Source organism: Lutra lutra, chromosome 9 (assembly GCF_902655055.1).
Source record: "Lutra lutra chromosome 9, mLutLut1.2, whole genome shotgun sequence".
Lineage (NCBI taxonomy): Eukaryota > Metazoa > Chordata > Mammalia > Carnivora > Mustelidae > Lutra > Lutra lutra.
The window spans coordinates 41,923,236-41,995,324 of record NC_062286.1 but is presented as its reverse complement, the minus strand read 5'-3'; the positions used below and the strand labels follow the sequence as shown (position 1 = coordinate 41,995,324).

The window sequence follows — 72,089 nt, the reverse complement described above, 5'->3', positions numbered from 1 at the left end:
AGACTTATCAAAAGAAAAGAGAGAGGACCCAAATAAATAAAATCATGAATGAAAGAGGAGAGATCACACGAACACCAAAGAAATACAGACAATTATAAGAACATACTATGAGCAACTCTACGCCAACAAATTTGACAATCTGGAAGAAATGGATGCATTCCTAGAGACATATAAACTACCACAACTGAACCAGGAAGAAATAGAAAGCCTGAACAGACCCATAACCAGTAAGGAGATTGAAACAGTCATCAAAAATCTCCAAACAAACAAAAGCCCAGGGCCAGATGGCTTCCCGGGGGAATTCTACCAAACATTTAAAGAAGAACTAATTCCTATTCTCCTGAAACTGTTCCAAAAAATAGAAATAGAAGGAAAACTTCCAAACTCATTTTATGAGGCCAGCATCACCTTGATCCCAAAACCAGACAAGGATCCCAACAAAAAAGAGAACTACAGACCAATATCCTTGATGAACACAGATGCAAAAATTCTCGCCAAAATACTAGCCAATAGGATTCAACAGTACGTTAAAAGGATTATTCACCACGACCAAGTGGGATTTATTCCAGGGCTGCAAGGCTGGTTCAACATCCGCAAATCAATCAATGTGATACAACACATTAATAAAGAAAGAACAAGAACCATATGATACTCTCCATAGATGCTGAAAAAGCATTTGACAAAGTACAGCATCCCTTCCTGATCAAAACTCTTCAAAGTGTAGGGATAGACGGCACATACCTCAATATTATCAAAGCCATCTATGAAAAACCCACCGCAAATATCATTCTCAATGGAGAAAAACTGAAAGCTTTTCCGCTAAGGTCAGGAACACGGCAGGGATGTCCGTTATCACCACTGCTATTCAACATAGTACTAGAAGTCCTAGCCTCAGCAATCAGACAACAAAAGGAAATTAAAGGCATCCAAATCGGCAAAGAAGAAGTCAAACTATCACTCTTCGCAGATGATATGATACTCTATGTGGAAAACCCAAAAGACTCCACTCCAAAACTGCTAGAACTTGTCCAGGAATTCAGTAAAGTGTCAGGATATAAAATCAATGCACAGAAATCAGTTGCATTTCTCTACACCAACAACAAGACAGAAGAAAGAGAAATTAAGGAGTCCATCCCATTTACAATTGCACCCAAAACTATAAGATACCTAGGAATAAACCTAACCAAAGAGACTAAGAATCTATACTCAGAAAACTATAAAGTACTCATGAAAGAAATTGAGGAAGACACAAAGAAATGGAAAAATGTTCCATGCTCCTGGATTGGAAGAATAAATATTGTGAAAATGTCTATGCTACCTAAAGCAATCTACACATTTAATGCAATTCCTATCAAAGTACCATCCATTTTTTTCAAAGAAATGGAACAAAGAATCCTAAAATTTATATGGAACCAGAAAAGACCTCGAATAGCCAAAGGAATATTGAAAAGAAAGCCAAAGTTGGGGGGCATCACAATTCCGGACTTCAAGCTCTATTACAAAGCTGTCATCATCAAGACTGCATGGTACTGGCACAAAAACAGACACATAGATCAATGGAACAGAATAGAGAGCCCAGAAATGGACCCTCAACTCTATGGTCAACTCATCTTCGACAAAGCAGGAAAGAATGTCCAATGGAACAAAGACAGCCTCTTCAATAAATGGTGTTGGGAAAATTGGACAGCCACATGCAGAAAAATGAAATTGGATCATTTCCTTACACCACACACGAAAATAGACTCAAAATGGATGAAGGATCTCAATGTGAGAAAGGAATCCATCAAAATCCTCGAGGAGAACACAGGCAGCAACCTCTTCGACGTCAGCCGCAGCAACATCTTCCTAGGAACATCACCAAAGGCAAGGGAAGCAAGGGCAAAAATGAACTTTTGGGACTTCATCAAGATCAAAAGCTTTTGCACAGCAAAGGAAACAGTTAAAAAAACCAAAAGACAACTGACAGAATGGGAGAAGATATTTGCAAATGACATATCAGATAAAGGGCTAGTGTCCAAAATCTATAAAGAACTTAGCAAACTCAACACCCAAAGAACAAAGAATCCAATCAAGAAATGGGCAGAGGACATGAACAGACATTTCTGCAAAGAAGACATCCAGATGGCCAACAGACACATGAAAAAGTGCTCCATATCACTCGGCATCAGGGAAATACAAATCAAAACCACATGAGATATCACCTCACACCAGTCAGAATGGCTAAAATTAACAAGTCAGGAAATGACAGATGCTGGCGAGGATGCGGAGAAAGGGGAACCCTCCTACACTGTTGGTGGGAATGCAAGCTGGTGCAACCACTCTGGAAAACAGCATGGAGGTTCCTCAAAATGTTGAAAATAGAACTACCCTATGACCCTGCAATTGCACTGCTGGGTATTTACCCTAAAAGATACAAACGTAGTGATCCGAAGGGGCACGTGCACCCGAATGTTATAGCAGCAATGTCTACAATAGCCAAACTATGGAAAGAACCTAGATGTCCATCAACAGACGAATGGATAAAGAAGATGTGGTATATATACACAATGGAATACTATGCAGCCATCAAAAGAAATGAAATCTTGCCATTTGCGACGACATGGATGGAACTAGAGGGTATCATGCTTAGCGAAATAAGTCAATCGGAGAAAGACAACTATCATATGATCTCCCTGATATGAGGGAGAGGAGATGCAACATGGGGGGTTGAGGGGGTAGGAGAGAGAGTAATGAAACAAGATGGGATTGGGAGGGAGACAAAACCATAAGTGACTCTTAATTTCACAAAACAAACTGAGGGTTGATGGGGGGAGGGGGTTGGGAGAGGGGGTGGGGTTATGGATATCGGGGAGGGTATGTGCTATGGTGAGTGTTGTGAAGTGTGTAAACCTGGCGATTCGCAGACCTGTACCCCTGGGGATAAAATATATGTTTATAACGCTGTAAAAAAAAAAAAGAAAGAAAGAAAGGATGAATCCCCAAGTTTTGTAGCAACATGGACGGGACTGGAAGAGATTATGCTGAGTGAAATAAGTCAAGCAGAGAGAGTCAATTATCATATGGTTTCACTTATTTGTGGATCATAACAAATAGCATGGAGGACAAGGGGAGATGGAGAGGAGAAGGGAGTTGAGGGAAATTGGAAGGGAGGTGAACCATGAGAGACTATGGACTCTGAAAAACGATCTGAGAATTTTGAAGGGGTGGGGGGTGGGAGGTTGGGGGCACCAGGTGGTGGGTATTGTAGAGGGCACGGATTGCATGGAGCACTGGGTGTGGTGCAAAAATAATGAATACTGTTATGCTGAAAAAAATAAAAAAATTAAAAAAAAAAAATAAAATAAAATGTTCTAAATGATCATGTCTTTATCTGATCACTTAAAAGGCTATTTCTGACTTTCACCTCAGATTGTCATGAATTTTCCACGTTCACTACCTGAACACTACAAAGTCCCATATAACCCCCCAAGGCCTGTGAGTGTTTATATTGCTAATCCAAGGTAGATCAGGACCAAATATATGCTCATCACTTCAATACCCAAAGCTCTGAATTGCATTTTCTGTTTAGCATCTGTCATATTGAGTAGGAAATCCTCAAATTCCTTTCTTGCCCTCCCAGATTTTGTAAATCTCTGTTTCTGCTTTTGAATGACATCTCAACCTTGTCTGCATATTGGCATCATCCAAAAAGCCTTACAAACTACAGAGAGACCTTGATTTAATTGGTCTGGGTTGGAACTTAGACTTCAGGACTTATTTCTAAAACTGGCCAGTGATTCTAATGCATAGCTCAAGTTGAGAGCCTTTCCAAAGCATTGGTTCTCAATATATGGACTTACTAAATTAGAAACTCAGGGATGGGGCCCAGCAATGTGTCTCTAAAAGCCATCTAGAGGTTTTAATGCACGCTTAAGATTCAGAACCACTGTTCTAGAGCATAGCAGTAAATATTCTGACTTTAGTTTAGCAGTTGTCCTTAGTCAGGATCATCAGCATCAGGATGACCTGGGAATGTATTGGAAATGCAAATTCTTGCATGCCATCCCCAGACCTACTTGAGTCAGGAACTCTGAAAGTGGATCCAGGGGGTACCCGGGTGGCTAAATTAGTTAAGCCTTTGCCTTCGGCTCAGGTCATGATCTTGGGATTGTGTCCCATGTCAAGTTCCCTGCTCAGTGGGGTCTTGCTTCTCCCTCTGCCCTTCACCTGGCTCATGTTCTCTCTATCTCCCAAATAAATATAAAATAAATTAAAAAAAAAAGATCTAGCTGCCGATATTCTTTTTTTATTATTATTCTAACAAGCTCTCAGGTTGTTGAGAATCACTGTTCTTTAAAAATATGAACCAATAAAAATAAAGCTTTTGATATTCAGACATGGAAAGGAAGAGGAAAAGGAAAAAGAAAAGGAAGAAAGACAAGGATAGGAATGTGGGGAAAGCAGCAGGGGCAGGCGGGAGGTTTTTTGTTTTTGCAATCTTGTACTGAATGGTTTATAATATAGCCCTGTGGTGTAGGAGATGTTCTTCTTTAAAGGAAAATGCTGAGGGGCAAAGGGAAGGTTGTCCATAGCCAAATCAAAGCAACAGAAACAGAATTTGCAACTGTATCTATGACTTCAAGCTAGAAAGTCCCTTCACCAGGCTAAGATATTGACCAGCTAATGATTTTGTGATGGCAGCTGGCTGGTCATGTTTTTTATGATCAGTTATTCTTATCCTTATAAAAGTAAATCTGTAAAATATAGATTGATCCAGATAATACTAATAATATGAATAATACTTTCTATCTATTGATTGTTTACTATGCCACCAAGCGCAATTCTAAGAACTTTTCACATGTTAATTTGACTCTTACCACTGTGCTATACAGTGGGTGCACTTATCCCCTTTCATATATATGGAAATTCAGAGTTTAAGTCAAGTGCCCAGGTCACAGCCCCTAGATGGGGGTGACTGGGTTTAAGCCAATTTAACTATAGAGTCACACATTAACCCCTTACAACCAGTGGTTCTTGGCTGGGACAATGTTGTGCATAGGTGACATTAAGCAGTGTCTGGAGATATTTTTGGTTGCCACAAGAAGGGTAGGAGTACTACTGGCAAGTAGTGGGTAGAGGACAGGGTTGCTGTCATACATCCTACAATGTTCAGGAGAGTCTCCCAAAGCAAAGAATTGACTGGTCCAGTGTCAGTAGTGCTGAGGTTGAGAAACTGTCCTTCCCTACTCTCTCTCTCAAGTTCAGGAGAGATCCTAAGAAGACACAATTGATAAGCAAATGATAACTATTTAAATTGTTGCATTTTTTTCTCTTTTAAAAAGTATTTTACTTGCTATAGTTGACACAGAATGTTACATTAGTTTCAGATGTACAACATAGAGATTCAACTTCTCTCTACATTATATACTGGGCTTACCACAAGTATAGCCACCATCAGCCACCATGCAACACTATTACAGTATCATTGACTATATTCCTTGTGCTGTACCTTTTATTTCCGTGACTTATTCATTCCATAACTGGAAGCCTCTACCTCCCACTCCCCTTCACCCATTTGCCCATCCTCCCACCCCTCTTCCCTCTGGCTACCACTTTGTTCTCTGTATTTACAGGTCTGATTCTGCTTTTTGTTTGTTTTTTATATTCTTTTTTTTTTTTTTTTTTTAGAGAAAGAGAAATCATGTGGCTATTTTTCATTCTCAGTCTGACTTATTTCATTTAGCATAATACTCTCTAGGTCCGTCCATGTTGTCACAAATGGCAACAAGGATCATGTCAAAAATGTCAAAAAGATCTCATCCTTTTTATGCCTGCACAATTCCTGTGTGTGTGTGTGTGTGTGTGTGTGTGTGTGTATGCACGAGTGTATAACACATCTTCCTTATCCATTTATCTATCAGTGGACACTTAGGTTGCTTCCATATCTTGACTATTGAAACTAAGGCTGCAATAAACACAAGGGTATATATGCCTTTTTGAATTAGTGTTTTCATTTTATTTGGATAAATACCCAGTAGTGGAATTGTTGGATCATATGGTATTTCTATTTTTAATTTTTTGAGGAAACTCCATACTATTTTTCACATGGCTGCACCAATTTATATTCCCGCCAACGGGGCATGAGTGTTCCTTTTTCTCTATATCCTTGCCAACACTTGTTATTTCTTATCTTTTGGATGTTAGCCCTTCTGACAGGTTAAGCTGATAGCTCATTGTGGTTTTGACTTGTATTTCTCTGATGATCAGTGATGTGCATCTTTTCATGAAGCGGGGGAAACAAAAGCAAAAATAAACTATTGGGACCACATCAAAATAAGAAGCTTTCACAAACAGCAAAGGAAACCAACAACAAAACAAAAAGGCAGCCTACTGATAGGAGAAGATATCCTGTTGGAAAGAGTGCCTTGTGACTGCAGCACAACTCTAGAGTTTGGAACTGAACTCACCTCTCTCATGAGTTAAACTTCAACTAAGGTCTGGAATCAGCAAGTGACTTTCTATAGAGAGTAAGTGTCTAGAGGTGTTATTAATGAGTCTGGAGTTCAGTAAACAGAGAATGCCAAATATGGCAGCAACCCTGGGTACTTAAGCATGTGGGCTACTAACTTATACTGTATCAGAATTTTTCTGGCCTTATCATTGTAATTAAGAAAACTAAATTAACCTACAAACTTCTACTCCTGAGTGTAATAGGAAGGCTTAGCTGAAGTTAATTAAAATTCTATCAGGCTCTGTTGCTATAAAATTCTACTTACAGGTCTGGGTCCATGAAGAGAGAATGTTCTTAGGGCATAATGAAATAAAGGAGGTCTCTGTGTGAGAGATTAGCTGCTACTTGATAAATTGGATCAATACAGATGGCTATCCAGATAACTAAGGAGAAAGTCCTTCTGAGAATCTGTTTGAGTAAGAACCAGGAGAGACACTGCAGTTGGACTGGGATGTCTTTGGACATAGAAGCAATCTCATTGGAATTAAACACACAGTGTCCCCTTCACTCACCTCTTTAAAGCTATAATTCATTATTTAGAAATTACCATAAACAGAGAATTGTATGCATTTTAATTATTTAAGGTCCAGACCTTTCACTACCTTTACTACCTCCCCCCTCTCTGTCTGTCTCTGTCCCCTTCACTGTCTCTCTCATCTCTCACTGCTGGGCTTTCTCAGCAAGTTAGCTGTGCACATGTCATTTCTACCTCACGTTTTAGTTATTGATCCATATGTCTTGTCTCCTAGACCCAGAGACCGTGAACAGGGTTTTGCAAAATCTTTGCATCCCCAACCATACTATACAAAAGAAACTTAATAAATGTTAGCTAAATGTATGCAACACACAAAAATATGTATGAAATCTCTCTCATTTCCATATCTCCTCTTTTTTTCCTTTATAGCTATTTCTCTCTCCTTTAGCAGATCACTCTGTTAAAAAAAGGGAAAGGGCACAATGTTTATCTGTTTTTTGTGTTGATAGCCTTTATTATTTTACATTTGAAAATGAGAGTCCACTGTCAAAAGAGATAAAAGCTTACAAAATGATTTAGTTTAATCTTCTTATTTTTACCAGTGAGAAAACTGAAGTCCAGGGGAAAAATAACTCCCCATATTCACAAGGCTAAAAAAAAAAAAAAAAAGTGGCTGAACCATGACTAACACTCCTTGACCAGCTTCTAGTTACCTCTGGGCCAATCTTCAGTTCTTTGGGAGCTGTTGTTGGGATGAAGAAGGGAGGGGCCAATAGAAAGGCAGCAGCTGAGAATGCTCTTCCCTTGGAGTGCTGACTTATGAGCCAAGAGAAGATCCCCAGTAAGATCAGACCAGCCTTACACTTCAGTAGACCATGTGCTCTTCGTGCTGTCTCCATGCCCAGGGCTCTAGCTTAAGCCTGTACATCTGTGAGTTTCTATTACAAAAGAAATGCACACACCAGGATAGGAAATGCATGAAGCCATGTATCAGCAGGGGCTACCAATCAAAATACCACAGACTGGGTGGCTTAAACAACAGGAATTTACTTTTCACAGTTCAGGAGTCTGAGACCCTGAGATCAGGCAGCCACCATGGTCTGGTTCTGGTAAGAGCTCTCTTCCAGGCTGGCAGATGGCTGTGTTCTCACTGTGTCCCCACATGGGAGAGAGAGAGAGAGAGAGAGAGCAGGAAATTTCTCATGTCTCTTCTTACAAGGGCACTAATCTCATTATAAGTATCCTACTCTTATGACCTCATCTAAACCTAACTATCTCCTGAAGCCCCCATCTCCAAATACCATCACATCAGGTCTTAAGAGTTCAACATATGAATTTGAGGACACACAGTTGTCCATAACAGCCACTATCCATCACTTGTCCAGCCCCTCACTCGTGAGGAGTGCAGAGCTAAACAAGGACTCATCCCCCACCCCAGGAACTAGGACACAAGGGCAAGTGTGTTGGAGAGGGAGAGAGTCAGCATGAGGGTCTTGGATGTTGAGGAGAAGAGAAAGAAAGGGGAATGCCTAAAGTGGGCTTGGCATCACATCACCATTTGGCAGAAGCCTGTTTGTTTGCAGACACTCTTGTAGAGCAATGAGAACTTTAGTGAGCAAAACTCCAGAGTCAAAATAGGACTCTTGGTTGGTTTCCAGCTCTGTTTTTTCCTAGCTTTATGATTGTGATTAAAACACTTTTCTGAGTCATTGTGTGTGTTTATCTGAAAATACATAATCCTGCCCCATCTATCTTACAGGATGGGTATGAGGACCAGGTAGCGTATTATATGTGAAAGTGCTTAATAAATTGTAAGAGACTTTAAAATTGTGACATGTTCCACACTATAGTTATCCTCATAGAATTTAGCAAAGGAAGAAGTAAGGTACTTAGCATCTTTTGTGACTAGGGTGCTGGTTTTTAGCTTAGTGCTTGATTTCTTGAAGAGTCAGTGCCTGAGGAAAGTGCTAGTGGGCACAGCTGTTCTCCTGTTTTTGTCATTCACACTTAAATGCACAGCAAGAGCAGAAATTCCTTTACAACCAACCTAAGCAAATCAGGAAAACAGCCAATACTGCAATGCAGACTGTAACTCCGTTTCCTTACATAAAAAGAACACCAAGCCTGCTGCAGGAATTTCAGGGACATTTAATGCTTGGTTTGAGATTTGGGGTTTGTTCCTGGTGTGTGTGTGTGTGTGTGTGTGTGTGTGTGTGTGTGTGCGCGCACGCACGCTTCTTTCTTTTGATTTTAAGTGGAATCAGCTAGGTGCTGCTGATATTCGTGATGTGACAGAATAATGATTCACTGCACAGAACGAGGGTGTCCTGGCAGCAGTTTTCAGGGAAAATAAATATAGGAGCAATCACAAGTGTTATTTTCCCAGCCCAGCATGATGTGATATAAAACAAAGAATTTACTGCAGGGAGGAAGTGTCCCTCTAGAGTGGGGGAAATGCAATCTTTGTGGCTTTTCCAATAGAAACTTTGTAGACGGGCTTCCAAAGTTCAGATGCCCTGCTTTCAGAGAACCTCTAACCCTTCCAACTTTCTAAGGGCGGAACTCTAATGGAACCACAATGCCTTTTTTTTCCCTCCCTTTTGCTCTTTGAAACATAAGAGAGTAGTTCCATAGCTAGATATTTTAAATGCCTCTCCTGGTGCCCCTTCCTGGTTATAGAACCATTTTTCTAGTATCACTTTTGCAAAATGAGTAGCAGAAATCAGACTATTAACATATTGGAGCAGCATGTGGTTGAGCCCGCCGTATGGAAAGCGCACGTTGGCATTTCCCTCACTTAATGTCTCAGAGAAAGTACTTAAAACAAATAAATGTATTAATTGCTGGCTGTGTACCAAGTGCTGTGCTAAATGCTTTAAAATATTATCTTACATAATTCTCACATCAACTCCAGAAAATAAAATGCTGAATTTTTACATTTAGTACATTTAGAACAAAATATCATCTTAGAGATGAATGCTAGGACTTGGATAGGAAAGTGCTTTTTACTCGTTCAGATGCCACCTCCACCTCCCACCCCTGCACCACCCTGAACTACCATATTGAATACCACCTCAATAGATGGATGCCCAACATCCGTTTTCATGCCCTTTCGTGGCATCTCTTCCCTCATCAAACTTTATCTTAGGAAATAGTCTCTATCAACTTTTGTAGGCTAACCAGTCATGGACTCACTTGTCCAAGTACTTACATTTCCAGTTCTCATCTTTCCCTAGAGATGGAAATCTATTACGGGTGCCCAATATGTAAGCCAGATTAGAATGTGTCTTTTGTTGCTGAAATGAAGACAGGATCATGTAGTGGCTGAGAAATAAGAAAAGGATTCTTCTCCTCCCCCCTCTCTCCTACTCCTCCTCCTTTTTTTGTGGATTTTACTTATTTGAGAGAGAGTGTGTGTGTGCAAGCAGGGGGAAGAGCAGAGGGAGAGGGACAAGCAGACCTGGAAGCGAGTACAGAGCTTGATGCAGGGCTCAATCTCATACCCTGAGGTCATGACCTGAGCTGGAAATCAAGAGTTGGACACTCAACTGACTGAACCACCCAAGCCACCTTAAGAAAGGCATTCTTAAGACTCTATAGAGCACAGTTACAACTGTGTGGTGGTAGTCCAGTTTGTGGACTACCCCACCCCCATTTTACAACTATAAAAGCTGAGAACCATGGAGAATAAACAATCTCCAGGAGAAGAAATAAGTTATGAAGAAACTAGGATTGAGATTCAATCCTAGTAAAACCTGTAAAACTGGTGTTCTTCGCACTGGACTACAAAACTGAATGAAGAGCCAGTGAAGGAAGCAAGTGATGTTAGAGTAAGAAGCCTTCCAGGAGATTGTTTTTAAGAAAACCTAGAAAGATGCATTTTAAGCAGGGATATTCAAAATAGCTTGTAATGTCACAGAGAACTCAAGGAGGTTAGGGACTGAAAAATAATCACTTGATTTGGTTCTTAGTTTGATTCATTTAGAAGGTGCCTGGAAAGTGTTGCAAGGACAATTTAAGAAAAAATTATGAGGTGTACACCAAAATGGGGGGGTAGCTAAGAAAGTAAAGGAAACTAAGTTGTAGGAGACTTCCAACCATTACCGAAAAAGGAGGAGGAAGTGTATACGTGATGCTTTAGAACCAATTTAGGATGGGAATGACCTAAGTAGGTATGGATGAAGAAGGATGGACTAAAGATAGATCATCTCTTTGGAGAGCAAAGATCTGGGGGAAAACTTGGGAGGCCATAGGATCAAGCCAAAACACCTCAGTATTCTGAGATGGAAAGTAAAGAAATTAGGGAACATTTTGTTTGAATTTGACCATCTTTTGAATATCCATCTTCAGGATAATGGAAATCCTGAACTCCCCTACTGTGGAGAGTGTGAAAAGGTGAAAATTCTGAATGAAAATTCTCTTTAACCGTTTAAAGAGATTAAGATGAAAAGGCATTGGGAAATTTGGAATGTAACCTGAGTTATTAATACAGAGCTTTATTTGACTAAGGGATCTTGATAGTTGTCATATCTTCATCAAGATTTTGTAACTAGGGCACGTGGGTGGCTCAGTTGGTTAAGCATCTGCCTTCAACTCATGTCATAATCTTAGGGTCCTGGGATCAAGCCCTACATCCTCCTGCTCAGTGGGGAGTCTGCTTCTCCCTCTCCCTCTGCCTGCCACTCCCCCTGCCTGTACTCACTCTCTCTCTCTCTCTCTCTGTGTCAAATAAATAAAATCTTTAAAATTTTTTTTTTGAAAAATATTGAGATGTGGTAAAATCCATTCAGGTTAGTACATTGTATAATGCCATGAAGCAGGCTCTGAAATGCTTCCAACAACATTCTGGTGTGAAACTTCAGTCTTTTCTGGAAAGAGGCAGAGTATGATACTTACATGTACATGAACACACCACACACACAACACACACACACCACACCGTATTGACTGACTACTGCTTTAAGTAATTGGTGTAGTAATGGAAAGAGACAGTAAAGATGGAAGGCACAATATCTATTTTTGATAGCTGTAGAGTCTTCTTTGGCAAGACAGAGTCAGCCCTTATGGAAAATAACTTGAGCATTCATGGCAAACCATATAAGTCAAACATTCTTTTCTTCCAAAGAAACTGGAAGAAACCAAATGTCTAAGAGCTGAGCATTTGGACATAATGTTGCTTTCATGGGCTGGCAATAATCACAGAGGCTTCCTGGAGTTTGGATATAACAGAGAAGTATTTAAATTTTCACAATTAAGTATTAATGTTCTTTGCACCCAGAACACATAATTTAAGTATTTTTTAATTCTCTGAAGAAATATAAACGGGAAAATTGACAGTCTGACACCTGAGGAGTCATTTGAGTTAATTTATTATACATGAAGCTTATATTATTTTAAGTTAAAATGTACTTGTTTATTACATTTGCCTTTTGATAAATCAGGCATTGGTATATTTCTTAAGATTATGGGTCCTTTTTCTGTGCATTATTAACTGGCCTATACCCAGTAATTATTGCAGATTTTCTTTCTCTATTTAATTAGGTGATTTGATTTGTACTTTATATAATTACAGTATTTGTCTCCTTCTTTGTTTGAGGCAAAATTGTAATCATTAGTTCTACTACCTGAGGCTGCTAAATGAATATTTACTAAAATTAAAAAATAAGCCACTGAAAAGGGTATAATTGTATCTGAACCAGAAAAATTTCCATTTCACATCCATCATCTTAACTTCATTGTGGCTGCTGAACTCAAAATGAAAAGGTACAAAAGCCCCAGGGGAATAGAGAACAGTAACATCATTACATCTCTACAGAAACTAAGTTCCTAAGAACTCAGTGCAAAAACATCCCCCTCCTTCCACATAGTCTACACCTCCTAGCTTGGTCACAGGCAAGATCAGAATGTTCGGAAGAAGGATAGTGAATATTTTTAAAAATATTTTTTTTTAGGGGCGCCTGGGTGGCTCAGTGGGTTAAAGCCTCTGCCTTCGGCTTAGGTCATGATCCCAGGGTCCTAGGATCGAGCCCGGAGTCGGGCTCTCTGCTCAGCAGGGAGCCTGCTTCCCTTCCTCTCTCTCTGCCTGCCTCTCTGCCTACTTGTGATCTCTGCCTGTCAAATAAATAAATAAAATCTTAAAAAAAAAAAACTAAAATATATATGTATATATATTTTAAAGTGGAGTAGGAATGAGAGAGAAAGCTGTTATATTTCTCAATGAGATAAATCCCATTGCAAAAAAAAACCTCAGTTATCAAAATCTTAAAATCAGTTGCATTCTGATTAACCTTCTTACCACGTGTGATGGTTAACTTTCTGTTGGCACCTAGCTTTTTCTATACGGATATTTCCATAAGGTTTTTGAAGTTGTGATTAACGTTTAAAACCGGTGGACTTTGAGTCAAGCAGATTCCCCTCCGTAATGTGAGAGGCTCTGCTTCAATGCAAACCAGTTGAAGGCCTTAGAACAAAGACTGACCTCCCCTGAGCAAGAAGGAATTCTGCCTGCATACGGTTTTTAGACTCAAACCACACTCTTCACAGGCTGCCTAACCTACAAATTGTGGATTACCAAGCCTCCGTGATTTGTGTAAGACAATTCCTTAAAATAAATCACACACACACACACACACAAATATATATCCACACACACATTCTGTTAGTTCTGTTTCTCTTAAGAATTCTAATGTACCAGATTCAACATTTTTATTATTACTATTATTATTACTTTTAATCAGAAAATATTTCCATTTAAACTGTTTTGAGCAAGAGAGAGAGCATGGTATATTTGCAGAGACTTGAAACTGAAAACCTGGCTTTAGTTTATGTGATTTGGACCAGAGTCACTACTTGTGTCTCAGAAACCTCAGTTTCCTATTCTGTAAGATGATGGATGTAGGCAGGGACTAAAGTTCTTGCCACCATGCTACCGAATATGTGACACTTTCATTTATTTGTTAACCACTACAAGGTAGATTAGTTTGGTTTTTTTTTTTAATGTGATATACCACTTTCCTTTTAATGAACAACAGTAAATTATTGCCCGCCTGGTCTAAAGCAATATATACTCTTTATGACCACTCATTACAGTGTGTGGAGAAAAAATGGATACTGGTGTAGGAAAGACATTAGGGTTCAAAGCCAACAGCCAAGAAAGAATTCTTGAGAAATCTTTGGTGCAAAAAAGGTGGTTTTATTAAAATATGGGGACAGGACCCGTGGCAGAAAGAGCTGCGCTGGGGTCATGAAAAGTGGCCCATTATATACTTTCAAGTTGGGGGGTGGTTAGAGACATAGAGACAGCGTTGTAAGTCTCTAAGGGATTTTGGAAGCAAGGTTTGCAGGACCCTGAGGGGGTTAGCTATTGTTGGGAAAAGGTCATTTATTACCATCTAATAAAACCTTAGTCATGAGACTCTTCGGATGTATGTTGGTGGGCCAAATGCTTAGGGGATGATTACCAACATGTCTCTTGGAGGAGTTAGAGATAAAGGAAATTTCTAAAGGAATTTTTATATGTTTAAGTAAACTTGCAGGATCCTTTTTGGGCTAAGGTTGCCTTTTGCCCTTAGCAAAGTATTAACATTGAGGCAGTTGTGTCCCTAGAGGAATGTCATTATGCCTGTTTCAAGGACTTAATCAATGGGCTGTAGGTAGTAAGAAAATTTAATAATTCCTCTTCTGCCTTTGTTTCCCACATGAGATAGGACCTAAATCTTACCTTGCTGGGTCTCTCTGTAGCATTGCAAACTGCTCACTTCCTTCTTTGTTGAAGGGCTCCTTGGCTCCCTTGCTTTCAGCAATGTATCTCCTTCTGTTTCTGCTCCAGGCAGAGGCAACAACTGGAAAATATTTACAATAATCAAAGCAGAAGTTTGAATTCCTTGATAAGGAATACAAACAAAGAAGTAAAATCGCGCTTTAGCAAAAAATAAAAATTTGTCAAATAAGGATATTCGGTGCCTGGTAAATATTAGAAAATACTTCACTTTATAATTAATCAAACAGAAATTATAATAATGTGTGGAGTTTTCACCCATAAAATTAGCAAAGGTTTCTCTTATTTTAATTCTATACTTAATACGAAGGTACTAGGAGCCTGCTGGAGGTGGTATAAATTGGAACAGGACTTTTAGAAGGCAATTTTGCAATGCACATCAAGAGACTTAAAATATCTAAGCCCCCAAATTCACTTCTAGGTAACTTCCGTATGCATTATGCTTATTAAATCAGGGTGTGGGGGAAATCTCTGTGTAAAGAGATGCTTATTACAGCAGTATGTAAAATGACAGAAAAAGGAAATAATAGTAACAAGAAAATGGATAATTAAATTACATTACAATCACCTGATTTTAAAAATCAAGCAACCATTTAAAATTATGCTTATTAAGCATCTTTAATAACATTAGGAAACATTTACATTATAATGTTAAGTGAAAGATAAAACAGGATACGAAGCTATGTTTAAAATAATTCTCCCTAGAAGACATTTGCTCCACTGTCCTATAAGCCCAGAGGCCACAGTTCTAGTGATAACTCCCTGACTCTTTCCTCAACCAGAAAAGAAAGTGAGTTCAAAGGAGATTGCTGGCAGGGAGATGGTAACTTTTGCCTGTGTGGTTGACTCCTAGGGAGCTATGCAGTGATCTTGAAGTATCTTTCCATGTGGGGTAAACATTCAGTCCTGATTGCAAAGCCCAGCTCCATTATTATTTTTCTGTTCTTAAGTCTGTCCCCTCAACATTTCTAGCTTCATCTTTCTCTTCCATGCAAGAAGGATATTAATAATATATCTCCCACATAAGACAATTATTAAAAGTAAATGAAATAATTATGTAAATCACATCATAGTGCCTGGCACGGTATAAATGCTTCATAATTGCTGGTTAATTTTATGCTGTGAAGTTTGCCTGCTGAAATAAAACATATGTTCCCATGCATTCCATTAATTAAAACTAAATTAATTAATACTTAATGGATTTAATACTCAATGTGGAAACTTAACTACTTCTTAATGTATTCCAGTGTGTGCATCATTTCTGGTCTGTTAGCTATAGAAATGGTCACCACCTCAAGGAACCGTTGAACAGGGAAAAGAACTGAGCAAGATAATGCATTTCATGTACTTATCAGAGTGGTTGGCACACTATAAAAAAATCAATAAAATGTTAGCTTTTAAAAATTAAGAGCATAATCTTCATCTGTAATTCCAGTTAAAAGAAGGGTTTCTTCATCAATCAGTTGACGAATCAACTTATATTGATTGATTGATTGATTGATTACTATGATTCAGAAATGGGCCGGTGCAAAGTGGATGCACACATTCACATCGACAAGAGCCGACAAAGCAGAAGTGTGTGCCAAGTGCTAAGGGAAACAGCTCTCTTTGTGCCTCATGGAATTTTTTTTTCTCTGAATATATCATACTTCAGTTTTCGCCCCACTGTTGCTCCAAAAGAGGCATAATTTCTATCTAAGGGGCTAGAAAAAGAGAGTTTGGCAGAATAATGACAACAACCAATGCCATTTAAAAAGGATAAATATGACTCCGCTAATTTGACAGTGATTTCTTTTCAAATTTGGGAGAAACGTGTAACTAAGAACAGCAGAGTTTTCTCATTTGTATTTTATTTAAAATGCCACTGCGTGTTCCCTGAAATGTTAATGACAAAATTAGCTCCGTGCGGTGTGAAAAAGAAACCATCCAAAGGCTTGAACAGGGAGGCGCCCCCAATGAGATAGTCCCCAGTGTGCGTTCCAGATTGAAGCAGAGACACAGGGATCTGGAAGCAAGAGTAAAATGCAAAGGATTTTAACTGCAAACAGTAGTGTTTGGGAAACATTCTCAAGCACGTGGTAGAATGGGGATGCTTAATGTGGAGATCGTGGAAATGGGAGTAAACGCTAGCATGCTGCTACTACCAACCGATAATACCGCAGTGAGCTCCAGGGTCTGTCTGTGCTCATGTGAACGCATACACATAACGCACCTTGACGCTCTTTAGGAAGGGAAGGGACATCAATGTCAACTCATTCCCCAATCCTGAGGATGGAAAAAAGGGAAATAGTCTTTGGTTTTTTATAAAAATAATTAGCAACAGGTTTAAGCCTCTGCCTTCAGCTCAGGTCGTGGTCTCAGGGTCCTGGGATCAAGCTCGGCATTGGGCTCTCTGCTCTGCAGGGAGCCTGCTTCCCCCTCTCTCTCTGCCTACCTCTCTGCCTACTTACGATCTCTCTCTCTCTCTCTCTGTCAAATAAATAAATAAAATCTTTAAAAAAAATTAGCAACAGTTACAGTTTTCAAAGAATGTTCATAAACATTACATTGATATTTGCTACAGCCATGCCATGCATGTTAGAAAGAGGAAACATTAGTATTCCATACAGAAGCACTAGGTAGGGGAGAAAGCTGACCTACAGCTTAGTCTTTAGGGTACAAAGTTCAGGCTTCGTCTCCTAGTACCATAAAAATGAGAGATTTAGGGCCAAAAAGCAAAAAGGTAAATAACACTAAATACTGACTTAATTAATTATGTTCAGCTAACATGAGACAAGGTTGTTTTGGTTACAATATGATGTTGGCAAAATCTTTCTATCCAATCACTGATCTTGGCCATGTGAATCCTCTAGAAAATATGCACCTGGGGACTGGAGCCTTTGTCAGAGCCATATAACATTTAGTCCTTCTTAGGGGATCTTGGGATCCTTTCCACTCCCCCACAGACTTCCTAAAGTATGAGCTAACTTAGCTGTACATCATCTAGTGCTTTCTTGAATGTGCACAGGAATCCCTTGGGGAATTGTTCAAAGGCAGATCCTGACTCAGTTGTTCTGGAGTGGGGACCTGGAGTTCTGCAGCATTATTATATAGTTCTGCAGTTCCAGAGCGCAGCATTATTTGCCTTGCTGAGCTGGGAGGGATTTGTTGATTGAAAGACTACAGACTATTACCTCTCTTACTGACTTTTCACAAATTGTTTTGAATTGATGCTTATTTGCCTTCCACCCTTAGGACCATTGTGCAGAGGCTTTTAAATAGTTGGCTTTTTATGCTTTTTACCAGTTTCACTGGGGAGCAGGACAGTGGAGCTCCCCACACTGTCATGCTGGAAGCCAACTTTCCTGTATTAATTATTTTTAGAAATGATAATATAATAATAAAGACAGTGGCTAATGTTTATTGAGTACCTCCTATAATACATTTACTAGTCCAGTTCATTTATTCACATTGTTATTGTCAAATAACCCTACAAAATATTATACTTATGCATAAACATGTATGTACATGTATCTGCACATACGCATATGTGTATATATCATTATTAAGACCATGATCTAATGGTAATAGAAATGCAAATTTATCGAGATGTACTTGACAAATAACAGAATGCAGATTTTTAAAGAAGAAGAAAAAAATAAAAATAGGGATGGATATACAAAGAGACAGATTTCTTCTCTATTTTGCCAGAAAAAGTCCTAAGTTACTGTGTTCAGTTACTTAAAATATGGCCTTTTTTTAGATTATTAATCTTCATGAAATCCTTATGGAAGTGACAGCTGCAGCCAAGCATTTAAAAATCCTGAAAATGCCAGCCAGAGTTGTGCTCAACATCCCATCTCTGCCATTAGGGTTGTTCTGCCAGTTGCTTACTGCAATCTTTTCTGACTTCTAAGTGAACTGCTAAGTTTTAAGATCAGAGAACAGTTGGGAATAATTCAGATATGGCTCAATTTTTCTCCGGAGGCCAAGCAACGGTATTCTCATCATAGATTCATAGGTGGACTCCGTGAGCACAAATATGCAAACTATTTTTATAAAACAAGTGCTTATTTTTAAGCAGTGAGGACTTGCAAATCTCAGCTTGGAGGAAACATTTATCCTGAATATGTTATGTGATCAGACAGAGGCACTCATCTGGCTGAGTAGCTCCAAGCATTTTCCACCTGGGATCCACTGAACCCTACAGGGTTTAAAGGGTAGATGATGATTTGCAAGTATTGGCTCAGGGAGGGAGCAGGAGCAGGGGGAGCTGGGAAGAGTGACCTAGTCAACTTTGGAAATAGGCAAAGGAAAGACAGGAAGGCATGACTAGTCAGAGGCTGAAATCAGATAGGAGGGGTAATTGTAGAGCTGAAGATACATTGCAGAAGAGGCATAGGGAAAGGATGGGAAGCCAGACCCTCATCCAAGTGAGGTCTCTGGCTATAGCTAAGCCAAAGGGATAAGCAGAGGAGGTGCAAGTCCTGAAAGCCAACACTAAGGGAGGCAGAGTTTGCTAAGGCTTGGGGTTAGCACTGGGGTATTGGGGAGAACGGTCTAAAATAAAAGGAGATGGGTTGTATTTCAGCCCTGGCTTGCAGGTTCATTTATTTATTCAGTGAATAGTTTGTGAGCAACCTACTGGGTGCTAGCACTGCTAAGCATAGGGAGATAAATGATGACCAAAACAGGAAGCTGCTCTGTTCATTCTAGGTTGGAGATTGAAAGAAAGAACAACATAAATAGGAGGGGAAAGTATACAGGTGGTATTAAGTGCTATTTTTATAAAAGAACAGAATAAAGGGATGCAGAATTAGGGTGGAATTATAATCAGAAGAATGATATGATCTGATTTGCATTATTAAAGATCCAATCTCATTGCTTTGTGGAGCATGGCTTATAAAGGTGCCAATGGAGACCAATTTATTGCAGAGACCAGGTGAGAAGCAGTGCTGATGAGCTTTGATCAGTAGGTATAGTGTATGGCATGTAAGTATAGTGAGTATTGTGTAGGTGTAGCTGTGAATGAGGAGTAGTAGGAGTCCTTTGGGGTATATTTGGAGATAGAAGCCACAGGGCTTAGTTGATTGGATGTGGGGGGAAAGGGAAAGGAGTGAACAAGGGGAGTGCCCAGGTTTCTAACTCTTCAGTGAAGAAGATGGTGGTGTCATTGACTGGGATAGAAATTACTGGTTCAGTTTATTTCTAGGACAGCACTACTTGCTTAAAGTGGTAGTCTTCCATAGCTGGCACTGTTACAGATGTAAGGACAATTAAATCATCTCAATTCCTTTTATTTTTATCCTCCAGAAATTAGTTAATAATGCTGGTAGACTACCTCTGGTGTAAGCACTACATATGAAAATGTGTATTTTAGCTTGGGCTCTCCAGGAAGCGGAGCCTGAGTCAGAGTTGTCACCAGAAGACAGAGACACCAACTGCACAGTGTTACAGGGGCTAGACAGCCCACAATGCTGAGAGACCAGTCTGTGGAAGATACAGAGGTAACAACAATGTTGAGGCTTCATGCCACTATCAACCTTGCTGTATTAAGATAGTCATTATAACCTTGTTACATTATACTCTCCATTTCCTTTCCCCTGACTAATATAATTGCAAATGAAGCTACATTTTCATAGAATTGCTTTGGATTTCTTTTTGGTCAAATAAGGCAAGTCTCAGCAGCTTAAGTTAGTTTAACTTCCCTTCACAAGTTAGATGAGCACTTAATGAAAAAAAAAAAAACATGGCGATTTCTTTCCAATTACTGAAACATCCTTAATGATCTGGAGATTAGCTATAGATCAGAATTATAATTGAGGGAGGAAAAAATGAGATTGCATTGGAATTCTCTCAAAATTAACCTGAGATTACTTAAAAAAAAAAATGCAAGCTCAGGGTAAATCACTTAGGGTAGAAAAATAAGCTTCAATTATTAGATAAGAAAGGACTAGGCAATTATGGGTAAATGACCTGAGGAGCAAATGGAACTCTAGACTAAATATGAGTCAGCAATACACAGTGTCAAGTGGAAGCATGATGCTGAGAGAGTGAACTAAAAAGAGAACTGTAAGAACCTGGAAAATTAGTAAGATTAGAGTGTCCAACTCAAACCCTGGAAATCTGGACACTATCCCAGGAGATGACGACCTATCCAAAGGATACTCAAGTCAGGAGACCTAGTTCTGTCCTAGATTTCTTACTAATAAGCTATAAAAATTTGGCAATTCACTTAATTTTTTTAAGCCCTAGGTTGTGCATCTATAACATGAGTGTGATTATAATATTGAACCTATCTTCACTGCTCTAAGGAAAGCTTTTTGAAATAAGTAAAAAGGACCATAAAATATAATACACACTTAATGGCACTTATAGGAAGCATTATTAAAATAAAGAAAAATCAAAATATGTAAGGCATTAACAAATGCAATACAACCAGAAAGGTAGAACTGGCTGTTCAATGTGTGAGACACATTGCGAAATGAAATGCCGGGCCCTTTTTCTGAAATATGTTAAGACCTTTAAGATAGCAACAGCAGAGCACCAAACCAAGCATGGGGACCATCTAGGCATGAGACCAGGGGTGCTGCATTGGTTGCATGTCCTCGAAGTTGGTTTTGAAGTAAGGGAAGAGATATGTGCTCTTCCATGTGTCCTAGTAGGGTAGAACCTACACATTATTGCTTCAACCGTTGTGTTACAACAAAATGTAATTTCTCTCCTGGTAGGTTATTGTGCTTTTAAATGCATAGTAGCCTTCAACCTCATTGGTTTTTGAAAGCCATGGCAGGATCCAGTAAGGTGTTGGGAATCTTGATTCCAACTACCAAAGAAAAATCTCAGGGTGTATATGGCAACTGCCTTAGATATTTGAAAGGCTCCCACAGGAAAAGAAGAGCAAATAATCTTCATTATTCTAAAGGGTGTAACTATGATCAAATGTATCAAGCTCGACATATGAATGCCTTTTCTAACAAAGAAAAATAACCAATAATGTGATATAATCATGTGGCAGCACTAGAAGCTTTTAGGCAGAAGTGAAAAACCATTTGCCAGGGATGTTGAAGAAGGAATTGCCTTAAGAGATGGGGTTTGGAACACCTGACCTCTAACTCTAATATTCTGTATTTCTAACCTAGCTTAGGAAGGAACCACTAGAAAGCTGAAGAATAAGAAAGAATATGAAGGTTTGGGGAGATGGAGAATCGAAGGAGAGGAAGTTCCTTTGTTACCTACAGAGGTGAGAGCAGGGGTTGCAGAAACATTTCTAAATATCTAAATTGGGGATACCAATGTGAACCTACTCAAATTACTTCTCCATTTGAATTAGAAATTTAGAATGAGATAAAACCAGATCTAAAAGGAACACCAAAAATCACCTAATGTAGATTGTTAAAATGGAGTCTTGATAGAAATGAGAATAGTGGCTGTCTCTAGAAGAGACACAGACTAGGAAGTTATGGGAAGAAATGTCTAGGGTGCTTGGAAATACTGTATATCTTGACTTGGATGGTTTTCGTACAAGAGTACACACATAAAAAGTCAAGATGTGCACCTATTAGTGTACTCTCTACAATTACTGTATGTTATACCTTAACTTTAAAAAATTTTAAAAACTCCAAAAACCCTGGAATAAGGGCTAGAATCTCCATGTTTCACAAGTTCACTGGATGATTCTCTATGCACACTGAAGTTTTAGAACAGATTAGCAAAATTAAGCATAGGGAAGTTCATTGATTTTCCCAAAGTCACTCTGCGGGTTAATGGAGCTCTCAAAACCAGAACTTATAGTGTTATGCCCCCCCAAAAATGGGTCCATGATTAAAGAAGTGAGACTGATATAAAGCGAAGGTCAAGCAAAGCTTTATTTTGTGCCAAGCATCAAGAATCAAACTGACTGGCCAGGGCCATGCCTCTAACAGAGAGGGCGACCCTTCTCGGTTTCACAGGCTAGCTTTTAAGGGCAAAGGCCATGAGGCTGGGCCTGGCCATGCACAGGTGGCCAATGAAATTGTAACACACAGAGAAAGCTGCACAGTGATGCTAGTGACCAATTGAATTACAGTTTACCCTATAGTAGACTTTTGACCTAGCCTATCACCTTGGTTAGAATTGGCGCCCAAAAAGACTCTCAAAGGGCAGGGCCCATACTCCTTGGTAGCTAGGCAGAGAGTATGCAACCCCGCACTGATCGGATGTCTCCACCTGGCCTGACCCACCCTTGTATCTGGGCTTTGTTACCTGGGGCTGGTTTCCCCAGACTTGTTTTTAAGTCAGTCCCCTGGGGAAAGGGGAGCAGAGATAGTTTAAGGGTTAAACAACGTTATTGTTTTAACCTTGATGGAAGCCTCTGGCTAAATAGGTCCTTACAATAGAAATTAAACTAAATAATCTTCAAAATAAACCCTGGGAGTAGGCATCCTCACTGCCAAGTCTAGTGTGACTGATTGAAGACAACACGACAGGTAAAGAGCAGGGTGAGACCAAAGAGAATCAAAAAGGATCATTGATCTAAAATTTTAAAGGCCTAAAAGCCAGCTCAAGACAATTCAACCTCATTTTCTGGATAATTTGAAATCATTGAAGGTTTATAAAGGGAACAGGGTAAGATAAGGAATAAAAGTGAGTGAAAAGAGTAGATTGCATTAGATTTCCAAGAGCCCAGGGCAACAAGAAGACCAGTCCTTAATCAGGACAGGAACAGTATGAATGTGAAGAAATGTGCAACTATTAGAGAAAATTTAGAGATAGAATCAGGGGTACTTGGCAATAATAGCAATGATTAGTAATATTTACTATATATCCATATTACCATTTGACTCTATCAATAATTCCATGAAATGAGGACTGTTACTTACTACCCATATTTTGCAGATGTGGAAACCCAGGTAAAACAAGAGGATAAATTACATGTCAGGGTCACAGAGAGTAAATGGCAAACCTAGATTTTGAAAGCAGATCTGTTTGGCTCCAACTGTTACATTAGAATAAGAAGAAAGAAAAGGAGAAAGTCAAAGAGGGCACACTTTGGGTGACAGTTAACTGGTATTATCATTAAAAGACAAGAGGTCATACTAAAGAAGGAACAGATTTGATGGTAAATAGGATGAGTTCAAATCTATTCACTTTGACTACGAGGGCCATTAATTTCTAATATCCTCCTACATTTGCATATGTTACAGTATTACTGAACAAAGGAGAAAGGGGCAAAGCAGTGCTTTAGTAACACTGATATTTTAAGACCAGCTTTTACAGTACTTCTGCAAATATGTAGTCTTATTAATATATGTAGCTACAAAATTCTGCTAAGATGTTAATACCCCTTTTACAAAGAAGTTACGCGTATTATCATATGCTTCCATTTCTTTGTTATATTTCACACCCATGATCACCTCAGAAAGACCTGCTAAACTATTTCCATTTGGAACATGGACTTGAGAATGTGATGCTGTTACATATAATATGTTGGTTGCAAGTCAGTGCACCTGACCAAGATAAGAAACTACTCCAGTGTTAGGGACTGAATTGTGTCCCTCCAAAATTCCTATGTTGAAGTCCTAAACCCCAGTACCTCAAAATGTGGCTATATTTGGAGATAGGGTTTTTAAAGAGGTAAAGTTAAAATAAGGTCATTAGCATGGGCCCTAAACCAATCTGCCTGGTGTCCTTACAACAAAAGGAAATTAGGACACAGACAGACAAAGATGAAGACACAGAGAGAAGGTAGACAACTGCAAGCCAAAGAGAGAGGCTCCAGAATACAACAACCCTACTGACACCTTGATCTCGGACTTCTAACCTCCAGAGCTGTAAGAAAATAAGTTTCTGTTGTTTAACCCACCATGTCTGTAGTACTTTATCATGACACCCCCAGCAAACTAAAACACTGTGTATTCACATTATATTCACATTACTGTATATTCATATTACTATCCAGGACCCATAATTACAGTTGGCTAACACTGCAAGTGATTTGTGTGGCACTATTAGGAAATGGTTGGTTTGTATAGACCTTGGCCAAATTACCCTGGGATTTCTTACCTATTGAAATAACCAACTGCTAATCTCACTATCAGTATATTCCTACTGTTTACATCAAAGTGACTGCTTGTACAGAATGAGCACAGCTCTGAGTCTGGGAGGCACCATTCACATCCCACTCTTGTGATGCTGCCCAAGGTAGAGTTCAGTTGTTGCGTGACCTCCACTGACCTGTCCTCCATGTCACAGTGGCGAGAATCTGTATTCCCCCAACCTGGCTTCCTTTGATCTCTTTTTTGTAAATTATCAGGGTAGAAGAAAACCTTAGTGGCTGGTGAAGCCTCATCCTAAAAAAGTAGGGTTAAGCAACATAATATATGGAACTGGGAAAATCGGTGGGAGCCTCAGAAAACACCTGATTCTATGGGCTGGCTGAGAAAATATCAGAATGCTTCTGGATTTATGATGCTATTGACAGAAAGCAGAAATGCTTTCTAAAATGTCAAGGATGAAGAAAAATAAAAATAAAAATAAAATGTCAAGGGTGATACCAAAGAGACAAAATTTAATAAATTTAGCATTAATCAAAGTACAAATAGTAAGAGTTCTTTTCCACACATTCAAAGTCGCAGATATTAATACTAAAAAAAAAAAAAAAAATCAACATACATGAATGACTAAATAATGATTTTTAAGCCATCTTTTGGGAAATAAAGAGTCATTTCCCCATCATAATGTTCACAGAATTATAGAGGGATGAAACAATGAAGAAACAGCCAGGCTAATAATGTAAAATCATCAGATCAGAGCCTTCCTCTAGTTTCTATCAGCACCTCCAGTGAGATTTTTATTGCTTAAATCAGAAATGCCATATCACAAGTTCTCCACTGAAAAATAACTGCTGTAAAAAGCATTTACTGTTCATTTACTGGAAGCTTAATATATGCTTTTATATATTTTTATTACATTCCATTAAAAGTAGATTTATTATTTAATCCGAAGATAGGGAAAAAGTAACATTAGAACCAAAATACAATCTCTCACAATGGCAACTTTAATTTTTTATTCAATGGTATATGGCTTAACTTTTTTATTAAAATATAGATACAAAAATGCACAAATCTCAAATGCACGGCTTGATGAATAGCTCACAGTAAACCCACCTCCCAAGTAAAAACATGTAATATATGCGTCACCCGAGAAGTCCTTCTCAGCATTTAAACTTAAACCATGTACTTCAAAGTAATTTTCCATGGCTAGAATTTCCAGTACAATGTTAACTAGTGTGGTTAATAACAGTGGGCATCCTTGTCAAGGCAGCAACCTTTCAGTCTTTCACCATTAAATATATTAGCTCTGGATTTTTCACAGATGCCCAGTCATCCATTTGATTAGTGACTTTTCCAGTCTACTTCTGCAAAGGTTGTATTTCTTTCCATGAGTGATCACTAAAAGTTCTGTTCGTTTAGCGTGTTTTCAGCTAATATTTTGAAAGAGATTTCCTTGACTACTAGAAGCTTAAAAAAAACTCCCACTTTTTGCAGATTTTCTCTGCCTTGAGGCAGTATTACTTAGGCAGACCATTTACAACTCTGTCTTAGCCTTAATTTCCTGCTTGCACTGAGCCTAGAGATCAGCCAAAGATGGCAGCTTAGGCTTTCTCACAGATCTTTCCTGAGCATGTACCAAGTCCTAGGCATGTGTGTGGCTTTATAAATTGTCAGGTATACATGGGAGTATTTAAATGCTCTGATTTCTTAGAAAAAAGCTCTTCCCTCATGTTTGATCCCCAGACTTTAGGCTGTTTATTGTATGTCTCAACCATAATCTATCATCCCAGGTGGCTATAAGTTTTCTGTTTGCCTTTAACATTGTTGGATAATGCTGGTTTTCCACCCTGAGTGAATTCTGAGTTAGGCAAAACAGAAACAAATCCTTTGTGGGGCACCTGGGTGGTTCAGTTGGTTAAATGTCTGCCTTCATCTCAGGTAATGATCTCAGAGTTCTGGAATCCAGCTGCTGAGCAAAATACTAAAACAAAAAACAGACAAACAAACAAATAAAAAAACAGAAGCTAATCCTTTGTGCCAGATCTTCAGGTAGGCCCCAGATAGCTTAGAAGTAACAATCGTTTGTATCTCTCTCTTTTTTGTTTGTTTGTTTGTTTCATCACTCTCTTTTAAGTTATTTTACAGAAGCCATAAAAATATGCCCTTCAAGAATCTCAGTTAGTACTAATACCTGATTCTTCTTCCCTCATAGGATATCTAAATCCATTCATCATATAGCAAAAAATATAACTTTAATGGGTTTTAATAGTGATATGGTCAAAAAGCCTATATGTCCCCGGTAATGTCCCCTAAACTATATTCTGACTTTGTACTTATTTTGTGCTCATGTTCTTATTCCTTTTCTCACAATGATGGCTCAAGAATTCAGTGCATCTTATCCTTATTAAAATACAAGCACAACTTTATTTCCAACTTATCCCATCCCATTTCCATAAGGTCTTTACAGAGGAGGCAATTCTTATTTTCAAAACTAATGACTAGGGATCTCTCCTGAAAGAAAACCAAGTTTCTATCTATGCAGCTCTGTCTCCAACCTTTTTTTTTTTTTTTTCACTGTAATTTGGAGAGAGCTATCCACAGCGCAAGGTAGATCCAGATTCTCATCTTGGTCCCCAACCTCCCTTTGTGATTCTCTGTGTTGGCACCTTTCCAAGGATCACGCTGAGACCTTTTACCTGGTTTATGATGTGCTTATGGCTGTATTTTTTAATGATCTTAACCATGGGGGCCTCCCAGAGAATGAAGATCTCATTTAGTGGATAAATTGCTCCCTGCTTTAAGGACTCAAGAAAAAATTTCCCTTCTGCCAGTTTTCTTCTCACTTCACTTCACCTAATTTGTTCTGCAAAAGTTTATGTGCAAATAGTATGTCCAAATCACTGTTGGGGAGGGGCAGTACACAGTCTTGGAATAATAGAGAATTAATCTAATTGTTGAACTATTAGAGTAGCCATGACCATCTATAGCAAGAGGATTGGTTTCAGTAACCACTGGGACTAGAGGTCGAGTGACAAGTAACCTCATGAAAGAGAAAAAAATAACATCAACTTATTTTTGCTGCATCAGTACAGGAAAAAGAAATATCACAGAGTGGGATCAGTACTTAAACAGGGTAGTTTGGTCTGCCAAGATGAGCATATGTGCCAACCTGAAAACCCTAACAGAAGACATTGTTAGGGACTGGAACTTCCATATTTCTGGTGAATCCTGGAGTTAAAGTTTAATGTCATTATAAAATTTTTGCTAGGATGTCTGGGTGGCTCAGTCAGTCAAATGTCTGACTCTTGATTTCAGCTCAAATCATGATCTCAGGGTTGTGAGACTGAGCCCCATGTCGAGCTCTGCGCTGGGTGTGGAGCCTGGTTAAGATCCTCTCTCTTCCTCTCCCCTTGCCTCTCCCTGTTTTCTCTCTCTTAAAAAAGAAAAAAGACACACACACACACACACACACACACACACACACACACACACACACTGGTCCTATCTCTTTGACTGTCCCTATCCATGCAGTTGTGACCTAGTAGACTGGTTAGATAAAACTGAAAACAACCTCAGTTACAACTTCCACACGTTGGTTTCAATACCACTTTCAGAACTTCCACACTGAAAAATGTAAATCCCTAAATCATTCAGCTCCTAAAATGTTGGAATGTCTGTGTATCTCAGCACTCTCTGTTTTCCTCTTGTCAAAACAATGGAAGTCCTGTGCGTCGGGAGAGAAGTGATCCGGAGGCACAGAGGGCAAAGGCAGAATTCCTGACTATCGAGTACATCAACTATGTGGCCGCAAAACACCAGCGTGCTGACATCCTGACCCCAGAAATGGGCTGCCAAACTTGCCTCTGGGAAGGATGAATTGCCCCAAAGGCGGGTTCCCTTCTAACCAGCAGGAGAAAGCATAGAAGGCAAAGGAAGGACACTGCTTTCCAGTTACACTAGCAGCCTGAACTCCTCCTCACCCCTCCCTCTTCCCTGCCTTGGTGACCCTGTAATGTATGTGGTTTATAATAGGCATAATGCCTTAGGTAATTGTCATTTTGATTAAGCTATAAACCTACCCACTTGTGAGAAGGAAATAGTCAGCCTTTCAAATCCTGAGGAGAGAACAGACCACAGGGCAGGCCAATTTAGTTTAAATAATTTAGAAATACCCAGTGAGAAGATTACCCCCCTAAATACTTAAGACCCTGAAGGGACAAGTCATTCCAGTTGTTCAATGTTTTCTCTCTGGGAAAATTGCTATCAGGATAATTGCTGACTCATCTGTGGTTCTGTTTCAAGCCCTTGAGTCTCGGAACTTAGACTCTGGGCACAATGACAGGAGTGGAAAGCAAGGTAGCCAGGATTCTTCTTCTTGTCTCTTGTCTCTATAGAGGCGGATCCCTTGTCTGAGATAACTGCATCCCGTGAAATGTGGATTTCTAATATGTAAAGTGTGTAAACATCTAGCAGACCCTCTGAACGAGAGCTTGTAAAACATAAAATATGGTACAATTATTAATTGGTTAATTAAATTTTATTTAAGGAAGGTTCTATTATGCTAAATGAGATACAAAGAATTTGAAGATACTATCGCTACTTTCAAAAGCACACTATCGGGTCAGTCAACCAGACTGGTGAATAACTTGAAATACAGGTTGAAAAAGGTAATGTGTTGCTGACAGATAAATTGGGATTTAAGCTGACCTGTGATTGAGTGTAAAAATTGGAATGAATAAATGAAGGAAGACTTCCCATGGTGAGAAGTTTTAGGGCTAAGAATTGTCACATACCCCTCCTCCTTTCCAGGGCCCTGACACGTGGAGTATAACCAAGAACAACAACCTATAGGAAACAAAAATAATATATTTGAGCAAGTATCTGTTACCCTAAATGCAGTTTGAGGTCAAATACACTCAGTACCGGTGCTAAGGTGGGCTTCCTGCCTCTCACATTAGCGATACCCAGGTCTTCAGTTCAAACCTGGCCTTGCTGCCTCTTCAGTCAGAACAGAGAGAACAGAGAGGATGGGATTCTTCCGGCAACCACCACTCAAGGGTGTTTCCTACAAGAAAAAGAAGACACACCACCCCGGAGTACAAGAAATAAGAGAAAGCACTAGGTCAGTTCCCAACTGTGGGCAGAATACCTACACCCAGTAATAAAATATCAACTCGCCTTATGGAGAGAGGATAGCAAAGATGTATTAGGAACAGAACTCAGTAAACACTGTGAACCAACATAGTATTCAAAAATATTTAAGTAATGATAGATTTTTTTCCCCTTGTTCTTCTGCCCAGTCTCTTGCCATGAAGGTTAAATCATGAAGCTCCTCATGCCAGAGAAAGTATTTACAAGAGGTCGGCAGACAGATTGGAATCTCAAAGCAGACGTCTTTGCAACTATGATTTTTAAAAAACAAGAAATCTTAAAAACTTGAATATTAAACCTAAAAACCTGATAGCTCAACGTCATGAAAAAGACAAGTGGAGCATCAGTGCAGTGAAAATCAACATGGTGGGCTTGGTGTCCCTGAGACCGCGTACCCGGGTCACCTAAGCTGAGAGTATACGCCATCCTGAGGACAATTAATGGGGGAAACTTGGAGGGACTGGAGGCTCCATCACTTTTTCCAGCACGTTCTGGAGTCCAAACTTAATAACTTAATAAGTTTTATTTGCTGCTCATATCCCTTTGTTTGTACCTATGGAGGGAATGAATTTGTGTATTGACTCAATATATGAGTGTATTTGTTTTTTTTATTTTTCTTTCATATAGTCATTCGTAGGGAGAACTCAGTATATAAGAAAAGTGACTTTCCAAAAAGGAAATGGAAATAGGAGCCCTTTGGCAAGGAAGAGTCAGGGGAGGCAGAATAGGGAAGAACAGAGAGGAGAATGGTTGTACCCTGCTAACCACTCTAGGATGAAAGCCAGGGTAAAGGGGGCTGCTGGTGGTTTTAGAAACAAGTGAACAGGTTAGGGGACCTCAGAGCTCTGGCACTCACTCCTAGATCTTTCTGATGAAAACTGGAGACCTTTGTAGGTCTCTCAGACAATCTCTGTGACTAACATGACTCTATATAAATGTTGGAAAAGAAATAAAGGGTGAGACTACATAGAGAGTTCATTGATAATGCCCCAGGGTTTCCTGGGGAACCTGGACTGGGGGTTGGGAAGTTCCTGCCTGCACCAATCAGTACTTGGAAGATGGCGGAAGATGGCTGAGGTGGGAACCACGGGCTGGCAGTGTGGAAGCAATCATTGGAGCCCAGTATGAGCCAAGAGCCAAGTAGCCCCAGCAAGAACTGAGGTGAAGCAAGTTAGCTGATGCGGAAGGGGCTCAGGGCCTTGAAAGTACCAAGAGTGTAGACTGCGCATAATTCACCAACTAGATTTTGGCAGCAGGACACTGAGTACTGCCCAGAACAGAGGCCCTCAGGCCAGAAACCAGCCAAGACCTAAGGCAGAACCAGTTTTGCATATAGACTAGTCACCCCTCCAAGCATTGTGAAAGAGATGTGTAGAGTTTCCCTTGTAGCCAGACATGACTGGAATATGTGGAATGAGAAGGGAGTAAACTCTATACCCACTGGTATGCTCTGGTTAGCTTATATAGGCCTAACACAGGGAGCCAACTGTGCACAGTGCTTCCAGGCCCTACTTTCCCTGCTATCCCGTTGGTAGCCTGAAATCAGCCCTAATGGGATTATTTATACCATGGAAATTGAAATGGTAAAAATCAGGACCTTTTTTCCCCAAAGGGAGCTGATTGTTCACCTTTCACCAGCCTCCCACTGCCTAGTCCTCACACCTCCCCCTCCCTACCTCCAGGTAGAAAGGGTGAGGAGTTTCATTCCTCATAACTAGAGTTTTAGCAAGCACGTGGAAGAATGGCTGCTCAAAGTGAACTTGGTAAAGAAGAAGAAATGAGCTTATTCTGTGTAGGATATAGGAGATTATCCTGAAAGATAAGGAGGGCTTAGAGTATAGAGAACTTTAAATGCCACAACAAAGAACCTAGTCTTTATTGCTTAATCATTAAGAAAACTTGAAGTTTTGTGGAAAAGAATGTCATCATGAAATGAGTATGGAAAAATTACCTTTTAGGATATATCAGATGAGATGATGTAGTGGGTAAAAAAGAAAATATTTTTAGGAACTTCAGTAATAAAGTCTATTAGGTGGTCCAAGAGTGAGGGGATGATGATGTAAAAACTAAGCAAATAGAAAAAACAGATGAAAAAAAGTAGAGTTGTATTAATCAATCCTTAGTGACTCATTTTATGTACATATCTGCCATATATTCTTGTTTTTCTACTGAGATGACTTCCTAGGTCAGATTTCAAGTCAAACAGTTTCAAAGCCCATGCTTCAAAGAGGACAGTCGCCCTCCAGCAAAGTCACCTGTGTGCTTATGATAATGCAAATTCCTGGGTTCCAGTCCAGACCTATTAAATCCGGTGGGACCTAGTAGTCTGTGTTTTAACTGTTGCTCCTGGGTGATTTTCATGCACAGTAAATTCGGGATCAGTTTTCTCAATGTACTCATTTTGTGGTCTGGTACTTTAAATGCATTCTGATATTCAACCGAGATTTGTCGGGGTGGGAGGGGGCAGTGGAGTCTAACTGCATAATACATATGGTTAATGTAAGTTTAAAATACGGGCTTTCACCTACTCACTTCATTGGCCACAGATGGCAGGCTTAAAACCGTCTCTTCCAGGGAATTCCTCAATTTTTCCTCTTTCCAGTTCATAGACCTCTTCCTTCAGGCTTTGGGTATATGAATCAGTTATTCTTAATTGTCTGAATTATTGCCACTCAAACCCTGTGCTGACTGCTTTCTGCTTATCCCTTCATCCACTATGTGGTAGGAAAGTGACTGCCTCTGGGCATTAGGAGGAGGGTGCTTGGGACAGCTGGCTCCAAACCTGGAACCAGCTGAATTTGAGTCTGGCTCTGATACTTAGTAGTTTTGTGATCTCCTGCTAGTCAATTTCTGCCTCAGTTTCCTCAAGTATAAAATGAAAAGGAAAAAAATAATCTTTAAGAGGATAAAAATGAGACTACTCTATTTAAGAAACTCTAGCTCCCCTTTTTCTCATTTTGTTTGCATCCAGATCCAAACTTCTGTCCTGGCAGTCCCCCTTATTAACAAGGCAAAGAATCTACCCGCGGTCTCCCAGGGGCTTTATTTAGTGCGCCGAGCTCAGTCACTACCTCTAGTCACACCTCTCTGCGAGCCCCTGGTACTTGAGAGAAGGCTCTTCTTACAGCCTTTCTCTCATTAGCTCCCCCTCCGCTTCCTCAAAGGGCCTCTCACTCTCCTGTCAGTTCTCCTCACTCCTTTTTAACCCTGGCACCACCTGGGTCCAGATGTCTCTTGTCTCCAGAAGAGGTGTTTGTGTTCTGACAACCACCATCTGGATCCAGAGATGCTCTGACACTGACATCCCTCACAACTACGAAAACATCTTACACCTTTGTTCCCACATTCTCAATCCTGTTTGAGGCCGCAGGCACCTTCCAGGGCAGGAATTTTGTTTTATTCTTTTTCCCCATAGCAGTCTTCCTGTTAGCATTCCCCCTTTCCCCATCGGGTCTGCCCTGTTCCTCACTCTATTGCAATGATTCGCAGGGTTCTCATCCTAGACAGTGACCCATATCACGTTCCTCCCTTTCTCTGATGAAAAGAAATTAGCTAATGCCTTGGGGCTCTGCTTTTTGTTCATTCATGGCTCCCAGGTGTGAACGTTTGTATCAGTTTCACAGCATCCTCCATCTGGAGTAGTCATAATACCCTTAGAAATACCGGAAAGAAACCAGTGGAGGAACATGGCACATTTTCTGGAACACCAATTTATCCGAAGATTCAGGAAATAGGGGAACATATGAGAAAGAAGTAACACAGTATAATAAGAAAATTTTCAGTAACATTTTAACTTAAATATACCTGATTATATCGTTCAAAATCCTTGCAGGAAATCAATAGCAGGATCAAATGGTGAAGATGAGCATAGTCTAATAAAGGCTTATTTACAGATGAATGGGTAGGATGAAGGGGAACCAACAAAGGGCACTGAAGCATCTTACAGCAGGGTTCCATTCTTACCCCTGGACCAGAGGGAGCCTGGGATAATCTGCAGCTATAAGAAAGAACCCTCTGCTGGAACTGGGATATTTGGTAGCAAGGAGGCACTGAAGAAGTAGCCCAGCAGGCAGACAGCCAAGCAAATAAGTAACCTGACCTCTCTATCCCTCTGCACTCTGACATATCATTACCCTTTAGCCGAATCCAGCCATAAGCTAGAGGGTAAGGGCAGCCTATTAGTGCCATCCATAGAGGCTGGGTAGGAGAGCCCTGAGCAAGGAGGAGGAGGGTAGCAAGTGAATCTGAAGGAGCAAACAAAATAGACAGCCCAGAGCAGAAAGCAGAAGTTATACCAATTTTATAGCTGAAAGAATGAAACTTGAAATGAAATTTGAGCTTGAGAAGAACCCACTTTTGGCTCATCACCATGTTCAGAAAGAAAACCTAAGGTCTGCTGCTTCCTGGAGCTCTGACAAAGCGTTGAAGATGAAGGCTTAACATAAAATGTTTTTCAGTGGTTACACAAAATGAATGTAGTAGCAACAGCTTCGTACTAATCACAGACCTGCCAGAGTATTTTAGGCTTTTCGGCACCTCAGAGTTACTTGCAGAGTGCCCACTGCTCTGCCCCACCATGTTCCCTATGTCCATCATCACCTACAAAGCTATGACCAGAGGCGACAGCTTCTAGATGTTCTCCCAGAAGCTATTCTAGAGAGTTGTTTGTTCACTTCAAAAGGGGTTCTGTGTCCAACTCATTGAGAAAACTTAACTACTATATTCCTGGGTGGAGATACATAAAGCAGATTAGATTCTAAAGGTTCTAAGAAGTTCTAAACAGTCAAAATACTGTTTTAGGTTTTGGAGCCAGATTACCTGGGTTTTGACCTAATCTTTAATTCACTCCTTGCGTGGTCTTAATATCATGAAGTTAGGTTTCTCCACATGTGAAGCAGAGGCACTTAATGTACTTACCTCATAGAATCATAGTGAAAATTAAGTAAGAAGACTTTTCAAGTGTATCTTGATACAGTAAGTACTCAAACACAGCAGCTGGTAGCAATACTAGTAATGTTAGTATTTTCATGATTATCACTATCTATTTAATTTAACCCAGAGATTTTTCAAAGAAACCTGAGCAAATCGAGCTCCCGCTCTAGTATGTATTAAGATCATACAGGGTTTGTATGCTGTGCTGAGACATGATACTTAGGAAATCTCCATGGAAGGCAGTGGGTTTCCAGAGCAGACCTTCTCCAACCTCTGTCATCTGAGAATCTTGTAAAAAGGCAGATTCTGATTTCAGTCCATTGGAATGAAGCCCAGACTTCTGCATTTCTCACAGATACCCAGGCAGTGCTTTGGCTCTTGGTCCCTGGTTGCTGCTTTAAGTGACAAAGTCTGAGATACGCTTGTTCCACTTGAGATGAGAGAAAAGGCCTTTTTTTTTTTTTTTTTTTTTTTTTTTTAACTACTCCTGTTCCTACAAAACTAAACCTCTGGCTCCAGGAATTAGTGTCAGTGGACAGTATTTGATGAAGAGATTAAATCCAAGAGAGTAAGCTGCTGGAACAATTTCATGAAGGAATAGGGTTCTAGGAGGTAGGAGAGAGAGGCCCCCAAAAAGGAGAGAGATGCCCCACAAACAAACTCGTATGTACTCAAAGTATCACTTTGCCTAGACCAGCTTTCAACTGGAAAGGAAGAACCCCCACTTGCCCACAATATTCACCACACAGAACCCAAACACCACCCTTCCCTATGTGCACTTTGATCACAATATTTTTTAAACAGTATCCATCTTGCTAAAGTTTAAAAAGCATTAAAAAATCATGCATTCTCTGCATTATGCTGAAAATCATACTAAAGATGTAATGGATGGTTTCACAGAAACCCAGCTCATTCTCTTCCAAAGACGAAGTCTATTAGCATTTTCTTACCCCACATCATGATGGCCTTTCCACAAACAAATGGAAAGGGTTGGTCTTCATGTGCATGTGGGCAAGAATATTAACCCAGACTGCTGCAGGATGCAGTTTTTTTTGTTTGTTTGTTTTGTTTTGTTTTAAGATTTTACTTATTTATTTGACAGAGAGAGATCACAAGTAGGCAGAGAGGCAGGCAGAGAGAGAGGGGGAAGCAGGCTCTCCACTGAGCCGAGAGCCCGATGCGAGGCTCGATCCCAGGACCTTGGGATCATGATCTGAGCTGAAGGCAGAGGCTTAACCCACTGAGCCACCCAGGTGCCCCTAGAATACAGAGTTTTTAATAAGAGTTAGAAAAAAGAAGCTGATGGTAGGATCACTTTTGTCTGCTCAACCCAAGAAACAAAGGAATGTTCATCATTTCAGAACCAAGTACTTGGGCTGGGATCTTTAAAACCTGTGCTTTGTCCTTGTAAACCTGGAATCAGTAACATCCCCAAAGTACTCCAGTAGCTAGCTACTTTAGTTAGCCCATGCTCTGCTCTAAATGTGCCAAGTTGTCTGATGTCTCTCCCTTCAGAGCCTCCTAAGGCTTTTATCTTGTCATTTCTGGAAAAGAGCAGAATGCCCTGCACACATGCTCTCCACCAAACAACCGACTCTCCTCACTGTCTTCAAGACCTGGAGAGGCCGTGATGCATGGTGACAAGGCGTGGTCTCTAGGATTGGACAGAGTAGAGTCTGAGGGCCCCCCTCCCCCAGTTGTATGACTTTGGGTGTGTTGCTCAACCTCAATGAGCCTTAATTCCCTCATCTATAAAGTGACAATAATAAATATAGCCCCATCTTGGTATGTCTCGAAGTATGACAAGTTTGCTAGTGAAACAGTATTCACTGCCTGAGGACAAAGCCACTCATTCATCAAGTCAAAAATATATTGACTGAAATGTCACTGTAACAAGGTGATATAGGAGAAAAAGGACTCTCTCAGTGGAAGCTTCCCAGTGATATTTATAAGGATTTTTATTAGCTTTTATGTATAGTTCCCGGCCGTTGCTTCTCAATCCAATTTATGTTAAGCCTGTTTTGTCTTATCTAAGTGGTAATTGTTTTTAATGATAAGAACTATACCCTTATGGCTTTTATAATCTCTACCCATCATGTCTGAATAGATTAGTTACTTGACAAAGAGGAGGTAAGAATAGAAGAACAAAACCATTTGCTAAGTGACTACTTGAATTCTCTTCCAGATTACCTTATTTTTGTTTATTCTCACAACATCTTGGTGGAAAACATCTTGGAAATACAATCCAAAAAAAAAAAAAAAAGGAGAGAGAGATTCATCTTCCTTCCTTCCCTCCATTCTTTCATTCTTCCTTCCCTTCCTTCTAATTTTCCTTTCTCTCTTTCTTTCCGTCTTTTCTCCCTCCCTTACTCCCTCTCTTCCTTTCTTTTACCTTCTTTTTTTCATCAAAGAGAACTCTGAGACTAAGAAGCAAATGAACAGGTACATGCAAGCATGTAAACTTGCAAAGCCCATGTTCCGTTTATCTTCTCATATTGCACACTGAATAAAGACCCAATTATGTAATTTCTGTGAAAGTTACAGTGGTACTTAAGAGGGAGTCATTTCTGCTCTTTTTTTTAAAAAAGATTATTTATTTATTTATACGACAGAGAGAGATCACAAGTAGGCAGAGAAGCAGGCAGAGAGAGAGGAGGAAGCAGTCTCCCCGCTGAGCAGAAAGCCCGATGCTGGGCTCGATCCCAGGACACTGGGGTCATGGCATGAGCCAAAGGCAGAGGCTTTAACCCACGGAGCCACCCAGGCGGCCTTCTGCTCTATTTCTAAGTGAACTAAACTACCAGGCTCTTGGTGATCAGTTTTCTTTAGTAGGAAGTATCTGGGAACCCAAAGGAATTCCCTGGGTGATCTTCCAGTCTATATGCAGAGAAGACACAGTCACCAAACACACACACACACACACACACACATTCTGCATAACAAATACACACACACATTCTATATGACAACCAAAGGGTCTAGAACAGTAATCACAATGACACAATTCAACAGAGAAATCTTTTGAAAGGAAGTGAATTTTGTCCAGAGAATGTGCTAATTGCCCTGGGAGTGTCACTTACCAATAACTGTATTTGTCTTGGGAAGACCAGAGGGGCTCAACCTTCAGCCCTACAAGAGCCATAACATGTATCTTCTTGATAGAATGACACAGCTAATCAAATTTCCACTCTGTTCCATGGAATGTGATGGTACAAACTACAGTGAAAGGAAAGAAACTAGTCTTTAATTATCTACTTTACATAGTGTAAGATATGTCACTTACATTGTTTTAGTTAATCCTCACAACCATGCTATTAAAGTAAGTCTTAGTATTTCTATTTCACACATAAAATACAGACTCAGAGATACTGTGATGTGCCCAAAGTTTAGCAAGTCACATAGCAAATATTCAAATCCAAATTCCTTGAGCTAACGGCACTTATATTTTCTTTCTCTGTATCACTGAATCAAACATGAGATATGGTCTTTCACACAGAAGTGAGCCACTTTTGATTTGCCATTTTAAGCCATGTGCACTCTGGTTTGATGACCTTGAACCATATACGCCCGCACACCTAATCCTCCCTTCAGGTAACCAAAAACTCACTAATCCTGGAGAAGTTGTTTAGAGAATAATTTGAGTGTTCAGAGAAGTATACTCTAGACTAGAGTTTCCCAAAAGTGAACTGTTCATGAACCATCTTCATAATATTTTACCATACCCTCATTCCAACTGTGCCATTTTTTGGTACATTTTTGTTTCTTTAGATTAATTTAACTAAAATTAATATATTTCCAAAGAAAACTTTATATTACCACCACAAATGGAATATCAGCATCAATTAATTTCATGGTAATTAAAATCTGGGTACTCATTAATATCATCATGGGTGCCATCAAGAGAATGCTTACCACACTTTAGGATATACCGCTTTAGGCAAATCTGACAGACTTCAGGAATAAATCACAACCTTAACTCATTTGCATCTCACTTTAATGGAATTACTCAGCTGGCATATTTCAGTATTATAGAATGTACCCTTTTGAAATTCAATCCTGATTTCCTTGATCAAGATGAAGAGCTGTCTTCTTTTTCCTTTGTCTGTCTCTGTCTCTCTCATAATGGCTTTATTGAGGTATAGTTCACATACCATAAAATTGACCCATTTCAAGAGAATAATTCAATGGTATATGTTGGTTTGCAATTCTCTCTGGAGCTTCCAAGGTGTAATCTGAAACTGGCCCACAAAAAAAAATGGAAGGCAAGAAGAAATTAAAGAAAGAGGCAGACCCCTTCCAGATTGGTAGGTAGCAGTTTTGATAAGCAAAGGGGACTGACATACAAGAATTATCTTGGGCTATAGCAAGAGGAGTGGATTCCAGCACCACCTCCAAATCATAAAAATTTATGAAGAAGCCCTAACTGGGCTCAATTACATATACCATGTAGGTGTTTTCAACACGACATCATCATCTCAAGGCAGTGTCTTTAGAGCAGCCTCTGGGAGCAGGAAAGGCAAGCAGAGCCCACATTCCAAGGACAGAGGAGAAGGTAAGAGCCTCTGAGTGCACATATCCAGCTGATGGGTCAGTCAGCAGTCATATCTTTTTGATGACATTTCCCAACAGCAAACTCACACTGTTGTGCAGTCATCACCACAATCCATTTTATAACATCTTCATCACTGCAAAAGGAAACCTCATATCCTTTACTAGTCATTCCTAGTCTCCCACTACACCCCAGCCCTAAGCAAACACTAATCTACTTTGTGGCTGTATGTATTTGCCTATTTTAGGTATTCCATTTAAGTGGAGTCATGCAACATGTGACCTTTTGTGTCTGGCCTCTTACGTCTAGTGTAATGTTTCAAAACTAGCCTGTGATATAGACTATATCACTATTTTAACAACTTCTTATTGTGAATAATATATCATTTCATGGAAATACCACAGTTTGTTTATCCATTCATCAGTTGGGGGTTGTTTTCACTTTTTGGCTATCATGAATGGTACCATCAATTTTTATGTACAAATTTTATGTGGATGTACATTCCTTTTTTTTTTTTTTTTTTTGCATTATATGCCCAGGAGTGGAATTGCTGAGATGATAAAGTGTCTTAGCAGTGCTTGGGGTTATGTTTTAAATTATCTTTTTTACCTCAATTAGATCACTCAACATAATTATATTCTGCCTTAATTCACTCATGGTAAAATCAGACAAACAAATCCTGCTGTATTTATCACATAGGGGTCTCCCAAGACAGAAATGATCTAATGGTGAGTGGACAGGGACTGAAGAATCTAGATTCTGCCACCAACTAGCTGAATGTCCATGAACAAAACACTTTACCTACTAGCCTCCATTGTCCTTATTTGGAAAATGAAGGAATTAGACTTGTTTTTGTCTAACATTCTCATTCACTCTAATTTTATTAACATATGCAAAAACATTTGGATAAGTTAAAGGCAGTTTACATATATCGCATACCTCCTTTCTGAGGAATGGCCATGTCCTATGGTGAAATAACATCAAACATTCGATCTGTAGGAAAAGTATGCCCAAAATAGTCCATTTCCTCAAAAAACAAGACATATTCTCATGCAATTCTCAGGTGCTTATGGTACCTCTCAAAGGATGTATTTATTTTTCTTTACATAATTCTATTTTCTTAAGCAAAGAAAATATTATAAGGGGAACCCAGGTGTTCTCCCTCTGCAGTATATTTGCAGCACATTCCTGGTAACCATAAATTGCTTTGGAATGGAGCATTGAGTTATGTCCTTTCAGGTAGGTGGAGTCACAGTGAAGTTATCCCACAGAGAACTGAGCTGGAGGCTTGGGAAAAAAATGAGCACATAAGATTTTAAAAGTTCCAGTTAACTCTGTGATAAGAACAAAGGATAGACTTCTAGCAAAACATATCAGGTTGATTGGGTTTGGGAACTTTCAGGTAGTTTAGTTTTTATATATTGCCCATTCACACAGGAAATACACAGAAATATCTATCTATCTATCTATCTATCTATCTATCTATCATCTATCTACCTATGTGTATATATATACAGCACTACCCCTCAATTTGAAACAACAATGTATTATTTTCTCTCATGGTTCTGTGGGTTGACTGGACTCCATTGGGTGGTCCCAACTGGTGTCCCCCATGAAGTTGCACTTAGCTGGGGTTGGAGTCTTCAGAATATCAGACATCCAAGGTGGTTTGAGAAGTGGCCACACAGTCTCTGTTTTTATACTTTAATTCAGGATAATTTATTTCAGATTCATTTGGCATTTAAAAATTTATAATTTTTTATACATCAGTATTTTCACATGATTCATCTTTAGAACAGGACTGTTAAATAGATAATGGATGAGAAAACAAAGATTCAAATATTATACTGGGCCTGAAAAAAACATGACTATGAGAATTTTAGAAATCTCAGGAATTGTCCTAATCTTGATCCAGTATTCTTTTCATTACAACATATTACTTCTCAAATTCTAAGGGATCATGGTCCATTACTGGAAGCTTTGATAAAAATGCTTTCCCTTTTTGTACCAGAACTGGCTTCCCAGTAATATGCAACAACTGACCTTTATAGAGCCCTCTATGATCTAGATTAAGATTAGATTAAATTTATTCTCTACCTCAGAGTTCAAATACTTGAAAACTCAGTTACCTTCTAAGATACCATCTTCTCCCAGTTCTCAGTCACATGCATGGTTTTTTTTTTCTTTTCTCTGAATGGCCTGTAACTGTTTCTCTCAATGGCCTGTAACTATTAGTCAGTGTTTTTAAGATATATAGTTATTTTGTCCTAAAATCAAACATTAGGTTTTTGGATCAAAGGCATAGTATTATTATGTTATAGCAACAAATGTGTTGGTTCCCCATACCCCACTATCTCTCTTCAAGGTGATACAGTGGGAGCCAGATGAAACCCTGCATGCACAAGTAATTTTTCCCTTTGGCACTACAGAGAAGAATCCCAAAATTGTGAATCTGGGAGCTCATATAAGAACTACCACTAAGCTACCACTCTCCTTCCAGAAAGACTGAGATAAATCTTTGCTCCCTGCTGTTTTATAATCCTTTTAATTATAAGCAGATGGCCCCAGGGATTTTATCCCCTTTGGAAATATAAAAACTACCCTCCTGAAGATAAATCTCTATCTATAGAGATCTCTATTCAGTCACTGTGTCATATCCATGTTTGTCCTTTTTACTTAGTGTTCTTTGCTTAGAAGGCCATAATTATGTAAAAAATACTTTTTTAAAAATATTTTATTTATTTATTTGACAGACAGAGATCACAAGTAGGCAGAGAGGCAGGCAGAGAGAGGAGGAAGCAGGCTCCATGCTGAGCAGAGAGCCTGATGTGAGGCTCGATCCCAGGACCCTGGGATTATGACCTGAGCTGAAGGCAGGGGCTTTAACCCACTGAGCCACCCAGGCACCCCGTAAAAAATACTTTTAAGCTCCACATTAGTGTACCAAGGGTCCAGTCTTCAGTACACTGATTATTTCATGCTATAAAATCTGCCTAGTGTTTTTCCTGCACCAGATACTACATAGAGGCTGTTGACTCTTCAGTGTCTCCTTCAGCACAAAAGTGTCCCTTTAGCTTCAGCTTTTCAATCTACATTTGCAATTGACAGTTCCATGAAAAAGTCTTTTGGGCACCTGAAACCCAATATGTTCTAAAATACACCATCTACCTTCCCTTCCTAAATCATTCTTTCACCTCCACTTTAGACACTTATATATTGGAAACAGACAGTTAAGGAAGTAAAGAGACTGAAAGATAGTCTCCATCCTGTGCTCACTCATCTTTGTCTTCTCCAGTTTATGGTTATGTCCTTACTTCCTTTTAACAAACATCTTCTGTGTTCCAGGCACTAAGAATCGAGCAGTGACCAAAGCTCTCAAATTCCCTGCTCATAGGGAGTTTATATTAAAATAGAAAGAGATAATAAATAGGCAGAGAAACAATTATAACCTAGCATTACAGATGGAAATAAATGTTTTGAAGAACAAGAGGTATTTCTATTAACTAGATCACCAGACAGGGTTGTATTGGGAAACATCAACTTTGACTTCTGACACAGGCTTCTATGCCTGAAACTGAGCAGCTGTGTCCTACAGGAAGACGATAGACCATTTCAACCTAACAGCATTCCTTAAAAATATAGTTTTTGTCCCAAATATAAATAAGACCCAAATGTGTATGTTTTGAGAAAGCCAGAGACAGATACTGCCCTCTTCTATCCCCTTCTACTGCATGCCTCAAGAGGAGGGTGGCCCCCTCCACGCTTGAGTGTCAAGGTGACAAAGGGAGCTAAAGAGACAGGGAAAGGCAGTGAGAACAGAGTAGTTTGGGGCTTAGAGTTTTTCATCCATCCTTTAGAGATATAAGAATTACCACCTGCTTCATAATGCACAGGCAGAAATTCATAGTCAAGTCAGAAAAGCTCTCACCTGGCTTAGGTGAGGTTTGACCACAAGTGTTCACTACACAACGAATTTGACTGGGGCTATTCAAAATAGTTTGTCTCCATCCTGTGTTCACTCATCTTAATATGTAAATGAAGAACTTATGGAAATCTCCAAGAATTATGTAAAAACCATGCAAACAGTGAGATAAATAATAAACATGATAGACAGACAATGGAGATTAAGCATATGGATAACTGACAGTCCTATAGGGAAATCTAGAAAATGAGACAGAAGCAATAATTCACAGTAAAATGGAAACAGAAATTCTAGAAGCAAAGAATGACTGTTACAACCACAACTGAAGGTTTATTCAGTATCAGGTAAAATTCACAAAGAGAGACCAATGCCTAAAGCTATTCTTCCAATAGTTAGGTTTCAAGCATAAAGACAGAAAAGTGAACATTTTTAACTCCTTATGATCATAGACCGTGAATATTGAAATTAAAATTCTTCATTAGCATTCTGATCCTAAGTATGTGCTATTCATGTACAACCCTGGGAAGAACCACTTGATTTTGAAGTGATCCAGGCAGGGGTGTATATGCAGGATATTTGGGAGTGAAATTGCAGGGAAGAGCAGGGGGACAGTTAATGCAATGTATTAATACAGCAGAAGTGTTATATTTAGGAGGGAAATTGCTTCCAGGGGAACATGGCATTAACCAAAGTTGGGAAGGCTGAGAATCCTCAGTAATGGGTCTCCCCCATCCCTTTTCCACACAACCAACAACCTCTCCAAAATAGAACAAAAAGGCAGGGGAGTAGGGTGGGGAAGATAGCTAGAGAAATAAAGGAGAATAATAAGAAAATACTTGTAAAAAGACAAAGCTGAATTTTAATAGGAGAATGTGGAGCTTTTTTCTAAATTTCTCTTTACTTCTTGGTGACAAGTCTTCAGAAGCTGCTGTTTTCCATTTCTCTCCCGTTGCTTTTCACAAGCTAAATTCTAGACGCATCCTTCCAGATGACATGGTGGAAATGGATATTATCTGTAATATCCTGGTAAATACTGCTTCTAGAATAGGGAGATGTAATACTGATGACAATTAAGTCTTAGCAGGGTTTGGAAAGAAAATTAGTGTCTCAAGTGGGCAACAGTTTCACACTTCGTCATATCTCCTCAGTAAATATAACCTTTTTTTTTTTTTTTTGTCCATATACTTGCATTTGTAGCCCTTTTCAAATCCTTCATGCTTGGATCTATTTTCTGGATTGAATTTTTTTTTCCCCTAGAATCTGAACATCAATAGTTTCTGACATTTCCCTTAAAACACTGATACATCTTAGAGTCTAAGCTCCTTTACTGCCTCTTGAATATGATTCTGCAGTGAGAACTGCACATGAGATAAGGGGAAGCTTTGGTCAGAAATTCTCTCCATCCAGAGCCTGGATGTGTAATTTCCGTAAACAGTATCAATCAATGCACTTAATTGACATTAAGCAGAAAGAAAATAAAGTAAGTTGTTAATTTTTAAAAAATTTTGACACATTGACAATATGTGGTCAAGACCTGAACTTTCTTATAAAAATTATTATTTTCTTTAAGAATAATGTGCCATGAGCTTTCTGCAATTGAGATTTCTGGCCTGGGGAAATTGACACAAGGGAATTTTTCCAGAGATGTACTCACCCATATAAAGTTGTATCTTAACGGAGATGCAGGGAGAAAACAGCGTGCAGATACAGCATTGCAAAGGCAATTTCTTTCAGAGAGATCAAAATGTTTCTGTAAAGCTGCTACAACTTCCCCTCTAAGGATACAATTGCATAGTCTTCAATGCAGAAGCACTCACATAAACAAAGCATGTAATAGAGGAGATGGGGGAATGCAAAATAAACAAACATAAAGGAAGGATTGGCAGAAAAGGCAAAGTTTCCAGAACAAAATCATAAGGAATATTTCCCCTTCCATTTTCCACAAGAATTGATTTCTCAAAGATTTCAGATGTCTCCTCTCATTTGGAGAATTCAACTTTCTTATTTAGAATCAGTTTTATTGTAGTGAACTTGTTAGGAGTCTGGAGTCAACAATCAGCAGTGTTTATCCACAGTGGAGACCAAGTGGGAAACCTACACTTCCACCCTCCCACCTCCACCCACACACACAGTAATGAGGTGCCCCTACCCCTCCCTGCTCAGGTGGAATCAGAAGAGGCCCATGGAGAGACAGACTTTCATAATCACACAGTAGTAACGAGACTATACCAGTGTACTGCCAGTAGAAACCATACAGAGTATTGGAACTCCCACCCTGCCAAACAGTAGTGACTCCTATTCAGACGTCAACAAAGACTAAGGAACCTGGGTTTCTACAGCCAACTGACAATAACGAGGCATCACACTCCCTTCTGCTGAAATGGTGTCCGACATCTTCAGCTAAAAGGAAAGGTTTAAATAGAATCTAGAGTTATAACATAACACAAAAAGCTACAGTTAAAAAAAAAGATTAATCATACTGAGAATCAGGAAGATCTCAAACAAAAGGAAGAGACAGTAGGTGCCAATATTAAGATGGTAGGGTTGTTAGGAGTGTAATGTGCTTCCTACCAGGTGGCATGTTATAATGTTATCATGTGAGAAGTCCCGAATATACAAACTTAGAAACTCTGTTGTGACAGATCATTGAGAACACGGGACCACCAGTTGACCTTTGAACTGGCCCTGGCAATCAGAGGCTTCACCCTCCCCGTCCTTGGAATGTGCATTTTTATTTTGCTTTTTTTTTTTTTTTTTTTGCTTTTTTAAATTCTGTTTTCATTTCTCACTGCTAGAAGCCACTCCAAGGACAGCATTGAGACTGGGAGGTGGTGTTCAGACTATCTAGGTGTAATTAAACCCAATTAAGGCCTCTATATAAAGCTTTAAGATTTCGCTAGGGAATGCAGAGATCTACTTGTCTTGGGGTTGCCTAAAACGAGCTTCATAGTTCCCCTGATTTTTAAACCTGCCACCTACCTCATCTGGAGTGGCCTGCCTCTCTTTGTCCCTCCCCACTCTGCGGCTACAAGGCCCGGTTTCAGATTATATCCAGCGGACTCCCAGTGTGGGGTCCAAACCAAAAAGTACAGGAAAACAAGCAAGTACAAAAGCAATTACATGACATCCTCATTCACTATCCTTGTGGACAATGACAAGCACCTTTTGTGAAAGTTTTATTCCAAAGTAAATGTGACAATATTTTGACAGCTGGGCCAGCTGGTCTCGCAGTCAGAGCAGATACCAGAATCTTCTGTTAAGTGGGAAACCAAACCCAAAGAGTCCTAGGTTCATTTTGGAGTGCCACCCAAAAAGCTACTGAACTCCCCAGATTCCAGCAAGAGCAAAGGTACCTGTACAATATTTCTAACAACCTACATGATTGGTCATTACTTACTTCACCCATGCAAAAATTATTTCTAACCTCTCATATGCTCATTAACAAATTGCCTCGTGCAGTGATTCTCAAATTAAATGCTCACAGAATCTACTGGGAGTCATGTGAAAATGCAGACTCTGATTCATTAAGTCTGGGCTGAGGGTCTGAGATTCTACATCCTGACAAGCTCGTAGGGAAAGGCCGGTTACTGGTCTCTGAACTATATTAAAGAGCAAGAGGCTAGTAGAGATTCAGGTGGCCCTATTGAAGTGCCAGTTTAAGCCTCCTTTGACATGCAGACTCATGATCAGGACGTTTAAAATGCTCAGGAACTACCTTTGAAATGTGAACTTGAATGAGATGTATAGAGTGTTAAACAATTACTTCGGTGCAAAGTTAATTCTCTCACACACATACGCGCAGTGTATACTGATGTGTTCTAAAGTACAGACGAGATAGTGGCCTATTCAAATACAATGGGCACCAACAAAGTGTCCATTTGGGAGAGAAAAGGAGAGGGGCTGAGACAGAGACAGAGAGGGAGAGGATAGAGGAATGCCACTGCTCAGTGTATAATTTTGTGCAAGCCACGCCCTCCTGGCTCCACTTTCTCATAACAACCTGAGAATTTCCAATACAGAGCACAGTAATTGTGCATCTGTCTTCTAGCTCAATTCCCTTAGACATGTCACATATAAGCTTTAAGCTGTATTTTTTTTCTCTAGTGGGGAAAGATAGGCTCACTGGATGACATTTTATAATGAGCTTTATTTATTAATAGGTTTGCACCTAAAAGCAATGTTTCTAGTCACTGCTATTGGAACCATATATGAATGCCGTTGTTAGCATCCATCAACATTAAATACAATAGGCTCCCTTGGTATCAATATGTATTGTTTATACCACTGCAATCTAATCAAATTAGATGAGTTCTTATACCAGCCAACTGAAAATTAATATGTATACTTATATAATCTCATAAAATACTATTGCTCTGTTTAGTAGCAAAATATATTAAGATATATTTTCTGCCATTAAGTGTATGAAAATGTATCCACACATATCTATTAATAGTTATGTTGTGCACGGATATTATCCTGAATGCAGTTCAAAGTCTCTATTTTAGGAATGGTCTCAGATTAGTAATTTTCAACATAATTCAAGGCTTTGACTCGGATTCCAAATAATTCAGAAGCTTTGCATTTGGAATTTTTGGTTACTTCATTCTCATCTCTGACTTAACCATGTCACCTATGATGGAGACAATTACCTAGATTAAATTTTGAATTAAAAAAAATTTTTTTAAAGATTTTATTTATTTGACACAGAGAGAGAGAGAGACCACAAGAGAGGGAACACAAGCACAGGGAGTGGGAGAGGGAGAAGCAGGCTTCCTGCAGAGCAGGGAGCCAGAAATGGGGCTCGATCCCAGGACCCTGGGATCATGACATGAGCAGAAGGCAGACGCTTAACGACTGAGCCACCCAGGAGCCCCAGAATTTAAAAAAATTTTAAGCTCATGTTTAGAAAACTCATCCTACGCCAAGCACTTATACTAAAAATTAGTATAAAGATTAATAAGATGAGGAAATAAATCCTTGAGGATTCCATTATATGGAAAGGGAGACAGTTAGAAACAAATGAAAGCTGATCATTGTAATGGGGATAAAGTAAGTGTTATTATGAGGTAGTACCAAGTGATATGTAAAGAATAATCCAGGGTAGGGGTGCTTGGGTGGCACAGTTGGTTGAGCATCTGACTCTTGGTTGTGGCTCAGATTGTGATCTCAGGGTCATGAGATCAAGCCCTGAGTGGATCTCCACACTCAGAATAGAGCCTGCTTAAAACTCTCTCTCCCTCTCCCTCTGCCCCTCCCCACCACATTCTCGCTCTCTCTAAAATAAATAAATAAATAAATAAATAAATAATCTTTTTTAAAAAGAAGAAAAGTTCAGGGGAAGGAATAACCAAGTGTCTGCATCCATCAGGAAAATCTTCAGAGGCAGTTCTATTTGCTAAGCCTTGAAGAAGAATGAGGGGAACACAGAAAGTTGAGAAGAAGAGGAACATTCTTACAGAAAGAAAACCCATGAAAAAGAAAGACACAAAATTATAAATGGCACCATGTACTGAGATATTGTCAAGAAGCAGTGAGTGGCAGGAATTGAAGCTGGAAAGTGAAATGCTGCCATAAAATAAGGAACTTAGTGTGCCAAGTTAAGGCGTCTGGACTTTATTCAGAAGGCAGTATTTGGCTGAAGAAAGTTCTAAAGAAAGAAAGTGGTAGGACATGCAGTTCTGAGGAAGGCAAGTCTGTGGTAATATGGAGACTTATTTAGAAGGAACATAAATGAAGACAAGGAGATGAAGGTTAAAGCAAATGCAATGGCTTGAGCAAGACATATGAGGCTGAATCTGTTGAATGACAATGGACACAGATTCTAGATTCTGGAGGATTGGCTTGAAAGATGTCTTGACAGGTGAGCACCTGGATATGGGGTTGAGGAACAGCCACCCCTTGAATCTGTCATGTGAGATAGAGTTCTGATTGTTTGACTTACAGCCTAATGCTTTCAACCTCCTCTTTTCTTGAATTCTCCTTCCTGAACAAGTTGGTCTCCTAAAAGTTGTTGGGTGGGCAAGAAAACGAACTTGCCAGATGAACCAACCTGACAGTGACCTGTTGCATTACTGCCGTGTAAGACACTTGAATTGTCCTTGGACTTACTTGAGTATGTGCCTGTGTGTTTCCTGAGAGAAAAGGTTAGAAGAGGAAATGCAGCTACTGTTAATCCTCTAGTAAATCAGGGTGTAAGGTTGTGTTTGGCTGCATGTAATACTACCATGAATAAACCACAAGATTATCTCTCACACACACATGCACACACATACACACACACACACACACACACACACACACACACACAGTGCTGCGGTATTACACAATTCCCAAGAATCTCTTACATATTGCAGACTTTATTTTTTTTTAATTTTATTTATTTATTTGACAGACAGAGATCATAAGTAGGCAGAGAGGTAAGCAGAGAGAGGTGGGAAGCAGGCTCCCCGTTGAGCAGAGAGCCCAATGTGGGGCTCCATCCCAGGACACCGAGATCATGACCTGAGCTGAAGACAGAGACTCAACCCATTGGGCCATCCAGGTGCTGACTTTAGAATTGGGGCTCAATGTGCTCCACTTGCAGAGGCTGCAATGTGGATGGAGCCCCCCAGAGGTCATACGATGGTTGGTGCTGAGTGAAGCAGGTAGTCCAGGTTGATACAGCTGCTTAAGTTCCATTTTCCCACTATGTGATCTCTGTTATGACCTTGCCTCCTGATTGCAAGGTGGCTGCTGCAACTCCAGAAATCATGTCCATATCCTTGGCAGGAATAAAGCTGAAGGAAAATATAGTCTTCTCTAAAGACTCAGAGACAACCAGCTCAGGAACATTTGTTTGCTTGATCTCATGACTAGAACTGAGTTGCATTGCCTTCTACAGCTGCAAATGAGTCTGGGAAAATCAGTACGACGTTGCCCAGAGAAAATCAGAATTCTGTTAGTAAAGAACAAGGTAGTAAGGATATTATATAGGCAGCAAAGTCAATGTACATTATGCCCAGTAATTTGAATTCAGACATGGTCTGAAGAGAATAAGGGTGAGGAGGGGCTGAAGAACATGGCAGCCTACACACAATTCAGAATGTTCTCCCTGATTTATCATATATTATCTTACATATTTTATATATGTGTTTTATTGTCTCTCTTTCCTACTTGAAAATAAGTTTGATGTAGGGAGGAATTTTTCTCTTTGGTTATATCCTGTATTCTCCAGTGCTTGGAACTGTGACTTGTAAAAAGTAAATACTTAGTGTTTGTTACATTAGTATATGAATATTCAACCCAGCCAGGGAATCAGTGGATCTCAGCTCTCCCTTGCAACATGGTGGAAAGGGCATAAGGCAGGAACTACCCATGTGCAACTGAGATGTCTTTGTTTACTTTCTGGTGGAATTCTTTGGAACTTTAAAAAGAAACTTTCGGGGCGCCTGGGTGGCTCAGTGGGTTAAGCCGCTGCCTTCGGCTCAGGTCATGATCCCGGGTCCTGGGTTCGAGCCCTGCGTCGGGCTTTCTGCTCAGCGGGGAGCCTGCTTCCTCCTCTCTCTCTGCCTGCCTCTCTGCCTACTTGTGATTTCTCTCTGTCAAATAAATAAATAAAAATCTTTAAAAAAAAAAAAAAAGAAACTTTCAAAAAACTGATCCACAGATTAGCTCCATGGTCTCACAGCTACCACTAACAGGCTCTGTAGTAAGAAAAAAATCAGACGGTAGATTTAAAAATAATATAACTTTTCTCAAAACCCATGTAGCTTGGAGCAATTCCTAAAGGCAGAAGGGCTCCAGTAGAAAATACAGGGCTAGAAATTGCCATGAGGAGGAGCAGCTGAGAGATCCTTCTTTTCCAAAGATGCCATTATGAAGAGCAGATGTCCTCCAGCCAGAAAGTCATCTTAATTTGGAGATTTCTGGGGTTTTCTGCTATCCCAAGTGATTACTTTCACAGGAAGGGAATATTGTCTCTGATTTTCTACTTTGCTTGAGTGAGGAAACTCTAGGAATTGACATCCATTAGGTACTTGACTGAAAAGGGAGAATGTCACTGTTTCACCTCTGACAAAATGGTCAGTGAGGTCAGGGAAGGAAGCCCTCAGAGGGGAAAGAGTTAGAAATACAGGATGAGAGTTCCTTGACTAGAAGGATGCAAAATAGAAACTTGACAGTCTCATAGCACAGAATGTCCAGACTAGGAATTGTAGGAAAAGTGAACAATCAGTGTGTTAAGCTACTTCCCTACAGAGTATGAGGTCTGGCATTTTAAAGATCTACCAGGTGAAAATACTGGAAATCAAAATCTTCAGTAATTTGAATGAACGATGTATTAATTACCTCTCATAATGGGATAGTAATTGCCTCAATTTGGGTCTGAGACTTGCCTTGAATTAAACTAACCAACTGCAGAGACATGGGTTATAAGGGTAAAACAATAAAAATTAAAATACCTGCCTTCTTATTTATAGATGAGGCAACTGAAAGTGTTATACAGTTACTCTGGGATTTCACCTGTGTTGATATTTTAGGGATTAAAAAGTATTGTATTTAGAATAAACTCTGTGCTTGTTAAATTCCATTTAAAATGGCTTTACTGTATAATTTTATTGATCTAATAAGAGATTATCAGATAGTATTTTATAAAATCAAGATCTATACTTTAAATGCACTTAACATTGCTTCAATAAACAAGAAGCATATTTTCTGTTTTCTACATTCTCAAAAATTGAAAATAAAAAGTGCAGTTTTATACATAAAGAGATCAATACATCAACACTTTAGATATAAAAATGTGTTCATAATGCAGACGTAATATTAAAGAGATGGCATTTTGCCATCTGAAGAATCCGAGGCTTGGAGAAAACCTTGTTCAAATCCCTGAGATGCCATTTCCTTGCTGTGTGACCTTGGGTGATGTACCGCGTATTTCCGAAATCCAGTCTCGTAATCTTTGAAATGAAGATCTGAATATCTTTTTCTTAGTGTTAAGTGATTTAGTGCGAAAACTGGGCAAATATGCTTAGTACTCTGCCAGGCAAACAGCCGTGTCATGATCATTGTTTGTCAAATATGAAACCAAGTAGGTATTAAAAAGGTTGAGGCAAGAGAGTAAAACAAAACCATCCTGACCAGCTTTTTCTATTTTAAAATAAGAAACCTATGTATGAGATTTGATGGACCATGAAAAAACCTCCCACCTGGAATTATTTCCCCTCCTGTCGCTGCTTTTCAAGTAGAGGCTAAGATATCTCTCCTGGGTACAATTACAAGCGAATTTGCTTGAATCCCAACATAGCAAAAGTAACAGTGTGACCTCTTTCTAGGGATTAATTTTTTTAAAAAAAGATTTGGTGGTAGATAAGGGGTTTGCTTTTGGATGTTTGACCTCTCCTGTTATACTCAGCTCGATTTATTATGCAACCATCATAAACCCCAGGATGCTTATCTTTGGGACCTGTCACAACCTTGGATAAATTCTAGTATAAATCATGCAAAATGGCTTCTTTGAGTTGCTGTGGATTTAAACGCTCTAAAGAGTTATGTTTCCATCTTATTGATCTATGTGAAAATATTTCAAACAATCACACATGAAAATGTTTCTTCCAAATTCCTTATTGGCTGAGTTGAATATTCACGTAATGCAAAGAGCAAAAGGTAAAACTCATACATATAGGGAACATGGTGTTTTCTACTAATCAGTCAAGGAGGAAGGATTTCTGGGTTCACTGAGGAGTGTCCCACTTCTAACCAGGTCAGCCTCTAGATACGGCAACGTTGCTTCATTGGCCTCTACCGCCATCTCTTACCAATGCCACCTCCTAATGAATTCATAGCTCAGAGAATCTTGATTCCAGCCTTTGAGTGAAAGATTCTTCCAAGTCACTGCCAAGTTTTATTTATGCCCCTACCTCTAAAATGACTGACGTCTGCTCATAAGATCAGGCATCAGTTCAAATTAGGATAAATGCAATGCTGGCCATTACCTGACTCATACTAGATAAATTTAGAGGTAACAGCTTAATACAACCACTCCACTCCAACAGCCCCTAAGAAGAAAAAGAGGATCTCTTAGGATTGGTGAAATTAACACTTTGGGTTTTAGGCAGTCACATCAGCCTCTTTTATGAAGTGTCATTGGTAGGAACCAATGGAGAATATAGATTGTATATTATGTAACACTTTGGCTTTCATCTGAATAAGAGAAGTGATAGTTGGGCAAGCAGCGGACTCTGAGCAAATTGACTGACAGGTGACAAAGTCACATGAAGAAAGCAACATTTGGTATTCCAGTTTGCAGTCATGAAAAGGGCAGTGGATTTTATGTCTAGGTCATTCAACCTCGACTGAGTCCAGGCATGGTTTGGGAACAACCCTGTGACTTTGGAATTGCCCTTCACTATCACATGGCTGTACCAAAAGCACACATGCCCTGAAATTATTGTCAAGGAAGGAGAGACAGGTCTAAGCCATCCAGCTCTGTCTCATTATCTCACTCTTTTGGGTCCAAGGGAAAGGAACCACTAGCAGAAGAAGAGCAGTTGGTCCCTTCAGACCAGTACTAATAAGAAAATATAAATCTCAGTCAGTGAAGATACCCATGTATCCATCACACTAGGTCCTGTTCTTCCTTTTGAAGGGAGGAAGTGAAATCATTTGCCAAAACTAGGTCCAACATATCTGCTAGTCTCCTAAGGCTCCTAGTGAAGCAAGGTAATCTCCATTTCTTTTTTAAGGCTATTGACATTTCCATTAAAATGTTCTCACAGAAAAAAAGCCATACTCCCAAAGTCCCCTAGAGATACCCAAGGGATCTTGTCCCTATAGATGGTCCCCCATTTTAACTCCAGGATCCCACAAAAACTGGGCCTGAGTTGGGATAGCTTGTATGTGGTCCATTTCCATTATTCCCCCTCCTGTATCCACAGCCAACATTGCTGCTCAGTAGATCACACCTGTTCTCAAAGCCCTTCTCAAAATAGTACTTCATCTTTTTCCCTCCCTGAGATCCCAGAATAAAACAAAGGTATAAGTAAACAATTAACTCGACCTATCATTGTTTGAGCTGTGGCTCTCTGGGCTACTTTGGGAGTTCCCCTGACTCTTTTTAAGAACTGTGGCTATAAGAATTGATGCAATTTCTAAATGGAGCCTCACAAATTTTTAGGAAGTGCTCTATGCACTTGTCAGTATCAGTTTCTTAGGTACCAAGAGGGGTTTGATCTCAGCCAAGACCCACTTTATTCTGCCTCTTCTGAGGGTCACAGAAGGCAGAGTAGTGGAAGTGGAGGCCTTTCACTTGATGTTTGTTGGGTGAGGTGTGCTAAGAAATCAGGTGAAGGGAAAAGATACTCAGCCATGGGCAAGGGCCTGGGCACTCTGACTCCCACCAGCTCCAACAGTTCACTCTTCCTCACTTCTCATATCCAACTGAGTAAGACTTTTGTCCCAACTTTTTAGATGGCTCTCAAGTTCACTTCTCCCCCCGTCCCCGCGTGCCCACTACTTAGTGACCCTTCTAAGAAACTGCCTTACCTCCTATCTTGTTGCTCCTAGTTCCGATTGATGTCCTACTCTACTGCCCAGTCATTTCTCCTGAAGCATGCTCAAGACCTCTGACGTATGTCGCCTTTCAGTTTTTATACAAACTCTTTAACCTGGCATATGAGGTTTTCTAAATTCTAGCCTTGCCTTCTCAGCTCTATGTTCTGCCCCTATTCTGGTTCTTATCCAGAATTATATGCTGACCTTGTACAAAGAGACTCTCTTGGTCCCTTTCCTGGAATTGCTGCCTTTTCTCCTCCCTTCTAAAGCCCAAATACAATGCTTGGGTCCAGATCAAACTCTGGCTCAACCATGAAGGGTTCCCTGATCCTCTGTCCAGGGACTGCTCACTCTCTCTTCTGTGCTCTCTTAGTAAATGAGACTGCATTTTCTTCTAGTCATGATCACAGTGTCCTTTGTTTTATTGTTTACTAGTTTGGGAACTCAGAGAATGTAAAATTGTTATCTAGTATGACTTAGGATCTGTCATTGCAGGCATAAGAGCCTGGTACAGAATACAAATACAATAAATATTAAATGATTCCACGTGCTGGTCTGGCTTTCCCATTTTACCACCTGGGTGTTTATTTACAGAGGCCTTACAATGTGATGGTTAAGAGTTCAGCCTTTGGGAACCAAACTATCTGTATTTGAATCTTGGCTCTGTCCCCTAATACCTGTGTTAACTTGGGACAATTACTGCATGGGGATAATAATATGGACCTCACATAGTCAACAAGAGAATTAAATGAGTTCATATGAGCAAAGCATTTAGAACAGTGCCTGGTACACACAATAAACATTCAATAAAGGTTAATAAGTTCATTTAGCTAAACTGTCCCTCATGCATGTGATCCTGGAAGAGAAAGAACAGGGTGGTGAGTAGTACTGGAGTTTTGTTCAAAATGAGCCAGGGAGAGAACGGGCCTGGAGAAGATAAAGCCGGGCAGACTCCTCTGTCCAGGAAGACAGTGGGCTAGGATGAAGGGGTTCACTGAGACAGAAAGGGGCGGGTGGGTCCCAGATGGGCAGAAAGGTCAGAGTCTGTGACAGCAGCACCATGAGCAGCATACCAAATGCCTAGTCCCAGGGCATATGGGGCTTGCTGTCCGTTACACGTTTACCTCCCCTTCCAACAGGCAGTCCTGGAAACTCAAGAAATAACAGAGTCAGAGGAAACCAAAGGTCCCACCTGGTCTCAGGCCCATGGAGGAAAAAACATGGATCCAAATAATCTCATGCTGACATAATGGGAGCGTATTCAGCCCACACATTCCCTGGGCTAATACCCTCTACATCTCCATCCTCTACATCATGCCATGCTTTATTCTTGTAACCTTCAGTTAGAGGTCATCACTCTAGGGAATGTATGAGATGGGAGGAATGCAATGCCAAATGACAACTCTTGGACTCTTCCTCAGTACCTAACTCATTTTCTTCTCATAAAACATTCAAAGCATTTAAAATTATTACTTTATTCCTGAGTCATAATGTTGTTGAAGCTTATAAAAATCATTTCAGTGTTAATTCCCCTGGCTCAACTCTCTTAAATTCTTCCTTAGAAGTTGCATATAATTTAACCAGAAAAAGTTTTTATTTCTCAAAACCAACTGGAATAATTAGAAAATAGATGAAGAGATTTTTCCTCTTCATCTGAAATAACTGCTAGGTGAATACAGGATTTGGATTTGGGAGTTAGAAGTTAGGACAATCAACTAGTTGGCCTGGTTCCCTGACTTCTTTGTTATAAAAGGACCATTTGACCTGGCCTTTTGCCCCCTGCCCCCCAGGCATTCACACCATCAACCACAGGCTGAGAGGTACCATATGCAGTCAGATGGGGCTATTGGTCTCTTTTACTCTTTCTCATTGCCAACACGGGTCAACCAATCTGGAAAGAGCAAAAGTCATGCTGAAAACAGCTCGAGCATAACGTATCAAACCAAGAATTTTGGTTTTCTTCAGAGTCTGTTTCTCCCTCCAAAGAGCTACTTCACGTGATGGATGGGAAGTGAGGAAGCTGCAAGCACAGCTCACAGCTGTACATCCGGGTAAAGGGGACAGGGGAGCTGCACCTGAGCTGCTGTTGCGGGAGGCACAGAAACAGGATAGGGATTATCACTTTTCTGGGAAGAGAGTCTATAAATCGGGTCACTGGGGTGTCTCAGTCATTAGGCGTCTGCCTTTGGCTCAAGTCATGATCCCAAGGTCCTGGGATCAAGCCCCACATCGGGTGCCCTGCTCAGCCGGAAGCCTGCTTCTCTCTCTCCCTGTTCCCCTGCTTGTGTTCCCTCTCTAGCTCTCTCTCTGCAAATGAATAAATAAAATATTTTTTTAAAAAGAGAGAGAGATGGAACCAGAAAAGACCTCGAATAGCCAAAGGAATATTGAAAAAGAAAGCCAAAGTTGGTGGCATCACAATTCCGGACTTCAAGCTCTATTACAAAGCTGTCATCATCAAGACAGCATGGTACTGGCACAAAAACAGACACATAGATCAATGGAACAGAATAGAGAGCCCAGAAATAGACCCTCAACTCTATGGTCAACTCATCTTCGACAAAGCAGGAAAGAATGTCCAATGGAAAAAAGACAGCCTCTTCAATAAATGGTGTTGGGAAAATTGGACAGCCACATGCAGAAAAATGCAATTGGATCATTTCCTTACACCACACATGAAAATAGACTCAAAATGGATGAAGGATCTCAATGTGAGAAAGGAATCCATCCAAATCCTTGAGGAGAACACAGGCAGCAACCTCTTTGACCTCAGCCGCAGCAACATCTTCCTAGAAACATCACCAAAGGCAAGGGAAGCAAGGGCAAAAATGAACTTTTGGGATTTTATCAAGATCAAAAGCTTCTGCACAGCAAAGGAAACAGTGAACAAAACCAAAAGACAACTGACAGAATGGGAGAAGATATTTGCAAATGACATATCAGATAAAGGGCTAGTGTCCAAAATCTATAAAGAACTTAGCAAACTCAACACCCAAAGAACAAATAATCCAATCAAGAAATGGGCAGAGGACATGCAGAGACATTTCTGCAAAGAAGACATCCAGATGGCCAACAGACACATGAAAAAGTGCTCCATATCACTCGGCATCAGGGAAATACAAATCAAAACCACAATGAGATACCACCTCACACCAGTCAGAATGGCTAAAATTAACAAGTCAGGAAATGACAGATGCTGGCGAGGATGCGGAGAAAGGGGAACCCTCCTACACTGTTGGTGGGAATGCAAGCTGGTGCAACCACTCTGGAAAACAGCATGGAGGTTCCTCAAAATGTTGAAAATAGAACTACCCTATGACCCAGCAATTGCACTGCTGGGTATTTACCCTAAAGATACAAACGTAGTGATCCGAAGGGGCACGTGCACCCGAATGTTTATAGCATCAATGTCTACAATAGCCAAACTATGGAAAGAACCTAGATGTCCATCAACAGACGAATGGGTAAAGAAGATGTGGTTTATATACACAATGGAATACTATGCAGCCATCAAAAGAAATGAAATCTTGCCATTTGCGACGACGTGGATGGAACTAGAGGGTATCATGCTTAGCGAAATAAGTCAATCGGAGAAAGACAACTATCATATGATCTCCCTGATATGAGGGAGAGGAGATGCAACATGGGGGGTTAAGGGGGTAGGAGAAGAATAAATGAAACAAGATGGGATTGGGAGGGAGACAAACCATAAGTGACTCTTAATCTCAAAACAAACTGAGGGTTGCTGGGGGGAGGGGGGTTGGGAAAGGGGGGGTGGGGTTATGGATATTGGGGAGGGTATGTGCTATGGTGAGTGCTGTGAAATGTGTAAACCTGGCGATTCGCAGACCTGTACCCCTGGGGATAAAAATATATGTTTATAAAAAAAAAAAAAAAAAAGAACAAAAAAAAAAAGAGAGAGAGAGAGAGTCTATAAATCTCTCATGAGATTCTCAGAAAAGGATCGTGACTTAGAAAGGATTAACTTGCTGTCCCAGAGATCCAAGAGAGAGCATCACAAAGGAGGTCCTGATATGGCATTTTAGTGATTTAAAGGGAAGCTCCAGGATAAATGACTGCTGTCTCTTTTATAAGAGGTGAACACCACTGAACAGGAGACTACTAAGCCAATAGACGACTTCCAGAAGTCAGAGAGCCTGGGACTAACATTGCAGAGGATTTAGTCCAAGAAGGAGAAAAGCCGAGTCTTGGTGGTATGTGAAAACAGAATGAGAAACTGGGATGCTTTACCAAAAAAGCCTCACACATTCAGCTGGACAGGTTACCAGAAATGACCATACTGTTTGATGTGCCTTGTTTATCTGCTCAGTCAGATAACTCAGTTCTTGACATAGTGAAAGACTACATTTTTAACCATGGTACAGTATCATCTCAAACACCAGAACCCATACAAGAACTAGTAAAAAAACCCCAGAGGCATCACAGTACAGTGGTGTAAGGTAGATGGTGACTTTGATGCCCAAGATTACAGGCACCAATTCCATAAATGTACTTCCAGTCATTTTGAGGATATACATGTAACCCTGACATGGAACTCACAGCATTGCACATAGACTCCAGTGTTGAGGGTCAGTTCTGGTGGGGGAGATGGCTGATAGGAGTGGAGTGCTTGGAGCATCCTCCAAATATGTCATTCCACATTGGTGCCTGATGAGTGGAAAGCTGGTCTTGAGAGATACTGTCTGAGCATAAAACACACCAGAATGGTTCTGAATCCAGCTCCAGCACTCTAATTTATTTCTGTGGGCAGACATTAGCATTCATAATTGAAATGCTCTGAGAAGGATCAAGCATTGTGTATTAATACAAATGTTGCCATTTTTTTTTTCAGCATAACAGTATTCATTATTTTTGCACCACACCCAGTGCTCCATGCAATCCGTGCCCTCTACAATACCCACCACCTGGTGTCCCCAACCTCCCACCCCCCCACCCCTTCAAAATTCTCAGATTGTTTTTCAGAGTCCGTAGTCTCTCATGGTTCACTTCCCCTTCCAATTTCCCTCAACTCCCTTCTCCTCTCCATCTCCCCTTGTCCTCCATGCTATTTGTTATGGTCCACAAATAAGTGAAACCATATGATAATTGACTCTCTCTGTTTGACTTATTTCACTCAGCATAATCTCTTCCAGTCCCGTCCATGTTGCTACAAAACTTGGGTATTCATCCTTTTTTTTTTCTTTTTCTTTTTTTTTTTTTTATCAGCTTTATAAACATATATTTTTATCCCCAGGGGTACAGGTCTGCGAATCGCCAGGTTTACACACTTCACAGCACTCACCATAGCACATACCCTCCCTAATATCCATAACCCCACCCCCCTCTCCCAACCCCCTCCCCCGATCAACCCTCAGTTTGTTTTGTGAGATTAAGAGTCACTTATGGTTTGTCTCCCTCCCAATCCCATCTTGTTTCATTTACTCTTCTCCTACCCCCTCAACCCCCCATGTTGCATCTCCTCTCCCTCATATCAGGGAGATCATATGATAGTTGTCTTTCTCCGATTGACTTATTTCGCTAAGCATGATACCCTCTAGTTCCATCCACGTCGTCGCAAATGGCAAGATTTCATTTCTTTTGATGGCTGCATAGTATTCCATTGTGTATATATACCACATCTTCTTTACCCATTCGTCTGTAGATGGACATCTAGGTTCTTTCCATAGTTTGGCTATTGTAGACATTGCTGCTATAAACATTCGGGTGCACGTGCCCCTTCGGATCACTACGTTTGTATCTTTAGGGTAAATACCCAGCAGTGCAATTGCAGGGTCATAGGGTAGTTCTATTTTCAACATTTTGAGGAACCTCCATGCTGTTTTCCAGAGTGGTTGCACCAGCTTGCATTCCCACCAACAGTGTAGGAGGGTTCCCCTTTCTCCGCATCCTCGCCAGCATCTGTCATTTCCTGACTTGTTAATTTTAGCCATTCTGACTGGTGTGAGGTGATATCTCATTGTGGTTTTGATTTGTATTTCCCTGATGCCGAGTGATATGGAGCACTTTTTCATGTGTCTGTTGGCCATCTGGATGTCTTCTTTGCAGAAATGTCTCTGCATGTCCTCTGCCCATTTCTTGATTGGATTATTTGTTCTTTGGGTGTTGAGTTTGCTAAGTTCTTTATAGATTTTGGACACTAGCCCTTTATCTGATATGTCATTTGCAAATATCTTCTCCCATTCTGTCAGTTGTCTTTTGGTTTTGTTCACTGTTTCCTTTGCTGTGCAGAAGCTTTTGATCTTGATAAAATCCCAAAAGTTCATTTTTGCCCTTGCTTCCCTTGCCTTTGGTGATGTTTCTAGGAAGATGTTGCTGCGGCTGAGGTCAAAGAGGTTGCTGCCTGTGTTCTCCTCAAGGATTTGGATGGATTCCTTTCTCACATTGAGATCCTTCATCCATTTTGAGTCTATTTTCATGTGTGGTGTAAGGAAATGATCCAATTGCATTTTTCTGCATGTGGCTGTCCAATTTTCCCAACACCATTTATTGAAGAGGCTGTCTTTTTTCCATTGGACATTCTTTCCTGCTTTGTCGAAGATGAGTTGACCATAGAGTTGAGGGTCTATTTCTGGGCTCTCTATTCTGTTCCATTGATCTATGTGTCTGTTTTTGTGCCAGTACCATGCTGTCTTGATGATGACAGCTTTGTAATAGAGCTTGAAGTCCGGAATTGTGATGCCACCAACTTTGGCTTTCTTTTTCAATATTCCTTTGGCTATTCGAGGTCTTTTCTGGTTCCATATAAATTTTAGGATTCTTTGTTCCATTTCTTTGAAAAAAATGGATGGTACTTTGATAGGAATTGCATTAAATGTGTAGATTGCTTTAGGTAGCATAGACATTTTCACAATATTTATTCTTCCAATCCAGGAGCATGGGACATTTTTCCATTTCTTTGTGTCTTCCTCAATTTCTTTCATGAGTACTTTATAGTTTTCTGAGTATAGATTCTTAGTCTCTTTGGTTAGGTTTATTCCTAGGTATCTTATAGTTTTGGGTGCAATTGTAAATGGGATGGACTCCTTAATTTCTCTTTCTTCTGTCTTGTTGTTGGTGTAGAGAAATGCAACTGATTTCTGTGCATTGATTTTATATCCTGACACTTTACTGAATTCCTGTACAAGTTCTAGCAGTTTTGGAGTGGATTCTTTTGGGTTTTCCACATATAGTATCATATCATCTGCAAAGAGTGATAGTTTGACTTCTTCTTTGCCGATTTGGATGCCTTTTATTTCCTTTTGTTGTCTGATTGCTGAGGCTAGGACTTCTAGTACTATGTTGAATAGCAGTGGTGATAACGGACATCCCTGCCGTGTTCCTGACCTTAGCGGAAAAGCTTTCAGTTTTTCTCCATTGAGAATGATATTTGCGGTGGGTTTTTCATAGATGGCTTTGATAATATTGAGGTGTGTGCCCTCTATCCCTACACTTTGAAGAGTTTTGATCAGGAAGGGATGCTGTACTTTGTCAAATGCTTTTTCAGCATCTATGGAGAGTATCATATGGTTCTTGTTCTTTCTTTTATTAATGTGTTGTATCACATTGATTGATTTGCGGATGTTGAACCAACCTTGCAGCCCTGGAATAAATCCCACTTGGTCGTGGTGAATAATCCTTTTAATGTACTGTTGAATCCTATTGGCTAGTATTTTGGCGAGAATTTTTGCATCTGTGTTCATCAAGGATATTGGTCTGTAGTTCTCTTTTTTGTTGGGATCCTTGTCTGGTTTTGGGATCAAGGTGATGCTGGCCTCATAAAATGAGTTTGGAAGTTTTCCTTCTATTTCTATTTTTTGGAACAGTTTCAGGAGAATAGGAATTAGTTCTTCTTTAAATGTTTGGTAGAATTCCCCCAGGAAGCTGTCTGGCCCTGGGCTTTTGTCTGTTTGGAGATTTTTGATGACTGTTTCAATCTCCTTACTGGTTATGGGTCTGTTGAGGCTTTCTATTTCTTCCTGGTTCAGTTGTGGTAGTTTATATGTCTCTAGGAATGCATCCATTTCTTCCAGATTGTCAAATTTGTTGGCATAGAGTTGCTCATAGTATGTTCTTATAATTGTCTGTATTTCTTTGGTGTTCGTTGTGATCTCTCCTCTTTCATTCATGATTTTATTTATTTGGGTCCTTTCTCTTTTCTTTTTGATAAGTCTGGCCAGGGGTTTATCAATCTTATTAATTCTTTCAAAGAACCAGCTCCTAGTTTCGTTGATTTGTTCTATTGTTTTTTTGGTTTCTATTTCATTGATTTCTGCTCTAATCTTTATGATTTCTCTTCTCCTGCTGGGTTTAGGGTTTCTTTCTTGTTCTTTCTCCAGCTCCTTTAGGTGTAGGGTTAGGTTGTGTACCTGAGACCTTTCTTGTTTCTTGAGAAAGGCTTGTACCGCTATATATTTTCCTCTCAGGACTGCCTTTGTTGTGTCCCACAGATTCTGAACCGTTGTATTTTCATTATCATTTGTTTCCATAAATTTTTTCAATTCTTCTTTAATTTCCTGGTTGACCCATTCATTCTTTAGAAGGATGCTGTTTAGTCTCCATGTATTTGGGTTCTTTCCAAATTTCCTCTTGTTATTGAGTTCTAGCTTTAGAGCATTGTGGTCTGAAAATATGCAGGGAATGATCCCAATCTTTTGATACCGGTTGAGACTTGATTTAGGACCAAGAATGTGATCTATTCTGGAGAATGTTCCATGTGCACTAGAGAAGAATGTGTATTCTGTTGCTTTGGGATGAAATGTTCTGAATATATCTGTGATGTCCATCTGGTCCAGTGTGTCATTTAAGGCCTTGATTTCCTTGTTGATCTTTTGCTTGGATGATCTGTCCATTTTAGTGAGGGGAGTGTTAAAATCCCCTATTATTGTATACTTGTCGATGTGTTTCTTTGATTTTGTTATTAATTGGTTTATGTAGTTGGCTGCTCCCACGTTAGGGGCATAGATATTTAATATTGTTAGATCTTCTTGTTGGACAGTTCCTTTGAGTATGATATAGTGTCCTTCCTCATCTCTTATTATAGTCTTTGGCTTAAAATCTAATTGATCTGATATAAGGATTGCCACTCCTGCTTTCTTCTGATGTCCATTAGCATGGTAAATTCTTTTCCACCCCCTCACTTTAAACCTGGAGGTGTCTTCGGGCTTAAGATGAGTTTCTTGTAGGCAACATATAGATGGGTTTTGTTTTTTTATCCATTCTGATACCCTGTGTCTTTTGATTGGGGCATTTAGCCCATTAACATTCAGGGTAAGTATTGAGAGATATGAATTTAGTGCCATTGTATTGCCTGTACGGTGACTGTTATTGTATATTGTCTCTGTTTCCTTCTGATCTACTACTTTTAGGGTCTCTCTTTGCTTAGAGGACCCCTTTCAATATTTCCTGTAGAGCTGGTTTGGTATTTGCAAATTCTTTCAGTTTTTGTTTGTCCTGGAAGCTTTTAATCTCTCCATTTTCAATGATAGCCTAGCTGGATATAGTATTCTTGACTGCATGTTTTTCTCGTTTAGTACTCTGAATATATCATGCCAGCTCTTTCTGGCCTGCCAGGTCTCTGTGGATAAGTCTGCTGCCAATCTAATATTTTTACCATTGTACGTTACAGACTTCTTTTCCCGGGCTGCTTTCAGGATCTTTTCTTTGTCACTAAGACTTGTAAATTTTACTATTAGGTGACGGAGTGTGGACCTATTCTTATTGATTTTGAGGGGGGTTCTCTGAACCTCTTGAATTTTGATGCTTGTTCCCTTTGCCATATTGGGGAAATTCTCTCCAATAATTCTCTCCAATATACCTTCTGCTCCCCTCTCTGTTTCCTCTTCTTCTGGAATCCCAATTATTCTAATGTTGTTTCATCTTATGGTGTCACTTATCTCTTGAATTCTCCCCTCGTGGTCCAGTAGCTGTTTGTCCCTCTTTTGCTCAGCTTCTTTATTCTCTGTCATTTGTTCTTCTATATCGCTAATTCTTTCTTCTGCCTCATTTATCCTAGCAGTGAGAGCCTCCATTTTTGATTGCACCTCATTAATAGCTTTTTTGATTTCAACTTGGTTAGATTTTAGTTCTTTTATTTCTCCAGAAAGGGCTTTTATATCTCCCGAGAGGGTTGCTTTAATATCTTCCATGCCTTTTTCAAGCCCGGCTAGAACCTTGAGAATCGTCATTCTGAACTCTATATCTGACATATTACCAATGTCTGTATTGATTAGGTCCCTAGCCTTTGGTACTGCCTCTTGTTCTTTTTTGTTGTTGTTGTGAATTTTTCCGCCTTGTCATTTTGTCCAGATAAGAGTTTATGAAGGAGCAAGTAAAATACTAAAAGGGTGGCAACAACCCCAGGAAAATATGCTTTAGCCAAATCAGAAGAGATCCCACATTGTGAGGGGGGAGAAAGGGGATAAAAAGGGGTTCAAAAAGAAAAAAAAAAAGAAACTATTTAAAAAAAAGAAAGCCGATAAAGAAAAAATATAAAAAGTGGAAAAAAAAATATATATATTAGATAAACTATTTAAAAAACGTTAAAAAGGAAAACGGTAAAAGTTAAAAAAATTTAGCAGAAGAAGAGAAAAAGAAAAAAAAATTGAAAAAGAAAAAAAAATTAAATTAACTGCAAGGCTAAAAAATCATGGGGAGAAAGCCATGAGTTCCGTGCTTTGCTTTCTTCTCCTCTGGAATTCCGCCGCTCTCCTTGGTATTGAAACTGTACTGCTTGGTAGGTGAACTTGGTCCTGGCTGGGTTTCCCATTGATCTTCTGGGGGAGGGGCCTGTTGTAGTGATTCTCAAGCGTCTTTGCCCCAGGTGGAGTTGCACCGCCCTTACCCGGGGCCGCGCTGAGTAATCCGCTGGGGTTTGCTTTCGGGAGCTTTTGTTCCCTGAGCGCTTTCCTTAGAGTTCCGGAGGACGGGAATGAAGATGGCGGCCTCCCGGTCTCCGGCCTGGAGGAGCCGAGAGCCCGGGGCCCCACTCCTCAGTGCGCCCTCAGAGAACAGCACCCAATGACTCCCGCCACACTGGCCTCCGGCCACGCTCCGAGCTGACCGAGCCTGCGACGGGTTCAAGGCAACCCGGAGCTGAGAGTCACTCCTCGGCTCTGTCTCTGTAGCCGGCTTCCCCGTTTTAATACCGGTAAGCTCTGCGACACTCAGACACCCCCAATCCTTCTGCGACCCTGCGGGACCTGAGGCCACGCTGACCCCGCCTGGGCTTCACCCCAGTTAAGCCTCTGGAGCGATGTCCCTCAGCGGAACAGACTTTTAAAAGTCCTGATTTTGCTCCGTTGCTCCGCCGCTTGCCGGGAGCCGGCCCCTCCCCCCGCGGTCTATCTTCCCGTCGCTTTGGATTCACTTTTCCGCCAGTCCTACCTTGCAGAAAGTGGTTGATTTTCTGTTTCTAGAATTGCTGTTCTTCTTCTCTTCAATCTCCCGTTGGATTTGTCGGTGTTTGCAATCTTTAGATAAGCTATTTAGCTGATCTCCCGCTACCCAAAGTAGTCTCAGCCTGCTACTTCTCCGCCATCTTGACTCCTCCCAAATGTTGACATTTTTTAAACAGAAAAATATAATCAGCTGCGCAAAGTTACCTCTGGACAAAGGGGTCAATGGAACACTGTCATCTGACATGGAAATCATGACTCTAGGAGCCACCAATAAATAACAATGGCAGAAACTTCAAACTTCAAAGAACTATTAGCTTTAATAACAGAGAAATGAATGTTGATTGGTTACTTGATTAATTTGGGGGTTTTCTTTACTTTGCATACTTGTTTTTCTATCTTGGATGGAAAATGTTAGTATTTTCGGTTTTTGGATGACTGGCTTTGGTTTATGGGGTTTCAGCACAGCTGTTCTCAGCCCAGTTTAGTTGTAATTGGTTAAAAAAAAAAAAGGTTGGATCCATCTCTCAGGCTATTGGAAATAGCAAATGTTTACTGGATACATTTTGGAATATTTTAGCAATAAGATACTTGAATGTTGTGGACAAAAACATAATACAGTCGATTTTATTTTTAGCATGATATTAATTACAATATCACATTACAATAAAAATCAAATTGGCCATAGAAGTATGAGTACAGAAAGATCTATACCCTTGCACTGTACTTCTTCTTAAAGCTGGTTATTAGAAGTGGGAAAAAAAAACCATATTATTTGATAGACTTTCCATCCAAGTTTAGGTAAAACTTAGAATAAAACAATAGGTACAGAACTAATGAAGCCAGAGTTCTGTAATACACCTTCCTCTTATACTCTTTGACATTATGTGTTGCATATACCCTCCATATCCAGGTATTTTGTAAGGAATATTGACTTTTTTCTAATGTTCAATCTTCTTAAATCCCAAAACCATTACAAATTTTTGCATTTTCAAATTCTTTGACCAAATGTCAAAGCACTTGCCTTCTCTGATTCTTTGCCATTTGATTCAAGATAGTCCAAGGGACTTTTAGAGAGTTAAACTACTTATGGAAATAGTATGCCCAGCAGTGTCAGACATTTCACACGTATGTAATACGCACATGTGCATATCAGCCTCAGTGACGCACCTGTACTGTTTGTAGGATAGGAAGTACAGTCAAGTTTAATGTCAGTTTGATAAATGGTATTTCAGTTGCCAAAACAAACATATGGTAAACATTTGACCTGTTTTTTGAAAAATTTGGATTTGTATAAAATATTTGAAGCATTTATTTATTCTATGAATATAGTGGTCTTAACTTGCTATATAAGCCCACAGATTTTTCTTTGCAATGTGATTTTTTTTTTCTTTAACTAGTTCAGAAATGTTTGAAAAAGCAAGTTTGATTTTTTTGTAAGATAATTTATTTGGAATTCAAATTCTCTGTTAAACAATCATGCTCTTTTTCTCCTTGCCTTTTTGTATAGTAAGTAAGTAATTATGTTAAGATGTGCTAGATAGGGGCACCTTTCATTCTGGTTTAAGAGAGAGTGCTAATGTACTTGGAATAGTACTGCTAATACATGATAATGCATTTAAAGGCAACTTAATGTGCTCTCAGCTATAAATGCACCAAGGATTCAAAATAAAAGTGGCCCAGTGATGACTCTACTGATCAAGGAAGGTTGCTTTGAATGAGTTGGGTGACCCTTAAGGATTGATATGATTTGGCTAAGCAGCAGGGGCATAGATGATCACATGGTAGCCAGCACAGTAGAAAAGATATACAAACACAAGTAAATGAACATGGCACATTTTTGTGAAGATGAGTTTGCTTAGAGTGGGTAGTATGAGGTTTAAAGGCCAGGCAGCTCTAGGATTTTTGTTTATCTGTTTTAATTTTTGTTTTTAAAGCAGGGTTATGATACAATGAAATAGATACTTCCATAATATTATTATGGACCAATGTGTGAACATCTGCCTAATGGATGTGGTGTTGTTTGCTGACAAAGACTTAGCGATCATGCAGTTCCAGATTGCAAACAAATGTCCCATCAGCAGAATATAGCCCACAGACTTTTTGTGGCCCAAATAGTGATGAATAAATTTGAATCAATGTTTGAAAATTGAAAAATTTCACATGAAAATCTGGATTTCTGGATTCACCTAAAAAAAATCACATGAGGCACAATACATTCACATCTCTGCATGCAAATAATGTGCCACGGCATGGGGTTGCCTCCTTTGGATGGTGCATGACTGCTAGGGTTATTATGGTGCACAGCTAGTCTTTGTATATACCTGTAGGCTTAGTCCACCTGCAATAGAGACTAAGAAATGTAGGTGGAAAAAATAGACTATTAGGAATCAGTCAACTGTAGGAGAAAATTTGTGTTGAAGGAAACATAAATTCTTTCAAAATGTAGAACAGGATTTGATGATAGGCTAGCCATCTGAATTATCCTTGTGGTAGTTGAAAATATGAAATTGCCCCTCAGGAGTGAAGCCAAAATAGAGAGATATTTGAAAGTAATCACCTCAAAGAGGGTAAGTGAAAAATGCAAATGGGTGAGAGATATAGAAAGAGTAAAGCCTTGGATAAAGTTGAATTTGACAGCTAGGAGTATATTTTGATGACTGAGATACAAAAATTCATTGTACCTCTCTCTCTTTTTTTAAACCCCAGCATAATGAACCTACAGTGTTATATTAGTTTCAGATGTGCAATATAATGATTCAAATCTATACATTACTCAGTGCTCATCAAAATAAGTGTACTCTTAATGCCTCTGGTAACCATCAGTTTGTTCTTTATAATTAAGAGTCTGGTTTTTTGGTTTGTCTCTATTTTCTTTGTTCATTTTCCTTTTTGGTCCTTAAATTCTATGTACAAGTGAAATCATATGATACCAGTCTCTCTCTGACTTATTTCATTCAGCATTTACCCATTAGATCCATCCATGTTGTTGCAGATGCAAGATTTCATTCATTTCTAAGGCTGAGTAGTTTTCCATTGTGTGTATATACTACTTTCCTTTATCCATCCGTCTACCAATGAATACTTGGGTTGCTTCCATAATTTGGCATTGTAAATACTGCTGCAATAAACATAGAGGTGCACATATCTTTTGAATTAGTGTTTTCATATTCTTTTGGTAAATATCCAGTAGCGGAATTGCTGGGTCATATGGTAATTCTATTCTTAGTTTTTTGAGCAGCCTCCATACTGTTTTCCCCAGTGACTGTGTCAGTTTGCATTGGGTTCCTCTTTCTCCACATCCTTACCAATACTTGTTATTTTTCGGGTTTTTTTATTTTAGCCATTCTGACAGGTGCAAGGCAATAGCTCATTATGGTTTTAATTTGCATTTCCCTGATAATGAGTGTTGTTGAGTATCTTTCCATGTGTCTCTTGGCCATCTATATGTCTTCTTTGAAGAAATGTCTGTTAATGCATTCTGCCCGTTTTTTAATTGGATTATTTTGTTTTTTGGTGTAGAGTTGTATAAGTTCTTTATATATTTTGTATACTAACCCTTTATCGGATAAGTCATTTGCAAGTATCTTATTCCATTCAGTAGATTGTCTTTTTAGTTTTGTTTTAGTTTTGTTGTTTGTTTCCTTTGCTGTAAAGAAGATTTTCCTTTTGATGTAATCTAAATAATTTATTTGTGCTTTTGGTTCCCTTCCCCCAGGAGACATATCTAGAAAAATGTTGCTATGGTCTACATCAGAGAAATTACTGCCTATGCTCTATTCTAGGATGCTTATGGTTTTACGTCTTATATTTAGGTCCTTAAAATATTTTGAGTTTTTGTGTATGGTGTAAGAGAGTGGTCCAGTTTTCCCAAGACCATTTGTTGAGGAGACTGTCTTTTCCCCATTAAGTATTCTTGGCTCTGTTGTCAAAGATTAATTGCCCATATAATCATGGGCTTATTTCTGGGCTCTCTGGTCTATTCTTTTGATCTCTGTGTTTATTTTTGTGCCAGTTCCATGCTGTTTTGTTTACTACAGTTTTGAGGTATATTTTGAAATCTGGGATTATGATAACTCCAGTTTTGTCCTTCTTTTTCAAGATTGCTTTAGGTATTCAGGGTCTTTTGTGGTCCCATCGAATTTTAGGATTATTTGTTCTGTGAAAAATGTTGTTGGTATTTTGATAAGGATTGCATTATATCTGTAAATTGCTTTGGGTAGTATGTCCATTTTGATAATATTTATTATCCCAGTTAGTGAGCATGGAATGTCTTTCCACTTGTTCGTGTCATCTTCAATTCTGTCATCAGTGTTTTATAGTTTTCAAGTACAGGTCTTTTACCTCCCTGGTTAAGTTTATTCCTAGGTATTTTATTATTTTTGTACAATTATAAATGGGACTGTTTTCTTAATTTCTCTTTCTGTTACTTCATTATTAGTATATAGAAATGCAATGGATTCCTCTATTGCTTTTGTATCCTGTGACTTTACTGAACTTATTTATTGGTTCTAATAGTTTTTTGGTGGGTCTTTAGGTTTTTCTGTATATAGTATCATGTCATCTACAAATAGTGATAGTTTTACTTATTCCTTACCAATGTGGATGCCCTTTATTTCTTTTTGTTGTCTGATTGCTGTGGCTAGGACTTCCAGTAATATGTTGAATAAAAGTGGTATGAAAAAAAAAAGTGGTATGTGTGGACATCCTTTCCTTGTTGCTGATCTTAGGGGGAAAGCTCTCAGTTTTTGACCATTGAGTATAATGTTAGCTGTGGGTTTTTCATATATGGCCTTTATTCTGTTGAGGTATGTTCACTCTAAACCTACTTTATTGAGAGTTTTTATCATGACTGGATGTTGTACGTTGTCAAATGCTTTTTCTACATCTATTGAAATGATCTTTTGTTTTGTGTCCTTTCTCTTATTGTTGTGACTGTATTGTGTTCATTGATTTGGGAATTTTAAACCACCCCTTGCAATCCGACTTGATAGTGGTGAATGATTTTTTTTTTTTTTTTTATGTATTGTTGGATTTGGTTTGCTGCTATTTTGTTGAGGACTTTTACATCTATGTTCATCAGAGATATTGGCCTCTAGTTCTCTCTTTTTGTGGTGTCTTTTTCTGGTTTGGGTATTAGGGTAATGACACCTCATAGAAAGAAATTGGGAGTTCTACCTCCCCTTTTGTTTTTTGGACTAGTTTGAGAAGAATAGGTATTAGCTCTTCTTTAAATGTTTGGTAGAATTCACCTGGGATGCCATCTAGTCCTGGACATTTGTTTGTTGGGAGTTTTTTGATTACTGACTCAATACCATTACTGATGATTGGTCTGTCCAAATTTTCAATTTCTTCTTGATTTAGTTTTGGGGGGTTAAATGTTACTAGGAATTTACCCATTTCTTCTAGGTTGTCCAATTTGTTGGCATATAATTTTTCATAGTGAGTTTGGCTAAAGGTTTATTAATTTGATAGATCTTTTCAAAGAACCAGCTCCTGGTTTCATTGATTTGTTCTATTGTTTTTTCAATTTCTATATTCTTTATTTGTGCTCTAATCTTTATTATTTCCCTCCTTTTACTGGTTTTGGATTTCTTTTGTTTTTATTTTTCTAGCTCCTATAAGTGTAAGATTAGATTGTTTATTTGAGAGTTTTTTAGCTTCTTGAGATAGGCCTGCATAAGTATAAACTTCCTCTTAAAACAGCTTTTGCTGCATCCCAAAGATTCTGGACCATTGCATTTTCATTTTCTTTTGTCTCCATGTATTTTTTAATTTCCTCTTTGATTTCTTGGTTGGCCTGCCTTTATTTAGTAGCATGTTTTTTAACTTCCATGTATGTGAGCTCTTTCCAGATT

General features: G+C 39.5%; 1 pseudogene; it reads left to right on the top strand.

Annotated features, from left to right (window-relative positions):
* The first annotated feature begins 29,320 nt into the window (after positions 1-29,320).
* LOC125109801 (cytokine receptor-like factor 3) lies at positions 29,321-59,592 on the top strand (annotated as a pseudogene).
* Positions 59,593-72,089: the final 12,497 nt, after the last annotated feature.